Source organism: Rhinopithecus roxellana, chromosome 8, assembly GCF_007565055.1.
Source record: "Rhinopithecus roxellana isolate Shanxi Qingling chromosome 8, ASM756505v1, whole genome shotgun sequence".
In the NCBI taxonomy this organism is placed as follows: domain Eukaryota; kingdom Metazoa; phylum Chordata; class Mammalia; order Primates; family Cercopithecidae; genus Rhinopithecus; species Rhinopithecus roxellana.
In genome coordinates this window covers 103207414-103279502 of record NC_044556.1, presented here as the reverse complement: position 1 = coordinate 103279502, position 72089 = coordinate 103207414, and positions in this window count along the sequence as shown.

Sequence of the window (72089 nt, the reverse complement as noted above, 5' to 3'; positions counted from 1 at the left end):
ATATAACAGCATATCCAAGAACTGTGGGATGGTATCAAAAGAGGTAATATACATGTAAATGAATACTAGAACAAGAAACATAAATGAATAAAGCAGAAAAAGCATCTGAAGTAACAATGGCAGGGAACTTTCTAAAAATCATTTCAGTCACAAAACCACAGATTAGAGAATGTCAGAAAACATCAATAAAAAAAAAGACCAAAAAGATACACCAAATTATATCATATTTAAACTTCAGTCAAAGAAAGAAAAAGACAAAATCTTGAAGGAAGCCAGTGGGGTGGGAAGAACGCCTTAACTACAAAGAAACAAAGAAAGGAGTGACAGCAGGCTTCTCTTTGGAAACAATGCAAGCCAGAAGACAATGAAACAATGCCTTTAAACGATAGAAAAAAATTTTATAAAGAAAACTGTTAACCTAAAATTCCATACCAGCAAATATATCTTTGCAAATGAAGGCGAAATAATGACATTGTAAACATACAATATATAAACTAAATCACCACCAGAAGGCCCAAGTTGTAAGAACTATTGAAAGGAGTCCATCAGGCAGAAATAAAATGACACTAGTTAAAAATATCTATGCAAATAAACGAAGAGGACTGGAAGTGATCTACATTTGGAGAAAATTATTTGTTTGCATTATTTTCAGTGGTTATACCATGTCTATAAATTCTACGAAGCAAATTATGAGTACTTGCCATATGAGTTATCTCATTTTCAATTATTAAATTACAGACGGAGGGCAATTTAAAAAATTACATCTATGAATATTTATTTATTTATACCTTACCTTAAAAACTTGCTGGAATAAGGCAGCTTCTCTACTTGTTTACTTGAGTTAAACACATGAAAATCATTTTTCCCCCAGCATTTAATTTGCCAAACTATGTTAGAAGTCCTATGAATGTTGCTAAGAGTGAAGGAATCAACTTGCTTCATATTATAAAAATGAAGACACGTTTCTCTAAAACAAAACCAGAAAAGTAAGAAGTAAACTATAAAAGTAAATTATTTTAAATATTTAGATAAATTCCTATATCATATAATCCACTTATTTAGAGTGTAAAATTCAATGTTTTCCAGTATATTTCATGGAATGAATATTTTCCGTATATACTTCACAGTCATGCATCACTTAACAACAGAGACATGATGTTCTGTGAAATGCATCATTAGGCAATTTCTTTATTATATGAATATCATAGAATATACTTACACAAACTAAGGTGGTATAGCCTACTACAAACCTAAGCCACATAGTATAGCCTACTGCTCACAGGTTACAAACCCATACAGCATGTTACTATACTAAACACTGTAGGCAAAAGTAAGACAGTGGTAAATACTTGTGTACCTAAACATAGAAAGGTACAGTACAAGTACAATATTATAACCTTATGAGACTGCCATAATATATGACGTCTGTCACTGACTAAACATTATGTCATGCATAATGTTTACTGTGTAGCCGTCACCACAGTAACTTTAGGACATTTTCATCACTTCACAAAAAAACCCCATATATTTTAGTTATCATCCCCTACTCTTTATGCCTCCAGATTTAAGTAACCACTCATATATTTTCTGTCTCTGTAGATTAACTAAACTTAGACATTTCATATAAATATAATATTACAGGTTTTTTTTCTTGAGGAGCTTCTTTATTTAGTGTGATGTTTTCAAAGTTTATCATGTTGTGGCATGTGTAAGTATTTCTTGGTGTACATTTGAGTTGCTTCTGCATCTTGGAAATTATAAGTATTTTGCAAAAACATTTATTTACAAAGATTTTGTGTGTAGACAACATACGTGCTATGGTTTGTACGTGTCTCCCAAAGTTCATGTGTTTTGTAAATTTGATCCCCAATGCAACAGTATTGAGAACTGTTTTTTTGAGATGGAGTCTCGCTTTCGTCGCCCAGGCTGGAGTGCAGAGGTGCGACCTCAGCTCACTGAAACCTCCAACTCCCAGGTTCAAGTGGTTCCCCTGCCTCAGCCTCCTAAGTAGCTGAGATTACAAGCACCTGCCTCCATGCCCAGCTAATTTTTGTACTTTTACTAGAGATGGGGTTTCACCATGTTGGCCAGGCTGGAGAAGTGAGAATTTTAAGAGGTGATTAGAACATGAGAACTCTTACCTAATGAATGGATTAATGTCATTTTTCGCAGAAGTGGGTTTGTTGTCAGATGAGTGAGTTTCCTGTAAAAGCATATTTGGCCCCCTCTTGGTTGTTCTCACACTTCTTGCCCTTCCACCTGCCATGGAATGACACAGGAAAAAGGCCTTCACCAGATGCTAGCCCCATAACCTTGGATTTCCAGCCTCCAGAACCAGATACAAAGTATCTTTTTTTTTAATTACCTAGTTTGTGATAATTTGTTACAGCAGCATAAAACAGACTAAGACAATAGATGTTAATTGCTCTTGGGTATATACCTGGGAATAGGATGGATAGGACATATGTTAACTTTGTTTTTAATCATTTGAGGGACTGACAGGCTGTTTTCCAAAAGGGATGAACTATTTCACATTCCCACCAGTAGTATATAAGAATTTCAATTTATCAATATCCTCACCAACACTTATTCATTATGTGACTTTTTAACTATAGCCAAGCTAGTGGGCATAATGTGATACCTTGTGGTTTTGATTTATAGCTACCAGATAACTAATGATATTGAGAATTTTTTCATATGCTTACGGGCCATTTCTAGATTCTTATAGAAATGAAAACTTAGATAATTTTTCCATTTTTAAATTGGGCTTTATGTTTATTATAGAGTTGTAAGAGCTCTTTACATATTCTGGATGGATGATTTGCAAATATTTACTCCCAAACTCTAGGTTATCCTTTCACTTTCTTGATAGTGTTCTTTGAAACACAAAATTTAAAAAAAATATGAATTCTAATTTATCTACTTTTTCTTTTGCTGCTTGTCTTCTTGGTGCCATAGCAAAGAATCAAGTGCCAAATCCAAAGTCATGCCTATTTACCTCTACGTTTCTTCTAGGAGTTTTATAGTTTTAGTTCTTACATTTAGGTCTTTGATCTATTTTGAATTAAAATTATTGTATATGGCATGAGATAAAGATCCACTTTCATTCTATTGCATTAGAATATAGACAAGAACATGTCATCTGTGAATAAAGGTGGTTCTACCTCATTTTCAATCCGGATGATTTTTCCTTCTCTTCCTTATCTAATTTCCTTTACTAGGAGCTTCCATATAATTTTGAATAGAAATGGTAAAAGTGAATATCCTTGTCTTGTTCTTAACTTTAGGGAATTGCCTTCATAATTAAATATGATGTTAGCTATGTTTTTTGTAGATGTTTTTCAATCAAGTTGAGGTTATTCCCTTATATTCCCAGTTTTCTGAGTATTTTTATATTGAAGTGGTGTTGGATTCTGTCAGATGCCTTTTCTGCATCTATTGAGATGATCATGTGTTTTCTGTGTTTTATTCCCTTGATATAATGTGTTCTATTAGTTATTTTTAGATATTACACCAATTTTGCACTCCTGGGAGAAATTCCAGTTGGCCATGATGTGTAATTCTTTTGTATTTAGCTTGGCTCAATTTGCTTATTGTTTTGAGGAGTTTTGAACCCGTGGGCATACTACATATGCGTTTGCAGTTTTCATATCTTGTGATGTCTTTTTTGGGCTGTAGAGTCAGGATAATATTAGTCTCATAAAATGACTTTGAAAGTGATTCTCTTCTATTCTTTGAGAAAGATTTTGAAGAATTTATATCAATTTTTGGAAGAATTTTGTGCTAGCAGCTTTTCTTTTCTTTGGAGTAATTTGAATGTTATCTCATTGCCTTCTGGCCTCTGTTTCTTCTAAGAAGTCAGTTGTTGATATTATTGGGATTTCTTAGCAAGTGATAAACTGTTTCGTCTTGCTGCTTTCAAGTTTCTCCTTGTCTTTGGGTATCAGCATTTTTATTATAATATTTCTGTTTGTGAATATCTTTGTGTCTATCTTACATAGAATGTACTGAGTTTCTGAGAAGTGTAGGTAATCTTTTTTTAGGAAATCTCAGTCATTATTATTTCAAATATTTTCTGCTGTGCTTTTATCTCTATCATCTTATTCTGGTACTACAGTGACAGGTATGCTGGTGTGCCTAGTGACATCTCATATGTCACTGATCCCTTGCTAATTTTTCTTCATTCCTTTTTCTCACTTTTTTTTGGATTGCATAATCTCTGTCAATATATCTACAAATTCACTAATTCTTTCTTCTTTCATTTTACATCTACTTTTCAATCCCTCTAATGGGTCTTGAATTTAATTGTTATATTTTTCTGCCCCAGAATTTTCATTTGGGTCTTTTTCATACTTTCTGTGTCTTTACTGCTGTTCTCTGTTTGATGTGACATTGTCATCATACTTTTCTTTACCTCTTTAGCCAAACATTGCTTTCATTTTTTGAACACATGACTATTTTGAAGGCTTTGATTTTTTAAACCATCTGATTGCTCTCATAAGCAATTTCTGTTCTAACGATTCTTTTCTGATTTTTTTCAGTTTCACTTTTTTTTTTTTTTTGCAAAAACTGTACATTTTAGATTATATATTTGTTATGGTTTGGCTGTGTCCCCACCCAAATCTCACCTTGAATTGTAATAATCCTCATGTGTCAAGGACAGAGCTGGGTAGAGATAATTGAGTCATGGGATCAGTTTCCTCCATACTGTTCTCTTGGTAGTGAATAAGTCTCATGAGATCTAATGGTTTTATAAATGTGAGCTCCCCTGCACACTCTTTTTTTTTTTTTTTTTTTTTTTTGTTGTTGTTGTTGTTGAGATGGAGTCTCGCTCTGTCGCCCAGGCTGGAGTGCAGTGGCCGGATCTCAGCTCACTGCAAGCTCCGCCTCCCGGGTTCACGCCATTCTCCTGCCTCAGCCTCCCGAGTAGCTGGGACTACAGGCTCCCGCCACCTCGCCCGGCTGGTTTTTTGTATTTTTAGTAGAGACAGTGTTTCACCGTGTTAGCCAGGATGGTCTCGATCTCCTGACCTCGTGATCCGCCCGTCTCGGCCTCCCAAAGTGCTGGGATTACAGGCTTGAGCCACCGTGCCTGGCACCCTGCACACTCTTTTGCCTACCGCCATGTAAGTAGTTACTTTGCTCCTCATTTGCCTTCTGCCATGATTGTGAGGCCTCCCCAGCCATGTGGAACCATGAGTCAAAGAAAACTCTTCTTTACAAATTACCCAGTCTTGGGTATGTCTTTATTAGCAGCATACAGACTAATACAATATTGTAGCCCCTGTGGACACTACCCCCCACCTCCAGGATTTGTTATAGATATTTATTGCTTTGTTTACTATATTATTACTGTATTATTTTGTTTTGCTTACTATATTATTACTGTTTTGTTTACTATATTATTGTATTTTAACTCATTCCATTTTCTATCATGTTAAGCATCTAGTATTGCTGCTGAGGTGGCACAGCCTTGGTTATGTCTACAGTGACCATGGAATGACAGTGACCATGGATGAGTGACAGCGACCCTAGAATCAAGTTTAGCATGATTCTCTATTTCTCTAAACACAGCTAACTTGGAAGTTCCACTAATTAATTGCTGTTTTTTCTACAGTTATCAACAATGTCCTGAGGCATACATTACCCAAAAGACAAAAACTGTCAATTTTATGCTCCTTAAGAGTAATAGTTCCTGAGGTTTCTGTTTGAGATTTGTTCTGGCCTCGGTCAGCCTTTCCTCTGCTGTCTTTTTCTCAGCAAACTAAGCCTCTAGTTTAGCCTACTTTTACAATGACTCTGCCAATCTTCTCCCCGTTGTCTTTCACTATAGCCACCATTATTTTTGAGAGGAGTTTAGGCTTGAACTTCCCCACACTCTGTTGCAAATAAAGTGAATATTTAGAAAATGGTTAGGCACTATCTATTTTATGACCTAATTTGGCCCCAAGTATTATCTCTGAGCAGAGGCTCAGTTCTGGAGCTGGAGTTGGGGCAATGGTGCACTTCTAACTAAATGACATCACTTCTTTAGGAGCAAAGTGTTAAATAGAGGGAGTGCAGTACGTGTCATGTTTCCTATGCTTCCTTCTCCTGACATAGAGCCAGTGTCTCATAAGCAGAAGGAAGGGCAGTTGGGGCTCCAGGGTTTTTAGCAGCACCATGCCCAAGGTATAGTCTCTGTCCCACAGGTGGGGGGTGGGTGAAAAAAGAGAGCCCCCACCAGTCAACTGCACGCACCTGGAACTTAACCTCAGGAACAAGTACCTGGGGCAGGATGAGAAATGCTGACATTCTTCATAGCCCAGAAAGGCAGTCCTCCATCTGGGTACCGGCAAGAGAGATAGCCCTGTGTTCCTGGCTGTTGAAATCTGAAGTGAGATTTCCATCATGCTGCGCTGGGAAAAGGAAGAGATGGAACCGATCTGGATTCAATTACCACAAACTCCTGCTGTTCCTGTTGAATGTTAGTTGGTCTTCTTGAGTAAATGATTCTTCATTTGCTACATATTCCTGGGACCATTTCCAGAGACTGTTAATGTTTGTTTTTTGATAATTTTCTCTAGTACCACTGAAGAATGAATCCATAGAACTCCTTATGGTGTCAAGCTGAAGTCTAATAGTGCAAAGGAACTCTTAATAGCATCCAGTGTCCAATTCAAATGAAAATAATATAGAAAATACAAACTCAAATGGTTGAGTTTTGATCAGATTTGAGGAATTATAACATTAAATTAACTATAAAGAAGGAAAAATTAAGAACCAAAATGGATACTTTTGTATATTAATAATTTTTCTATTTGAAATTCATTCTTTAATCTAGTACCTTCCTTTAAAGGCAGCAAAGAAGTAGATAATGAGTAAAAATGGCCTGTAATCCACTATAATAGATTTCACAAAATCCATGCGCTTACTTATAATCAAGTTCTTCAAGTCTTCATTGAGATCAATTTATTTCAAATTTATACATAACTCTATCTTAGTTATCTGGTTTTAAAAAGCTGATTAAAGCAGATTAAAAGCAACAATTATGAAGTGGAATAAGTCTTACTGCTGCAAAATTTTAAAGCACAGGAAAATAGATCCGTTAGTAGAGGGAAAAAGAGTCTGCTTAATACAATAATTTCTTATTAATAATTTGTTATTGTTATTGTTTGCCATTATTTAATAACCACAATTGCTTTTGCACCAGCCTAATAATAATGATTGTCTTGATATAAAAGTGATCAAAAATGTAATTCATGTATTTCTTTAGAAGACAATTTTATATATATATACATGATATACTTTTTAGAGACTGCAAAATCAACTAAAAAATTCTGATGCTTTGTAGGGGTTACATTTCAGCTCTGCAGAAAATTGGAATATCTAGATCAACATATTCCTCAAATATTCCAGTAAGCCAGAACTTAATAAATTATTTTTGCATTTTTACTGCCCACCTAGTAGTTCTAAAATGGATATATTGGGAAATAGATTGAAGCCACATATACAGTTCTGGAAATTCTGTTTGTGTGTCTCATTTAGAACAATTAAATAGAATGGAATATTTAGCAGTTTCCTGAAACAAAATAATTACTACAAAACATATGGAAATTATTTAAGTCCCTTTCTCTTTCAAAAAACTATATTCATTAACAGAGTTGTGAACTATGGCAACATGGATATATGAAACTGAAATACACTTAAAGTGTATGGTGATCACATATTCAATATTCAATTCAGCATTTAGGCACACTCTTAGAGGATGTCCAAGTATGCCAAGCCCTCGACTAGTACCACAAAGTCCATGCAGGTTACTGATAGAGCGTCCTCTCTGTGTCTATGTACTTTTATTGTAGACATAGTCATAGGGAGCGAGGCAATATTGTTTCTCAGTGTGCAATAGATTAGGAAACAAATCGGAAGGCCCTTTCTGGAAGCATGTGCATAGGCAGCAGTGTCAAGTGACAGGTGGTGTAAGGGAAGATGGAGAAATTAATATGAATGGGCATAATTCAAAAAGCATAGAAATTTTGGACCATGTGGGAAACAACCATGTAAGATTACATATGCCATAGCCCCTGAGGAGAAGCTTCCATTTTATTGCACTATTATAAAAACGAATGTTCTTCTTAATGACCAAGAAAAGTTGAATTACATTCAGTATTCTCTAGGAAGAATGAGAAAAAACACATGTTAGGGTGTTTTTTTTTTGTTGTTGTTCTGTCAGATAAGTTAAAATAAATGGAATCATCAAATACATTTGCCAAAGTTACCTGAAAAATACACATATATAAATTAATTGCCCATGAATGATATCAAGTAAATTGTTTCCACATTTTGGGTGTCACTTTCATATCTTCTTTTCCAAATCTATTTCAGCTTCATTTTTAATTACAAGTATTAATTCCATGGATGTGTTCTCAAAAAACAGAAGTGGAAGAGTAAATCAATCTTTTTGTTTTACTAAAAGCATTGTTAAATAAGTGGTCCTTTTTCAAATATAAACTTTGCTTACGTAATGTGACTGACAATACAGAGAAGCCCAAGATTTGAAAAATGCTGCTCATAACACATATTCAATTGACACATAACTTGCAACCAGATTTTTAATATCTCACTCTTAGTTATTGGTTTGTATATTTATTATAATCTGACAATGAATTTTCTTACTGGTCTATAAATAATGGTATATCATTTAATCTATGCAACCTTAGATTTTGTAAAATATGCCTTAGATAATCATGAGTTATCACCACAGAATGAAGGAAAATCTCTAGCATGAAAGAGAAAGTCCAGAAAAACAAAGAGGAGAAAGAACTAATAGAAGATAGAAATTATATGTGACACAGAAAAAAACTACAAAACTGAGAGTTAAGAGAAAATGTTGCATCAATGTGAGAAGAAATAGAAAGGAAAGGCAATAAAAAATATCTGACGCATGCATACTGTATTCTAAAGTTTAGTGATAAGTTTGAAAGTGTGAGTAAAAAGTAACTTGCACAAGGTGGGGCACATGTTCTCAAGACCTCTTAGGACTGTGCCCTGGGCCACGGTTACTCATATTGGCTCAGAATAAACCTCTGAAAATATTTTACAGAGTTTAGCCTTTTTTATCAACATTAATTGGCACCCAGCTTGGGGCCTCAAAGAAGACTCAGGATCCCCCAAAGTTCTAATAATGACTAGTTTTCTCTAATATCTCAGTATTCATAAGTAATCTAGGTAAGGTATTTTAAAAAATAAATTATGTAAATATAATGGGATAAATGTTTATAAGTGAACTTTTCATGTAATTTTAAATCTTATTTATTTTTAAATTAAATAACATGTTCATTACATGTCTTGATCATTTTTAATTTAAAAATATATTATGGAAAACATTTTTCTAAAAATTTATAAAGTGATTCTCATCTATAAATTACTGATGTGACAGACAACTCAAGAGTTCCTCCTACCTAGGTTTTTCCATAAATTTGAGGTTGTCATTGATAAACTGAGTTCTTTCACCACTTTATATTGGTCTCAAAGTAAGAACATTCCATTGAAAAAAAGCAAACAGGTATTATTCACTGGCAAGAAATGGAGAAGGAAAGGCTGTCACTCTAAATGTCTCCTATCCCTGAACAACAGAAAAGATAGGGTTTTTAGGGCCTGGGCACAGGGCAGGAAAGTGATGCTGTTAGCATGTGCAGAGTGGGATTCCAGCCACTCAGACTCAATTCATAAATATACAACTTCAAAGAACCAAGTCCAAAAAATGGCAGAGATTTTCCTTTAAGAGAGGATATTTTAACATTATAATATGTTAATGACTGAAGGTAACCAGGTGTTTTCTGTTCCACTTTCTGCCGGTTTGCAGAGTCTTATCTCCCTCTGGTATCCGGTGAGGGGTCAAGAAACTCTGGCACCAGCCTGGGTAGCCTGGCTCTTGTAAGCAGCTGTGCTTATAAATACAGAGACTAAAGGAAAACAGTAAGAAAGGAAACTTTCCCATTTATTTTATCAGGGCTGCCCTGGTTACAAGGTTACTAAGAATAAAAATTCTAGTTAATATATAATTCCATATATGAAGTGTGCTGGAGTAATATGTGTTATGATGAAAAAATAAAAAATAATAAAGACTTAAAAAGGTGTTCTGATTAAAAGGAAAATAATTTTCATCTATTTCAAAGGTTATTTAAAGATGTTTTATAAAACATGGTAAAAAGAAACCAGTAAACAAGAGAGAGATGTGAAGAAAGTTACAGATATGAAGAGATATTTTTAGTAAGAAAGGTTAAAAGGACAATACTTTTGTATGAGAAAGAATCTTGTGTGATACATTTTTGCCCTAAAAAAAAAAAGAGATGGGTTATTTAAGAAAGAGAAATTTAAGAAAAACCAGAAAGTGCAAGTGTGCTGTAAATGGTCTGTGTAAGTTGGAATAAAGTTTATAGAGAATTTATGAAGGAAATTTTGTATGTGATTCCACTGGCTCTAATTAAAAGAAATTATTTATAACAGCCTTCTAGAGATAGAACTTTGATATTAAAATACAGTAATGCAAAACTAGTTAGAACAACAAGGTTTTCTTAAAAGATTGATTTGCAGTTAATGAAATTGTGTTTTTAATTTTCAGTTCTATAATCTGCTTCTGTTTTGAAAATTTTCAGATTGATATCTGATATGGTTTGGCTGTGTCCCCACCCAAATCTTATCTTGAATTGTACTCCTATAATTCCCATGTGTTGTGGGAGGGACTCGGTGGGAGATAATTGAATCATAGGAGCAGTTTCCCGCATACTGTTCTCATGGTAGTGAATAAGTCGCATGAGATCTGATTGTTTTATAAGGGGTTTCCCTTTTGCTTGCTTCTCGATCTCTTTTTGCCTGCCGCCATGTAAGAGACATGCCTTTCACCTTCCACCATGATTGTGAGCTCCCCCAAAGCCCCAAGGAGTTGTGGATCCATTAATCCTTTTTTTCTTTATAAATTACCCAGTCTCGGCCAGGCACAGTGGCTCATGCCTGTAATCCCAGCACTTTGGGAGGCCGAGGTGGGTGGATCACTAGGTCAGGAGATCGAGACCATCCTGGCAAACATAGTGAAACCCCGTCTGTACTAAAAATACAAAAAAATTAGCCGGGCATGGTGGCGGGCGCCTGTAGCCCCAGCTACTTGGGAGGCTGAGGCAGGAGAATGGCGTAAACCCGGGGGACTGAGCCTGCAGTGAGCGGACATCACACCACTGCACTCCAGCCTGGACGACAAAGCAAGACTCTGTCTCAAATTAAATAAATAAATAAATAAATAATAACGCAGTCTCTGGTATATCTGTATCAGCAGTGTGAAAATGGACTAATACAATATCTCAGAAGTTTAAGTTCTCCTGTGCCCTTCTGTTTTCAGCTTTTTCTCCCTTTGAGGAGGCTTGGGATAGTAACTCTGTCCTTCAACTTTTGTTGGCTCCTGTAACTTTTTCCAATTCTAAATCTGTTCTTATAGCCTATTACTGAAATGTTTCATCTTGAAGGTTTTCCTCCAATATAACTTACTTCTGTACTTGTGGATTTTGTTAATATGTTTAGGCGTCAGGGGCCTTCTGAGGGTTTCCTGAAAAATCAACTCACAAAAGACAGATTGGTTGAAGAGAAGGCATGCAGATTTGTTTGGTGTGTATACTTGAGAGTGTTCAAAATAAAGAAGCAAGATACAGCGGAAATTGCTTGTTTTAATACTCAGGTTCAACAAAGTATACACACGCATGTTAAAAAAAATTATTTAACAAAAGAGTTTTGATATGGTTTGGATGCTTGTCTCTTCCAAAGCTCATGCTGAAATGTGATTCCTTATGTCAGAGGTGGATCCTGGTAGAAGGTAATTGGATCATGGGAGTGGACCCCTTGTGAATGGTTTCGCCCCACCCCCTTGGTGATAAGTAATTTCTTGCTCAGTTAGTTCACATGAGATCTGGTTGCTTAAAAGTGCATGGCACCTTCCCCCTTGCTCTCTTGTTCCTACTCTCACCCTGTATTATGCCTACTCCTGCTTTGCTTTCCACCGTGATTGCAAGCTTCCTGAGGCATTGCCAGAAGTCAAGCGGATGTTGGTGCCACGCTTGTACAACCTGCAAAACCATGAGCCAATTACACATCTTTTCATTACAGATGACCCAGCCTTCAGGGATATCTTTATTGTCACACAAAAATGGCCTAGTGCAGAAAATTTAATGCTAGCAGATTGTGTGAGGAGATCCAGAAAGGTCCATCTATCTAGATCCTTCTTAACCTCCTGAGCATGCATTTCCTTCCTTCTAGGCATGGGGCTTTTATAACCTACAATCCAGTGAGGAAGGTCAGATCATTTCTTTATGACAAATTCGTACACAGACTGGTGGAGGAAACATTAGTGTAATAATTTTAGGCTTTATGGCTGGCTTTGAGGAAAGGAATTCTGGTTTCTGGGACCTGCGTTGGGGAAGGGAAATTCGAGTTTCTGTGGCTAGCCTTGAGGGAAAATGAGACTGAGAGACAGGAGGACAGGAGAAGGCCAAATAAAAACTTTTATTTCTGAGGCTGCTTCTGAGGCTTTTATTTTGGGGTATTGTTTTCTGAGCCCCAACATATGTCTAATGTGTTCAATATAACCAGTCAACTTCTCATAATGTTGCCAAGAGACACATATTCCCCTGCTCAAGGCCACTAAAATGTGACACTCATTCATGACTCTGGACACATCATTTCTGTGTCTGATTAATTCAGGTTCTTTTTTCATTAGGTTTGAATTCCAGATAATTCAAATGGGCTTCCCATAAGACAAGCAATCGCACTATAGAAGGCTTGATAACTAGCCCAAGAAACAAAGATTCAAAGATTTTAAGATAATTCCTGTGCTGTTTGTATAAGGTTTTTATTTATTTATTTATTTATTTTTTTACTTAGGAAATTTAAATGTTAAGAACCTTAAGGTTTTTACATCAATGTAACTTTGTATATTGATTTTTTTTTTTTTTTTGAGACAGTCTCATTATTGCCCAGGCTAGAGTGCAGTTGCACAATCTTAGCTCACTGCAACCTCCACCTCCTGGGTTCAAGTGATTCTTCTGCCTCAGCTAGCTAGGATTACCATGTCTGGTTAATTTTTGTATTTTTGGTAGAGATGGAGTTTCACCATGTTGGCCAAACTGGTCTCGAACTCCTGACCTCAGGTGATCCGCCCCCTTCAGCCTCCCAAAGTGCTGGGATTACAGGTGTGAGCCACCATGCCCAACCTGTATATTGCTTTTGAAGTCTTTTGATAATCACTCTGGTTAAATGAATAAATGTTCTTTTGTAATGACCTGTAATTCTGTTTTAATCAAATATTTTCAGCCTTTTAACATTCTTTTGACAAACATCCTCAAAGTCAAACACTAAATTAAATTTGACTTAGACTTACTGCTGGGGGCTTATCAAAACTATAAAAATTAATTACAGTAAGGTTATAGAATCTTTTTACAGCTTTCAATTAAGTCATAAACTCCAGTATTACCACTTCCAGTCAGTTGACTGGACATTAGTTAAGAGACTCCCTCCAGCCCCATTAAAAAGAGTTTTTAATCAAATATTGTTAACTAACCCTTGTGCTATTAAGTTGCAGGGCTTTGACTTCTGGATACCCCTATCTCATCTCAAAAGGAGCATCAGCTCCTACAGAATCTCAAACATTAATGCTGGGATCTGGCACCAAACTCAAGTTAACCAAAACCTCATCTTCAGATCTAGGACAAGAAGACAATTTTAAAAAGTGCTTTCTCATGACACTAGACCAGGCCTGTATACAAAGGCATAAATACTTATATAACAATCTGGCTTCTATCTAAATTAATTTGTTCTGTGTCTTAATACTGAATAACTTAAATGTTTAGCTACTTGTGAGTTTCCTTTTCCTGTCATTGTCAGCTACACAAGGCTTATGTCTTTTTATTGAAAACATTGCCAATTCTTTATGCTTTGTTTTCCAGAGTAAATATATATATATGTATATGTGTATATGTATTTATATACTTAAATATATATGTGTGTGTATGTGTGTATATGTATATATATTTGTTTCTTGTTTGAGCTACTTGTAGCTTACAAGATTAGGTAAATCAACAAAGATTACTTCTCCCCACTACCTGATAGCTCCCAAATTTAAAGACTATTCAGAATGCCACTAGATTTTATCTGTTTTTGTTGCTAATGCCTTAATGCTAAAGCTATGTAAGTAGCTTCCCGCTAGTCTCAGGGACTATCCCAGAAGAGGTGGCCATGTGAGATTGTAAGGGCCGATTTCTAGCGATAGAATTAGTTCATACTCTTCAAATCAAGGACAGGCAAGCACATGCTTCAACAACTTGAAAATGAGGGACTTTGCCTCCTGGGCCATTTTCATTCATCTCAGCTGTAAAAAATTTCCTGCTTCCCATGAGAGTTAAAATAAAATTACCAAGAGGATATCAAGGTATCTGCTGACAAAGCTTCCTGGGTAGAGTGCTCCCAGTTATGAGATTTATATATAGATATAGATATGAATACATTTATTTATAAACCACCTTAAGACAAATTTCTAAGAAGACTGCACAAAACCATTGTGGCACAACAATATCCTCTAAATTCCTTAGCATAAGTGATTTTAACAAATTGATTATATTATTCCTTAGTGTAAGTGATTTTAACAAATTGATTATATTTTGTATAGCTAATTGCTATAGGTCTGTAATTAAAACCAAGACTATGGCAGCTCAACACATAAAATGTATGGACAAGTCAATTTTGTAGTCTTGTTTTTTGGCTTTTGGTTTTTGTCTCTTATATTACTTAAAAGATTTCAATGTTAATGAAGGTCTGCTCACCTCCATTCCCATCTGGCCTAAAACATTGGTTATAAGTCGTTTGGATTTGAGTCTCTTGGCCATAGGGGTCCCCTTGAGGAACAGGAAGGACATGGGGCAGGTAGCCATAGTCACACCACTCCAGCAACGATACGGAACAAAATAAAAGTTGGGCCATTAGTGTTGCCTCTGGCAAATACTGGTCAGAAAGCTTGGCTACTAAAAATAAAAAAATTAGCGGGGCGTGGTGGTGGGTGCCTGTAATCCCAGCTACTTGGGAGACTGAGACAGGAAAATCGTTTGAACCCAGGAGGCGGAGGTTGCAGTGAGCTGAGAGAGCGCCACTGCATTCCATCCTGGACAGCAAAGTGAGACTGTCTCAAACAAACAAACAAACAAATAAGAGTCACAGAGCTGGTCTTTGAGTGAAGCCAATCTAATCCTTAAGGAAGTGACTCTATGACTCCAACATCTTCCTGTCTTAAACATGTCACAGTGAAAAATTTAATTGTTAAGGATTATATTTATATAATACATAATTTTGAAAACTTTTTAATGAGGTATAGGATGTATTTTAAACATCCTATGATTGTTGGATAAAGGCAACATAAGTGAAACAGTAGATGGCTCTTAGGGAATGTTATTCAAATCGTCAAGCCAATATTGTCAACATGAGAGTGTTTAATGAAAACAAGGAAAAGCGAAATACAGAGGGAACAATTTTTGTCAAGAGGAAAGAATGTAATTTTGTAATGTTCTAAGATATTCATCAAACAGATTTCATGTTTGCTTTTCATTTCTCAATAGTATGCTAATTTAAGATGATTAGGGCTATGTAAAATACATTATTTAAATAATTGAATTTTGTGGAAAGTTTTTAATCTATTTCTACAACAGTCTAGATTTTGAATTATCACAGTGAAACATGGTTTCTGGGACTATAAAATTTCAGTAAGGTGTTTCATTGTGTTGTCAGGTGTGAAGCAGCAAAAAATCATATTTTTAAGAATACTTCCTTAGGAGTACGTTTTTCTTGTTGTTTACCTGAGTGAAAAATTACCTAACATGAATTATCTTTTCTTTCTTCTAATGTAGAAGAGAAATGAAGTAAATAGGGTATTTAGTAGCAGTCATTAAAAACTAGAGCCATCTAAAATATAAAATTTAGCATTTTAAAAGGAATAAGTGACTTCTGAATGATTTTACACTCATTTTATTATCAAGTATATTTTCAGGAAGAAGTTTTTTTGCTGTTTGATTTTAAGAAATAATGTCTCCTCAATATTAGCTTCTTCAATAATGTTAAATTATTCAATCTCTTCTTTGATTATAGATTGGGAATATGAGCAAATCAATTTTAACCAAGAAATCTGCACAAACTCAGAGCTTAAGTTTTGGAAGCTCTTTGTTACATTGAAGTCACTGAATTAATCAGTGCCATCAATAATCACTTGTTGTCATATTGCAAGCACAGTATTAGACTCTATGGATGTTGAACAAGACTCACTTCCTAATTCGTAGTTCAATGGCAAAAGGATTAAAAAATAATTCATAATAACAATACAACTATAACTGGCTAGCAAAGGAAACCAATTGGGTTACATTGAAAAGAAATGGCCTTTGTAGGAAGAACGTTGCGAAGCATAGAGACCAGGAGGAAGGCCTGAGGACTTCAGCTTGTAAAATCCAAAGGACCAAGGGATGGTAAGTTCTAGTGATGGGTAGTCACACCCTGCTGCTGGCATCGAGTACTCGACAATTGTTTCTTCAGTACTGAATACTCAGTGGGTATTCCCACCTTCTCATTCTCTGTACTTAACCATAAAACATATTAACTGTTCTTCCACAGCCTACTTTTTGTATTTAATATATCTTGGAGCTTCTTCCCTCTTGGTTTCTTCATTCTTTTTAATAATTCCATATACCATTATGAATTAGTATAATTTATTTTCTTTAATTGAAATTAATATAATTTAAAGAAAATCAATAATATACTGATGCATATTTAATTTTTTCCCTCAATTTTTTGCCATCAGAAATAATTTTTTGCAATGAATATGTAAAGATCATCTTGAAATTGTGTCTATTAATACAGTTGTCAGATACATTCCTACACATTGAATTTCTGGGTTGAGAAATATAAAATTTGTTATTTTGAAAAATACTGAGAAAATTTCCTCCTTTGAGGTTGAAATTTTATTCACATTAGCTGTTTATAAAAGAGCTCAATTTACTAGTCTCTCCAAAAAGAAAGTAACATTGAACTCTTAAGTTTTTGCCCATCTAATACACTTGCTTATTTTTTCTTGTGACTTTTCTTTTACATTTGCTTATTGAATTTTGCCTAGTTGAAATGCAGCTTTTTACATTTCTGTTGTTACTGTTTATTAATGCAGTCAAAGGTGTTAATCATTTTCTTTTTTTTTTTTTTTTTTTTCCTGAGACAAAGTCTCACTCTGTCACCCAGGCTGGAGTGCAGTGGCACAATCTCGGTTCACTGCAACCTCTGCCTCCCGAGTTCAAGCAAATCTCCTGCCTCAGCCTCCCGAGTAGCTGGGACTACAGGAGTGCGCCACCATGCCCGGCTAATTTTTGTATTTTTTTTTAGTAGAGTCAGGGTTTCACCATGTTGACCAGGCTGGTCTCGAACTCCTGACCTCTTGATCCACCCGCCCACGCCTCCCAAAGTGCTGGGATTACAGGCATGAGCTACTGCGCCTGGCATCATTTTCTTATTGTTTCTGGGTTATGAGTTATTCTTAGAAAGGCTTTCCCCACCACACAATTATCTTCCAGAGCTTTCAAAATGTTGTTTTTCACATTTAAATTTTGGAAGCAAATTTGGAAATAATTGTGATGTAAAGTGTGTGATGGAGTTCCAAATCTGGGTTTTCCACATGGATATCCTATTATTCACTTACTGAATGATCTACATAATTTGCTCACTGTTTGGGTATAACTCTTATCCTATACTAAATTACCATACACGTCTATTTCCAAATTTTAAAATTATCTTGTACTGGTCTGTTTGCTTATTTTTCTGAAAAATGAATTTCTACCCACCAGGTTGACTTACTTCTTAGTACACACAGAAAGTCCTCAAGGCAAATTGTTACACTGAATTTAGTTTTAACTGTTGAATAATAACTGGTACTCTGAAAGTATAAGTCTTGTGAGAAAGCTACATGCAGTGGAGGTTTTTTTTTTACCCCCTAATCTGTGCATTACCAGCCATTCTAAAATTTTTAAAATTATCACACAGTGTATCTTTTTAAGGTTACAGTGTTGACAGCTCCTATTCAAATGCAAATGTTGAACTGTTTAAAAATTTTTTAAACAAAATACGATGTAGCAAGAAGTAAACCCTTAGACAAAGCTGTCAAAATCCAGGTAGATTATATTCAAGGACCGAGAGAATCATCAGGAAAAGTCTCCCGTTATAAGAGATTATGCCTTTCTGTTCCTTATCTATTTACTTTCAAGAAACCATAGTAGATTAATCTCATGGCAACCTGCCAAGAACTGTGTCAGGAGCACAGTAGAAGTTCAATATATATTTTTAAAAATAAGAAATATTGTATTCAGCCCAGGGATTTGTGTCTACTGCTACCTGGGAGAGTTCGGGAATTGCTAGACTTGTACCTTCCCTTTATCATTCTTACATGTTACATAGGCAACCTGAACTCCAATTCAAAAACTCAAAGCACATTCTCTAGAGCAGGTGCACAAACAGAAGATATATTTGATGGCAAACCACAAGCTTTTTGATCGCAGCTGTGACAGTGACTTTTAAATGAGATGTGTCTCAACCCCAACAAATCTGAAAGACAAAGCTTCCTGTTCCGTATGTCAAAGTTCATCTGTTCATTGTTCATTTGTTATGACATGAACAGTATCCAAATCCTTAAAGAAACAGCAGTGGGGCTTCCTTAGTTAAAACAGATTTTTTTTTTCTCCTTTTCTCGCTGCCACTAATTATATTTTACTATAGCTTCTGCATGCTTTTATTGAGGTATTATTTATATACAATAAAACAGAGTCACGTCTTGTTTTAGAATTAACTTTATTAATGCATAATGACATAAAATAAAAATTTAAGAGTACATTTTAATACGTTTTGACAAACATATACACTAATAATAGCCCCCCTTTGCCACATACATACTCAAAATCAAGATAGAGAATATTTCCAACATTCCCCTAAATACCTTCTGGCTTTTTTGACTCCTTTGAAGTTGATTATGTCAAGCCCCTCCAGGTCTCTGACCTCAGGCAACCACTTAATCTGCTTTTTGCCAGTGTAGATGAGCTTTGCATATTAATGGGATCATAGAGCATGTATTCTTCTGTCTTGCTTCTTTCCTTCAGCAAAACGTTTTTGAGATTCATCCATGTGACTCCTTATCAAGTCACAAATCTTTTGCAAGGTGCCTGGTTATATCTCTTGCCCCTCTAAATGGAGTTTCTGCTATATGAAGGGGTAGACACTGTATATTCTGAATTCCAGTCCTTTGTCAGATGTACATATTGAAATATTTTCCCCTTTCTGTAGCATGCCTTTTTACATTTTGCTTTTGAAAAAGTTGTTATTATTGATAAAATGTAATTTATTATTTCTCTTCCTTTTAGTGTCCAACTAAGATGTCTCTGCCCATCTCAAATTTTTAAAAATCTGCTCTATTTCCATCTAATTGCTTTATTGATATATATTTTAGGTTTAGTTTTAAGATCTACTTTTAGTTTAGCTTTTTTTTTTTTTTTTTTTTTTTTTGGTATGATATGAAGAAAAAATAGTACTTCACTTGCTTCCTCCCAAATGATACCCAGTTGTTCTGGCACCATTTGTTGGGAAAGCTTTTCTTTCTCCATTGAGTTAGTCTGACACCTTTGTTAAAAATCAATCCTCCATGTATGTCTGGTTCACGTTTTAGATTTATTCTCATCCATTGATCTCAGAAACCTAGCTACCTTTATTACTGTAGTCTGTTAAATTCTGATATAAGGTAGTATAAGGCTAATGTTTCTAAACTTGTTCTACTGTTGCAAAATTGTTTTGGGCTATTTTATGTCCTTTATGTTCCTACATATTATTTAAGGCCAATTTATCATGCAAAAAAATACTCCTGGGATTTTGATTGGAATTGCATCGAATCTATACATAAATATAGGGACAAATGATATCCTAACATTTTCCATACTAGAAGCATGGTATATATCTCTATTTATTTAGGTCATCTTTAATTTCTCTTAGCAACAATTTATTGTCTTTATTGTGCTGATTTTGTATATGTTTCGTTAAATAATCCCTCAGTATTTCATGTTTTTGATGATGTCAGAAAAGGTGAAAAGAAAACCTACGGTTATTAGCAACTATTCCTTAATAGCTATGAACAGAATAATTATGGTTTATGTGAATTTACTTGCATTATCTTGGCATTAATGAGTTGAATCTGATTTTTACACTATCACAAGCTTAAAACATCTTACTAAAAATTAAGAGGGATAGTGTATTCCAAATATTACTTTTTAGTAGAATATTCTGTTCTGAACGTACCTCTAGTTTTGTAGGGCATGCATGCATGCAGACGCACATTTTTTAAGTCATATTAAGGTACCATAAGTAGAAAGAAGTATCAGACTTACACTCCAAAAATTCTGAAAATGTACTATTCTTCTGCAAAGAAATATACTTCAAGTGTCACCCAAAGAGGAGCACAGTGTCCAGAAAAGCAAGGAAAGAAGACATTGCAGTATTATTCACAATAGTAAAGATACAAATCAACCTAAGTTTCCATGGATGGATAAATGTGATCTATATACACAATGGAATACTATTCTACCTTAAAAAAGAAGAAAATCTTGTCAGTTGTGATGACATGGATGAACCTGGAGAACATTATGCTATGTCAGATAAGCCAGACACAGAAAGACAAGGACTGCATGATCTTACTTATGCATGGAATGTACAATAGTCAAACTCATAGCAATAGAGAGTAGAACAGTGGTTGCCGGGATGTGGGAAGTGGGAGAAATAGGGGAGATTTTGATCAAACTTTGAGTCATAAGATCAACAAGTTCTGAGAATCTAATGTACAGCGTGGGAGGTGATGGATGTGTTAACAAATTTGATTGTGATAATAACCACACAGTGTGTATGTATACCAAATCATCATTTTGTACACCTTAAATGTATACAATCTTTATTTGTCAGTTAATTATTTTTCTTTTTCTTTTTTTTTATAAAAGAAGAGTGTTATTCAACACAACTTCCTTGATAAAAGCCTGGAATGATAGTTCCAATATATTCCGAACTATCACATGCTCAGTTTTTTTTTTTCCTGTACTGAATGACTATAGTAATGGCTAAGCTGTATGCTTAATAAGAGGCAGAAAGATTGAAAATTTAATGGTTTAAAAACTTGAATCCAGGGCTTCAACATTTGGTGAAAATTGAGCGGGAATGTTAATATTTTAATTCACGATGATTAAGCAAATAAAATATAACAATAAAATTTGTAAGGATTTATAAGAAATTCAAATCATTAATGGGCTGGTAGGGATAATTCAAAGAACTTGTGGTGATTCTTGAGGAGAATATTGATCTTAAAAAAACATTGGCATCTACAATGTGTTTGTCACAAATTCCATGACATAACTGACAGACTATTTGGGGGCATTGTGTTATCTCTAATTATTTTAATTAAGGAGTAATTTATAAAATATTTGTAACTTCAGAAGTGATGCATATGATCATAGATATTTATAGTTGAGGTTTAAAATCCCTCTTAGCATCTGAAATAGCAATTACAAATATTCTGAAATTGAGAAACAGTAAAGTGTAATAGAAATGTTTATACTAATGAAAAGTTATACTTCCAATTAACTGTGCAGCAATTTGAACACTAATGGTTAAATATTATTTGCTCTTGTGGAGTGAGAGGGTTGAAGGAGAGGGTCACAGAACGTAATAATAAAATTACCACTTATTTTATAGCTTATATAACAGTGAATTCTGCCACATAAAAAGTGGAATGTCAATGTTACCGTACTTCCCTCCAAGAAAATGATATAAAAAAATGTGTCATCATCCACAAATGTAGATGAGCTGGACAAGAGTTAGCAGAGAAGTTCTTTATCGTTTCCATGCAGAGTCAGCCTGTTTCATTATTGACTGCCAAAAAATTGATGTCCTGGTTGAAGAGGCTGACCAAGTACTTTATGTCTCCTAGATCACTTTAAAAAGGAGGGGCTGTGGGGAGAATAGGAGGAGGCGAAGGCCATTAGTTGTTGGCAAAAAGCAGAGTATATAGCAGCAAGCTAAGTGGAGTGGTTGTAAGATAACTATTAGAAGCTTACAGTTTATCAGGAGGTTAATTGGAGAAAAGAGAAAATAAATCACTAGCGTAGAAGAGAGGACTAGAGAAGGACATTTATAAAGTAAGCAAAGTGCAAATAAAGTGCAGAACAGGAGAGAGAGGGAAAGTGTCATCCTACTTTCCTGGAGATGGAGAATTGTGAATTAAGAAACACCCACCAAAACTGATGAAATCAACATTTTTGAATATAAACACGTATGGTTTGTTCAAATACCTAACATAAAGAGCATCAGACAGAAACTCCACTGAAGTAATTCTGAGTGTTTGAAAGGTCTACAGCTTTGATGAAATGAAAATTTTGAGATGGGGATTTTTAAATATTAATCTATCATTGCTTTAAAACCTTCTCACATGCAGTAATGTGAATCATCATTAATATTAGTCAACATTTGCCTATTCACAGATCCCTATCATGGCTTTCATTAAACGAACATTGCAGATAAATCAGTGACATTTTCCTTCCAAGGCCTAGTTGGATATTGTAAGTAAATGACCTGAAAGTCACCTTAACTTTGGGTAATGCTCAGATCAAGCCAATATCTAACATACAAGAATGCAGTTTCATTCATTAAAGAAATAACCATAAACTCAAATATCAAAAAAATCACCACCCTTCCTTAGGGTTTAGAATGAAGCCTTTTTCTCTACTTCCTTTTTAGTCAGAGAGAAAAATATCTTTTTATTTTTTACTTCTCTTAAAAACTATTTTTAAGTGATCTTCAGCACTTATGTAAACAATCTCAATACCCCCTCAAAAGTTAATTTCTTGGAACCTTCTGGGGGTCTGTTAAAATTAAGTGCATAGTTGTATTATAGCACTAAACTTAAAATTATTTCTTAGAAAGTCGAATGTGATAACTGACAACTTTAATTTTATTGATTACTACATCCCCCAGAGGAAAAATCAAATACATTATTTCTGATGTTTGTTTTAGAAATTTTCACAGAAGATACACAGAAATTTGAAATAGTAATACAATTTAGGGGAAAAAAATGAAGTAAGGAAGAAAAGATAAAGAGAAACAGAGAGATTGAGAGAGAGTGAGGTAGAGAGAGAAAGGCTAAAGAAAGACTGAAAGAAAGAAAAAAGAAAGTGAGAAAAAGGGAAAGAAAAAGAAGAAAGAAAAGAAAGAGAAAGAAGAGAAAAGAAAGAAAGAAAAAAAGAAAAAGAAAGAAAGAAAAGAAAGAAGAAAGAAAGAAAGAAGAAAGAAAGAAAGAGAAAAGAGAAAAGAAGAAAGAAAAAAAGAAAAAAAAAAGAAAAGAAGGAAAGAAAAGAAAAGAAAAGACCTAAAAGAAAGAAAGAAAGAAAGGAAGCCTGCCGCCCCCCTCTCTCTCCGTTCTTCCTTTCTCCTTCCTTCTTTCTTTTCCGTCGCCCCCCTCCGTCCTCCCGCCCCCCTGCTCCCCCCTCCCCCCCTCAGAAAAGAGAAGAAGAAGAAAGCCCCGCCATAGAGAAGAGAAGAAAAGAAAGGAAGGAAGGAAAAGAAAGAAAGAGGAAAAAAGAAAGAGACAAACTGGGCAATATAGCATGGAAAAGTGGCAAAGACAATGGGCAAATCTTGGGTATGCCAGTTAGTGTTTTTATGACTCTGGGAAACTCTTTGCTTCAGTTTCCCCTTGTGTAAATGAAGATATGTTCATATGTAATTTATGGTGTGACAGTTTTATAAGATAATGAATGTCAAGTGCATAGAATAATAACATCTGCGTATGCGGGTGCACACAGACACATGCGGGCACACACACATATTTTCTGCTACTATTGGCTAAAGACTGACAAGGGCTGATGATTAAATTATATTTACAAATAACAAAACTAACTAGAATTATTTTCAGTTTAGAGATTCACAATAGATAACAAAACTTAACATTTTTTCCTAATTTATGAAGACAACCTTGGATATAGGTCTATGAGAATGTAAAAACTGTCTCCAATAATCCTGACGTAGGAATAGTATTGCCTGGTAGGGTCTCCCATAATGACATACATGTTCTATAATCTCTACTGTCCAGTTTGGTGGCTACTAGCTTCATGTAACTCTTGAGTCCTTGAAATGTGGCTAGTACAACTAAGAAACTCAGTTTTTAACTTTAATTAATTTAAATTTAAAGAAAAATAAAGAGAAAGAGAAGAAAAAGAAAGAAAAATAGAAAGAGAAAGAGAAAGAAAGAAAGAAGAAAGAAAGAAAGAAAGAAAAAAGAAAGAAAGAAGAGAAAGAAAGAAAGGAAAGAGAAAGGAAAGAAGAAAGAGAAGAAAGAAAGAAGAAAGAAAGAAGAGAGAAAGAAAGAAAGAGAAGAATAGAAAGAAAGAAAGAAAGAAAGAAAGAAGAGAAAGAAAAAGAAAGAAAGAAAGAAAGAAAGAAAGAAAGAAAGAAAGAAAGAAAGAAGAAAGAAGAAAGAAAGAAAGAAAGAAAGAAAGAGAAAGAGAGAGAGAGAAGGCTCATGTGTCTAGTAGCTAAAATATTGAACATCACGTGTGTGGATTACAATGGAGACTTGGCAATATGTTTTTAAATTGTTCTTTTTTTGACAGGTTATAAAAAGATCGCACATGTCACATAATATAGAAAGATGTTGCACATGTTATAAAAAGATTGTCAGTCACATGGTATAGAAACAATAATAAGAGAATAATGACTATAATTTCAAAATGTATAAGAAATACCCACTCAAAACCTTAGTAGATTTTCTTTAAGATTTTAATGTGTATGTATAAACATTCTATATACTTTTACATTTTGAATACTTGGTATTATAATGTACACACAACAGAAAAATCAGGGAATTTGGAAAAATGTGGACTTAGCCCGTTCAATATATTTTGTGATTACTGAGTCTCTCTACAAATGGAGACAAATTAATTTTGCATTTCAAGAAAAGATATAACCAACATCAAACTCAAATTGAGAGAGATTACACAAAATGACTAATGAATACTCCTCAAAATTGTCAAGATCATGAAAGACAAGAAAATTTGGGGGAGCTGCCACAGATTGAAGCAATGTGGAATGCTGAATTGGGTTCTAGAACAGAAAAAGAGAAACAATATAGTAGGAGAAAAAAATGGTGAAATCTGAATAAGATCTTGGTATGGTGTGAATATCTGTGTTCCCTCCAAATTCATATATTAAACTCTTAACTCCCAAGGTGATGGTATTAGGAAGTAGGCTTTGGGAAGTGAATAGGTCATGAGGGCACAGCCCTCATAAATGAGGTTTCTCACCCCTTCCACCATGTGAGGATGCAGCAAAAAGATGGTCATCTATGAACCAGAAAGGGGATCCTGACCAGATATTGAATCTGTCAGCACTTTGGTCTTGTATTTCTCAGCCTCCAGGACACACAGTTCTGCAGTAAGGTGCTGCCAGATCTCAGCAATACAATTCTGTTGTTTATAAGACACCCAGTATTTTGTTACAGCAGCCAGAATAGTCTGGGGATTAGTTCATAGTATGGTAGATGGTCATTGCTTTAAGTTTATGCAAATTGTCACTACTGTCACGAGATAGTAGTGAAGTAAACAATGGGACTTTTAGTTGTTATTGTTAAACTTAGCCAACAATTAAGATCATGAAGTCTCTAGAGCACCATGCTAAATGATTTTTATTTTATCTTTAAGGTTTTGGGGGTGCAATATGGATTTTAAGCAGTGTCATCATAATTAGACTTTGAAAACAATCATTCTACTGAAATATGGAGAAAAATTAGTAAACTTATATGATTTATCCAGGAAGACCAAAAACGAGCTTTGGTAGGAAATTGTAAAAATATTTGTGAATGCTAGTCTACTCCTATTACAGTGACAGTAATGTTTGGGGAGATGAAGTTCCAGAGAGTCAAGGGGAAATAATTGGCATGCCTTATAAACCACCTAGATTTTAGGAATAAGAGTAGGTAATTGGTAGAATAAGGAAAAACAAGGCTTCTGACACAAATGGGCAATGGGAATTACCTTCAAATAAATAAAGGAGTTAAGTTGATGAGATAAAGGATCTATCGAGAATGTTGTGACTATAAACCAAAACAACATAAACAACAAAAAATATGTCTAGTAGTCAGTTAATTACAACGGATTACGTATCAAGGATAAAGTTATGTATGGACACATGATTTAGAAGCTGTTAATAAATAGATTCTAGTTGAAAAATTTTGTTAATAGAAAGGATACACCACAAGAAGAGGTAAGAAGAGTGTTGAATAGCAATCACAGGATAGATTGAAGAAGCATCAAAGATGACATTAATGATGTCAAATGCTGATGATCAGGCAAGACATTGACTCCATGACCTTCTCGCTAGCAGATGTGGCCAAATGACAAGGATCCACACAATGTCATGAGGGAAAGGGCAAATGGGAGATGATAAAATCAGAATGGCAACTGTAATTGACTCTTCTGAGAAGAGGCCAAGTCTGTTTCTACAGTTGAATACAATGGCTGACCTAGATTATTTTCAAACACTCTCAGTGACTCTAAAATCTCATAAAAGTGATTTTGGTGGAGCCATTGCATTGTTCCCCTATAAGATATATATGTAGACTGAGTGATCAGAATACTTAAATGGTATGATCTTATAAGAACCATGTCCTTTTCTAATTCTCTAATCGATATACACATTAATACTGTTACCCACCATGAGCAGGGAGGTTATTAGCATGCCATTGTTATATGATTTGTCTTGGTGTTGGACAAGAATAAAAATTTCAACAGTTCCCTTTTTCTCTACCCAAGTAATAATAACACTTCTTAGCTCTTTTCTATTTATTTCTACATTAAAATGTTATAAATAAAATGCAGTCTAAGTTCTCGTTCCCATGGTGTATATACTTTACTTTCAATTATATTTAAAATAAACTATTAGAGATTATATTAAGTACCTTCAATTTTTGCTAAAAGTGTTATTATAAAATGGTGTGAAATGTGCAAATCACATTGCACAAAAGGTTTCTCTGGCCCATTTAAAAATTATTTCTTGTATGTCCCTTGACATGTCAATGAATAATGAACATGAAGGAACAAGAGGTGTCTACTTGTGTCAATGAGAAGGAATTGCTAGCTTCCTGAAAGTGGTTCAACCTTTCCTTATGTTGATATCAATATACAGATTTCTTTTTTTTTTTCTCCACCATTCCTCTTCTCTCTCTATTTTCCTCTTCCTACTCCATCACACACACACATACATGGGCAAAGACAGACATTTTGATTAACTAATTTATTATAGCCAGATTGGACACCATGTGTATCCATATCATTTTAAAAAATTTCTTGAGAAACATTGAAATTTATTGGTTGTGTATATTACTAACTATGTGGTCATTTTCATTGATTATATAGAAGTTTGTTTTTAGAAAATAGATTATCTTAAGCATTTTAAAAAACATGTCCTATTCTTGGGCTATCTTTAATAATCCACTCTTTGAAAACATAGACTTTTATTAGGCTGTCCCCTTACTTGAAACAAGTTTTTTGTTCTTTACATTTCCTCAAAACATTTTCTACAGACAGATTTACACATGTTAAAGTAATAGTGATGATGATGATGATGATGATGAAAACTTATCTTTGCATTTTACCATGAGAAAAAAATATCTCTCAGAGATGTTCAAATATATACAGGCTATTGAAAAAGAATGTCATTTTAAATTTATTTTAGACACACTTTTGAATTTAAAAGCTAGTTAATAAATCTTTATTGCTAATCTTTTACATGGAAGAAACAAAGGTGATATTTATGTCAATATTGGTGCTGCTAGACCAGGGGATGAAGATTGAGAACCACTGCTTTATATATATTTCTTTTCTTTCCTTTTCTTTTCTTTCTTTTTCTTTTTTTTAGATGGAGTCGTGCTCTGTCACCCAGGCTGGGATGCAGTGGTGCAATCTCAACTCACTGCAACCTCTGCCTCCCAAGTTCAAGCAACTCTCTGCCTCAGCCTCCCAAGTAGCTGGGATCACAGCCAGCAAGCCTGGCTAATTTTTTTTTTTTTTTTTTTTTTTTTTTTTTTTTTTTGCATTTTTAGTAGAGACGGGGTTTCACCAAGTTGGCCAGGCTGGACTTGAACTCCTGACCTCGTGATCCACCTGCCTCGGCCTCACAAAGTGCTAGGATTACAGGCGTGAGCCACCGCCTCTGTATATTTATATACAAAGGCTTCTCATTGGCCACTTGTACCACCAGTATCACCTGTCTTCCTTCACCCACCTGTCAGTTCTTTATTCATGATCCCTCCTGAGTGAGTGTGATTTCTCTCTCATATACCCCAACAGGACATTCTACTTTTATAACCTTAGCATTTATATTGCACATTTAGATTATGAATTCCACGGGGCAGAAATCTGTGCTGGCCATCACTAACTGCTGAGCCTAATGCCTGGTACTTAGTATTGAGATTAGCACATATTTATTGAATGATTATTTTGAAAATTCAAATTTACTCTTAGTGAATAGCTATATTTTAAAATGCTATTGTATGTTCCTTATAATTTATGTTAGGTCCTGGATTTTAGAGATCATTTTCAAATGTTATTGCTGGCCTAATACATTGAGCAAGTATGAATTTCAGCCTGGATTTTAATGTATATACTACTTTCTTTTGAATTCCTAGTGCTATTTTTATTTTATTCCTTATTACACATACCATAAATAAAAATTATTAGGAAGTATTTCAATATGTATTTAGAAGACATTGCATTTATTTTGGATCTGTATGCTATTGAATCAACCTTTTCAAATGGCTGATTTGAGAACTGCAATTGTGTATTAGAGTAGTTTTTATTCAGGTGTTTTAGAATGATGTCCCAAAAAGATACTTGTATTCTAGAAAATGTATCTAAAACAATGAAAAATTCTTAGAAATAAATAAAAATATTCTTAAAGAAATAAAATGTGTCACAATATCATATTGAGTTGAAACTATGTGCCATTCTGGAAAAGCCATATTTGTTTCTAAACAATAAATCTGATAATATTAAAAGTACTTCACTATACTGAACTTAGCTGAGGGGAAATTTGAGTTTGAAGGAAAAAGGTCTGGCCAGATCTTACTCAGCTTAGAAATTTCGCAAATGAGAATAAAGACAAAGGAGATTAAATCATTTACTCCAAACCACAACACTATTTACTTAATGGCACAGCTGGGAAAAGAGGGCCACTTTCTTTAATTCAGAATTACAGCTAGTTTTTAATTAAAATGCATCTCGCTTTCATTACTATGCTTCCAAATTATAATTCTACTGGTGATCTAATAGTTTATCTTCCCTAAATAAATATATTTAGCTTAATCGGAATATTTACAGGTGAAATACGATGAAGATACACTCATTAGTTAGATAGTTAAATGTGAATTGTGCCTGATAAGCAAGAAAGGTAAATTTGTAAGGAGACCAATTAGGCTACATTTACATTACTGTAAATAATGCATGCGGTAGATGCTAAATCTAGAGTACATGACATTGTACTCTACCTTGTGCTGTACTATACAACTCTATCCATTGAGTAGATGATCCATAAAACGTATTTATATGCACCCAATATTTCAGAGTCTAAGTTTAATTTTTCCTTTCTATAAAATGGGGGCATTGGACTCTGCCTTTTAAGATTTCATCTGATTTTTTAAAAACTTATTCATAGTCACATCTGATTTTAAAGAATATCTGATGCTGTGGCAAAGCAGAGAATGTTAAATGCTAAATGATAGTATCATATATTGGTGCAGCAGAATTTCAGAAGACCTGATTACTTTCAGCCCTTGCCTCCTTGTCATTGATCTCTGCTTGTAGGTCAATTCTTCACACACTCAGAGTTACAACCCCTAATAAAATAACAAGATGACACAATGCAAAAACCTCAACCAACTTTCTAAAAAATACACAAGAACATCAAACAGGAAAGAAATAAGCAACATTTACATTGAAAGCTAAAAAAGAAATAAAACTGCATAGCATAGAAATTTGGGTAAGCGCTAGTAGATAGAGAAACATGAAATTTTAATAATAAAAGTTCTCCGAAGATAGTAAGATGGTGAGAGATTTAAGTCTAGGCCTGAGGCTTACAATCGACAACCCATGCAAACAAAAGAGAATCAGTGGAAACAATGGAAAGGTACTAAGCTGTGAAAGAACTTGACATTCTAAACTGAAAGAATATATGAATCAAAGAGACGAGAGGCAAAAGGTGATACTAGAAATGTAAGTAGGATATTTGAAGGACTTTGTTGATCATACTGTTTTATGCTGGGTACAATGAGAAACACTGAAGAGTTTTATCAAAGAGTAACATCTTAAATAAAGTACCGTAAATGCTGAAGTAATTGTGGAACATTTAGAAAGTTGTTACAGTAGTCTATGAAGGAAATGATGACTAGGTAATGGTTGCCACAAATAGAAAGAAATGCACAGACTATAGATATTCTTTTGAGATAAAGCAGAACTTGGATGTGTGTGTGAGAAAAGTGATATAATGCCCCCGGTTTCGGCTTTCTTCAGTGTTGTAGTGGTTTCCTATTCTGAAAAGAGGAAAACAAGAGAACATACTTTGGAGAAAAGTTGTCAGTTATATTTTGGGTACTTTATGTTAGATGACTCATTGTAGATATCAAATATGCTGTTGATTGTGTGAAACTAGAATTCAGAAAGGAAGTTTAGACTGAAGACATAAGCTTCGAATGTAAGTTTATGGATAGACTTTAAAACAAGAGAAACCAATATAATTTTGTAGAGAAAAAATGTAATTCATATGCTTATGGATTAGTGAAATTGTGCCTATAAAGACTTGGTAACGAAGTTTGAAAATTCTGTTGATATAATGATATATGAAAATAAAAGAATACAGACTTGTATATGAAGTATTCAAGTATGTATGGATAGAAAGAAAAAGTCTGAAAGTAAATATATAAGAATTTCAGTAGTTTTCTGTACCTTTTGGAACTTTGGAAAAGGTTTTGTGGTCTTCTTTCTATTTTTAAAATCTTATGTCAAGTGTTCCTTTAAAACAATGGAATGTATTTTTTAATTACTAGATTTTTGGTTAAATGTTGTATATAAATCAGCCATATTCATTGCCTCTGTCTCTAATATACCAATAAAATAGCCATAAAGAGTAAAAGAAGGAATAAAACCACGTGAGTAAATAGCATATTTATCAGGATCAGATAAGAGATTTAAAATTAATTATTAAAAAAAACGAAAAAAGTACTGTTAAATAATTGAGCCTACAATGTAAACACCTACCACAAATAAACATAAATTTATAATAAAAATATGTAACAATGAGCCTTATTAACCTAATATAATACTATATTATTATAATTAACATTATAATTTTTTAGATGTAACTAAATACTAAGAGTTTTATTTTATTTTTGTGTGTGTTTATGTTGCCCTTTTGAATTTTCTAAATAAATAGAAATCACAAATATATGCTTTTAATTTGGAAGCTTCTTTTGTTGTGTTTTATTTTTGTTTTAAACCTCAAGTGTATTGGTCAAATTGGTTTACTTCTTTTTTTAATTTTTTTTATTATACTAGGGTACCTGTGCACAGCATGCAGGTTTGTTACATAGGTATACATGTGCCATGTTGGTTTGCTGCACCCATCAACTCATTAGGTGTTTTTCCTAACGCTATCCCTCTCCCAACCCCACAGCCCCCAACAGGCCCTGGTGTGTGATGTTCCCCTTCCTGTGTGCATGTGTTCTCGTTGTTCAACTCCCATTTATGAGTGAGAACATACAATGTTTGGTTTTCCGTCCTTGTGATATTTTGCTGAGAATGATGGTTTCCAGCTTCATCCATGTCCCTGCCAAGTACATTAACTCATCCTTTTTTATGGCTGCATAGCATTCCATAGTGTATATGTGCCACATTTTCTTTATCCAGTCTATTATTGATGGACATTTGGGTTAGTTCTAAGTATTTGCTATTGTGAATAGTGCTGCAATAAACATACGTGTGCATGTGTCTTTGTAGCAGCATGATTTATAATCCTTTGGGTATATACCCAGTAATGGATTGCTGGGTCAAATGATATTTCTAGTTCCAGATCCTTGAAGAATCACCACACTGTCTTCCACAATGGTTGAACTAATTTACACTCCCACCAACAGTGTAAAAGCATTCCCATTTCTCCACCTCCTCTCCAGCATCTGTTGTTTCCTAATTTTTTAATGATCACCATTCTAACTGGCATGAAATGGTATCTCACTGTGGTTTTGGTTTACATTTCTCTGATGACCAGTGATGATGAGAATTTTTTTTTATGCAGTCTGTTGGCTGCATAAATGTCTTCTTTTGATAAGTGTCTGTGCATATCTTTTGCCCACTTTTTGATGGGGTTTTTTTTTTTTTTTTTCCTCGTAAATTTGTTTAAGTTCCTTGTAGATTTTGGATATTAGCCCTTTGTCAGATGGATAGATTGCCAAAATTTTCGCCCATTCTGTAGGTTGCCTGTTCACTCTGATGATAGTTTCTTTTGCTGTGCAGAAGTTCTTTGGTTTAAACAGATCCCATTTGCCTATTTTGGCTTTTGTTGCCATTGCTTTTGGTGTTTTAGACATGAAGTCTTTGCCCATACTTATGTCCTGAACGGTGTTGCCTAGGTTTTCTTCTAGGGTTTTTATGGTTTTAGGTCTTACATTTAAGTCTTTTATCCATCTTGAGTTAACTTTTGTATAAGGTGTAAAGGAGGGATCCAGTTTCAGCTTTCTGCATGTAGCTACCCAGTTTTCCCAACACCATTTATTAAATAGGGAATCCTATCCCCATTGCTTTATTTTGTCAGGTTTGTCAAAGATCAGATGGTTGTAGATGTGTGGTGTTATTTCTGAGGCCCTTTTCTGTTCCATGTATTCCATTGGTCAATATATCTGTTTTGGTACCAGTACCATGCTGTTTGATTACTGAAGCCTTGTAGTATAGTTTGAAATCAGGTAGTGTGATGCCTCCAGCTTTGTTATTTTTGCTTAGGATTGTCTTAGATATGTGGGCTCTTTTTGGGTTCCATATAAAACATAATGTAGTTTTTTCCAATTCTGTGAAAAAAGTCAGTGAAAGCTTGATGGAGATAGCATTGAATCTATAAATCACCTTGAGCAGTATGGCCATTTTGATGATATTGATTCTTCCTATCTATGAGCATGGAATGTTCTTCCATTTGTTTATGTCCTCTTTTATTTCACTGAACAATGGTTTGTAGTTCTCTTGAAGAGGTCCTTCACATCCCTTGTAAGTTGGATTCCTAGGTGTTTTATTCTCTTTGTAGTAATTGTGAATGGAAGTTCATTCATGATTTGGCTCTCTATTTGTCTGTTCTTGGTGTATAGGAATGCTTGTGATTTCTGCACATTGATTTCGTATCCTGAGATTTTGCGGAAGTTGCTTATCAGCTGAAGGAGATTTTGGGCCAAGACGGTGGGGTTTTCAAAATATACAATCATGTCATCTGCAAACAGAGACAATTTGACTTCCTCTTTTCCTAATTGAATACCCTTGATTTCTTTCTCTTGCCTGATTGCCCTGGCCAGAACTTCCAACAGTATGTTGAATAGGAGTGGTGAGAGAGAGCATCCTTGTCTTGTGCCAGTTTTCAAAGGGAATGTTTCCAGCTTTTGTCCATTCAGTATCATATTGGATGTGGGTTTGTCATAAATAGCTCTTATTATTTTGAGATACGTTCCGTCGATACCTAGTTTATTGAGAGTTTTTAGCATGAAAGGCCGTTGAATTTTGTCAAAGGCCTTTTCTGCATCTATTCAGATAATCATGTGGCTTTTGTTGTTGGTTCTGTTTATATGATGGATTACATTTATTGACTTGCATATGTTGAACCAGCCTTGCGTCCCAGGGATGAAGCTGACTTCATCGTGGTGGATAAACTTTTTGATGTGCTGATGGATTCGGTTTGCCAGTATTTTATTGAAGATTTTTTCATCAATGTTCATTGGGGATATTGGACTAAAATTCACTTTTTTGTTGTGTCTCTGCCAGGCTTTGGTGTCAGGATGATGCTGGCCTCATAAAATGAGATAGGGAGGATTCCTTCTTTTTCTATTGATTGGAATAGTTTCAGAAGGAATGGTACCAGCTCCTCTTTGTATCTCTGATAGCATTCAGCTATGAATCCATCTGGTCCTGGACTTTTTTTAGTTTTAGGCTATTAATTATTGCCTCAATTTCAGAACCTCTTATTGGTCTATTGAGAGGTTCAACTTCTTCCTGGTTGAATCTTGGGAGTGTGTTTGTGTCCAGGAATTTATCCATTCCTTCTAGATTTTCTAGTTTATTTGCATAGAGGTGTTTATAGTATTCTCTGATGGTAGTTTGTATTTCTGTGGGATTAGTGGTAATATCCCCTTTATCATTTTTAATTGCATCTATTTGATTCTTCTCTCTTTTCTTCCTTATTAATCTTGCCAGTGGTCTATCTATTTTGTTGATCTTTAAAAAAAAAACCACAGCTCCTGGATTCATTGATTTTTTGAAGGGATTTTTGTGTCTCCGTCTCCTTCAGTTGTGCTCTGATCTTAGTTATTTATTTTCTTCTGTTAGCTTTTGAATTTGTATGCTCTTACTTCTCTAGTTCTTCAATAATTGTGATGTCAGGGTGTTGATTTTACATTTTTCCTGCTTTCTCTTGTGGGCATTTAGTGCTATAAATTTCCCTCTACACACCACTTTAAATGTGTCCCAGAGATTCTGGTACGTTGTGTCTTTGTTCTTATTGCTTTCAAAGAACATCTTTATTTCTGCCTTCATTTTGTTATTTACCCAGTAGTCATTCAGGAGCAGGTTGTTCAGTTTCCATGTAGCTGTGCGGTTTTGATTTAATTTCTTAATCGTGAGATCTAATTTGATTGCACTGTTGTCTGACAGACAATTTGTTATGATTTCCATTATTTTGCATTTGCTGAGGATTGTTTTACTTCAATTATGTGGTCAATTTTATAATAAGTGCGATGTGGTGCTGAGAAGAATGTATATTCTGTTGATATGTGGTGGAGAGTTCTGTAGATGTCTATTAGATCCGCTTAGTCCAGAGCTGAGTTCGAGTCCTGGATATCATTGTTAAGTTTCTCTCTCGTTTATCTGTCTCATATTGACAGTGGGGAGTTAAAGTCTCCCATTGTTATTGTGTGGGGGTCTAAGTCTCTTTGTAGGTCTCTAAGAACTTGCTTTGTGAATCTGGGTGCTTCTGTATTGGATGCATATATATTTAGGATAGTTAGCTCTTCTTGTTGAGTTGATTCCTTTACCATTATGTAATAGTCTTCTTTGTCTCTTTTGGTCTTTGTTGGTTTAAAGTCTGTTTTATCAGAGACCAGGATTGCTAACCCTGCTTTTTTTTTGTTTGTTTTCCATTTGCTTGGTAGATCTTCCTCCATCCCTTTATTTTGAGTCTATGTGTGTCTTTGCACGTGAGATGGGTCTCCTGAATATAGCACACCAATGGGTGTTGACTTTTTATCCAATTTGCCACTCTGTGTCTTTTAACTGGGCATCTAGTCCATTTACATTTAAGGTTAATATTGTTATGTGTGAATTTGAGCCTGTCGTTATGATGCTAGCTGGATATTTTTGGAATTTTCAGCCTCCCAGCTCTGGTTTCTCCTCATCTTTGTGGTTTTATCTACCTTCGGTTTTTGATGTTGTTGACCTATGGATGGGGTTTTGGTGTGGATGTCCTTTTTGCTGATGTTGATGCTATTCCTTTCTGTTAGTCAGTTTTCATTCTAACAGACAGGCTCCTCAGCTGCAGGTCTGTTGGAGTTTGCTGGAGGTCCACTCCAGACCCTGTTTGCCTAGGTATTGCCAGTGGAGGCTGCAGAACAGCAAATATTGCTGCCTGATCCTTCCTCTGGAAGTTTCATCCCAGAGGAGCATCCACTTGTATGAGGTGTCTGTCTGCCCCTACTGGGAAGTGTCTCCCAGTCAGGCTACACGGGGGTCAGGGACACACTTGAGGAGGCAGTCTGTCAATTATCAGAGCTCAAATGCCATGCTAGGAGAACCACTGCTTTCTTCAGAGCTGTCAGATAGGGACGTTTTAGTCTGCAGGAGCTGTCAGATAGGGACGTTTTAGTCTGCAGAAGCTGTCTGCTGCCTTTTGTTCAGAGTTGCCCTGCTTCCAGAGGTGGAATCTAGAGAGGCAGTAGGCCTTGCTGAGCTGGCATGGGCTCTGCCCAGTTTGAGCTTCCCTGTCGCTTTGTTTACACTGTGAGCATAGAACCACCTACTCAAACCTCAGCAATGCAGACGCCCTTACCCCCACCAAGCTCCAGCATCCCAGGTCAATCTCAGACTGATGTGCTAGCAGACAGCAAGGCTCCGTGGGCATGGGACCCACCAAGTCAGGCACAGGAGGGAATCTCCTAGTCTGTCGGTTGCGAAGACCATGGGAAAAGTGCAGTATTTAGGCAGGAGTGTACCATTCCTCCAGGTACACTCACTCATGGCTTCCCTTGGTTAGGAAGCGGAAATATCATGACCCCTTGTGCTTCCTGAGTCAGGCGATGCCCTGCCCTGCTTTGGCTCACCCTCCGTGGGCTTCACCCACTGAGATAAACCAGGTGGCTCAGTTGGAAATGCAGAAATCACCCGTGTTCTGCATCAATCTCGCTGGGAGCTGTAGACCAGAGCTGTTCGTATTTGGCCATCTTGAAAGCGATTGTAATTAACATAATTTTTAATCTAATGATCTACCTAAGGGTTGCTTCAGTAGTCAAGCCTCGTAAAATGATTTTTCTTCCCTATCAAGAAGAAAATTGAATGACATCATTTATGTATAAACTATTACACTGACCTTTGGTTAAATTTTTGTTTTTTTAGCTTTTATCTTATCTGTTAAGTTATTGTTACAATCCTCCTTGTGCAAAGCCTAGAATTAACCAAGGTAACACCAAATAATTATAATTTTGGGTGTAGAGATAATAATTTTGTTTTTGCCTGAAAAGATACACTATTAACAGAAATAAATCTTTTTCAAACTGCTCAAAGAGTAACTTCAGAAATGTTAAAATAGTAATTTCAAGAAAATTTCAAGGTTTGGTATTCTGTATCATCTCTGTGTTATTTTTTATGTAACCAGTTTATTAAATGGGTTGGACTCAGTGAAGGTAAAAATGCCTTAATTTTTCTCTAGCTGCTGACATCTGACATGATTTCTTACGTCTTCCCAGTCTGGATGAAATCTCAACACATGTCTGTTATTTCCAGAAGACCAAAAAAAAAAATAAATAAATAAAGGAGTCAAGGCAGGAAAGAAAAAATTGTTTGCTTGTTTGTTTGCTGATTGAAGTATTTAACTGTCTTGCTGTCTTAGATCTTTCTTGGTTGACCATAGGTGCTCAAGATGTAGTTATCATCCCAGTGAACCTCTTACTTGTGTTCCTTGGAGGCCCCTTGGGAGACTGACACTGTGATGGTTAATATTGAGTGTCAACTTGATTGGATTGGAGGATGCAAAGTATTGCTCCTGGGTGTGTGTCTGCGAGGGTGTTCCAAAGGGGATTAACATTTGAGTCAGTGGGTAGACAGGGAGAGGTAGACCAACCCTCAATGTGGTGGGCATCATCTAATCAGCTGCCAGCACAGCTCGGATAAAAGCAGGTAGTGGAACAAGGAAGGACTAGACTGACTAAGTCTTCCAGTCTCCATCTTTCTCCTATGCTGGACGCTTCTTGTCCTCAAACATCAGACTCCAAGTTCTTCAGTTTTTGGACTTCGACTTACACCAGTGGTTTGCCCAGGGTTCTCTGGCCTTTGGCCACAGATTAAAGGCTGTGCTATTGACCTCCCATTTCTGATGTTTGAGACTCAGACTGAATTCCTTGCTCCTCTGCTTGTAGACAGCAGAGGACTGTCTGCAGTGGGACTTGTGGGACTTATGGGACTTCACCTTGTGATCGTGTGAGTCAATGCTCCTTAAAAAACTCCCTTTCATATATACATCTGTCCCATTAGCCCTGTCCCTCTAGAGAACTCTGACTAATACACATTTTGGTAACCCGCACTACTAATAAAGACATACCCGAGACTGGGTAATTTATAAAGAGAAGAGATTTAATGGACTCACAGTTCCACATGGTTGGGGAAGCCTCACAATCATGGCAGAAGATGAAGGAAGAGCAAAGTGATGTCTTACATGGAAGCAGACAAGAGAGTGTGTGCAGGGGAACTGCCCTTTATAAAACCATCTGATCTTGTAAGACTTATTCACTATTGCAAGAACAGCACAGGAAAAACCTGCCCACCAGGTCTCCCCCATGAAACCTGGGGATTATTACAATTCAAGTTGAGATTTGGGTGGAGACACAGAGCCAAACCATATCAAACACTATGAAGTTCTACATCATAGACAATGTATTTTCTGGGTCATGTCTTGCTCCTACTTTAGCTTTATTTCTGGAAATAACATCCATAACCTCTAACAGTTGGGATCTTTGATCTTGGCATTATGTGTACTTGAGAAATACCTTCAGGATGGTTCAGCTAAGTCATCATCTAAGACATCCATGTCCCAGTTGATTTACATATCTTTGTTTGTTTGTTTTTTGAGATGGTGTCTCGCTGTCTTGCCAGGCTGGAGTGCAGTGGCATGATCTCGGCTCACTGCAACCTCTGCCTCCTGGGTTCAAGTGATTGTCCTGCCTCAGCCTCCCAAGTAGATGGGACTACAGGTACATACCACCATACCTGGCTAATTTTTGTATTTTTAGTAGAGGCGGGGTTTCACCATGTTGGTCAGGCTGGTCTCCAACTCCTGACCTTAAGTGATCCGCCAACTCAACCTCCCAAAGTGCTGGGATTACAGGCCTGAGCCACCACACCCAGCTTGATTTACACATCTTTGAATGCCATTTGGTGGAAATCCACAATGCTTCCCTGCTTCCCTCCTTATTCACCCCGCCATAAGGTGCTGCTCCAGGTCTTCTCATATGTTCATAATTCTTAAGGCACAGAAGCAGATTCAACTCTCTGTTTTTATAGGTCCTCACGCTCAAATAGATATTTGACCTTCTACAATAGCTCTCTAACAACATTTCGTTTCTTCTGGTGCCGCTGGGATATGCCTGAGTTTCTAAAACTCAGTCTGCTCTTTTTAAAATTATCCCAATCTCTACAAAGGATCCTTGTGGAGCCCTCTGTACTTTGCATATCCATAACACTACATGAAGCTTGATATTTTACGAGATAAGTCATCCACATTCATCAACTTCAAGATTAACTTTGCTACTCTTAATAACTTGTTCTTAGGTTGAATATTATGCAAAACGTCTCAAGTGTCATTGTAAAACACTCCTGAGATGATTATTACAATTACATTTAATTAATACGTTATGAAGAAAATTGGCATAAGACATTAAACCACTTTATTTATGAACACGATTTAACTCCACACTTAAGATTCTCATTTGCTTATTTCAGGAGAAGTTTACAGCTCTCACTGTGAGGTTCTTACACATTTTATTATTTTCAGTTATTATTGTAATAACATATAACCTCTATTATTTAGTTGTGGCAAAACATACATAACAGAAAATTGAGTATTTTACTCATTTTTAATGTACAGTTTAAGCATATTAAGTACATTCCCATTGCTGTGCCAACATCACCATCATCTATCTTTAGTACTTTTTCATAATCCTAAACTCTATTTTTTAAAATTGCCTAATTGATTTTTTGTTATGATAAGGATAATTATTAATTTTCTATAGTTGCCTTATATGTGGAAAACTATCAGGAGCCGAATATTTATTCTAATACTTTGTCTCTAGATTTGGAATCTAATATTTATTTTAATAGATTCATTTGGATTTATTTACATAGAAATTCATATTGTCATCAAACACTAAGCTGTTTCCTAAATATTTTCATGTAACATAATCTTTTGTACTTTACATCATTTTATTCTTTTTATTTTATTTTATTTTATTTTTTGAGACAGAGTCTCGCTGTGTAGCCCAGGCTGGAGTGCAGTGGCGCGATCTCAGCTCACTGCAAGCTCCGCCTCCCGGGTTCACGCCATTCTCCTGCCTCAGCCTCCCGAGTAGCTGGGACCACAGGTGCCCGCCACTACGCCCGGCTAAGTTTTGTATTTTCGTTGAGACAGGGTTTCGCCGTGTTAGCCAGGATGGTCTCCATCTCCTGACCTCATGATCCGCCCACCTCGACCTCCCAAAGTGCTGGGATTACAGGCTTGAGCCACTGTGCCCGGCTACATCATTTTATTCTTAACCTTGAGTATTTTCCTCACTTCTTTCTTACATTTTACTAATTACCTATTCAACTTTGTCTGATTAGCTATTTCACTCAGTGTTTTGAGCTTTTAATTTCTAGGTTTCAATTAATATAACTTCTCCTCTTCATGTGTAGCTTTAACAGTTTTAAATAATTCTTTCATCACTTTAAAATTGTTCCTCTACTTTGATTTTTCTGGGTACTAATCTTCTCATATGTCCCTTCCTCATGGTGAATTGTTTAACTTTGAATTATTGTATTCTTTGGCTGTTAGCTGAGTTTCAACTGCCTCCCCTTACTCTGTGATCATCCCATACATTATAATGTTAATTGTTCCTAGGAAGTAATTTCAAGTTTGCTCAAGTGGGTGCTCAGTGGATTTCACTAAAAATTGACTCTTTTTTCCATCATTTATATTAGTTCATTGGCCTTGAAGTACCTCAACACAGGGAATTCAACAAATTTGGCTAAAACATTTTAACCTGCTACAGGTAACGTCTTTTTTCTATCCCCTTGTAAGGGATAACTGGAAGGACAGACGAGAAAGGAATGAGGCCAATAGACCCAAGTTCAGGCAAGCTGACTTATTGTCAGTCCTGCCGGGGCTACCTCCTGACAAAAGCAGAGGAGGCAGCCCTGCGTATAGACTACAGCAGGCCTTTATAGGGCAGGGAACTGAGTCTGGGTAGGGGAGCTGAGTTGGGGGTGCAGGTGTCTTGACCGCATCCTGGAGATGTTTTTTGCCAGCTTTGTTATGTGAGGTGAACAGACATGTTAATTGCATCCTGTAACTGTCTGGACAAATAGTTACTGGAGGGATCAGTGAAGGGGTGGTTGTCTTTTGCCCTGGGGTAGCTGTATGGAGCGTACAAGAGACTGTATTGTAAGGCCTGTGGGAGGGGAAGGGAATGGTCTGGTCGGGGTGGCCCTAACATCCCTGAATTCAAGTTACAGCAAAACTTCCAATTGCATCTTGAGCTGGAGGTGGGGTTCTTTTCATCTTCTGTCCCAGAGAGAGAAACTTCCCAGGCTTCCTAAATTATGCACATATCTCCGTTCTAGATTCTGGTTTTGCTGGAGTCCAAGGAGTATATCCACATTTTCATAGGAAGATAGATGCTGAAGGAAACTAAGAGGTCAATCAAGTCTAACCATGTTGTTTTAGAGTGAATCTTCTTATTTATGCTGATTCAGCTACAGGCAAAATTGAATGCCTCTTACTCCCCTCCTTTTAAAAGTAAGAAGTGCGAAAGTAATCTGGTGAAAGCACAATAATTTAGTCTACCTCTATTCTGTTTTTATATTCGGCTTTAAAGAATACATTTTAATTATTTGTAAAAATACCTTCCTAAAACACAGAGAAATTGAGAAGGTGGATATGATAGACAGGTGAAGCGGTGATAATTTAATTACAGTCAATTATTGAGCTATTCATTATTGAAAGCAGATATAGAATTCTTTTGTGCCCTCTATGTGAGTTTTCTTAAATGAAAGATGTTCTCTAAACTGTAACTTAATTATTTTAATACACTTTAAATGAATAAATTTAAGAAATCATTTGAAAACATAGTAAGTCATTGTTAAGTCTTTCCGTGAATTTATCTATGGATTATGAATATAAATTTGGTCAAGTCATATCTATTCTCCCACTGTGCTCCAGAGAAAGAAAAACAAATGGTTCTTCACATCGGCCTGCAGACTTGCAGCAATGAAAATGCCTAAGCCAAATGGAACTCTGTGGAGAAAGGATGCTGGATGCGCCCTGCATTTTAATTCTTGGGGAAGAATTACAGTCTCAGGAATTGTAGACATGGCCGCTTACTATGATTTGAACTTTAAAGAGAATCACCTCAATTTTATTTTTCTTTTACAGCAAAGTTGTCATTTTCCAGTGGTAAAAGTAAAGTGTATATCCTCCTTTGCTTTCTGTGAGTAAAATTAAAAATATAAATAAATAAGCCCTGAAGAGTCCTTGGCAGTCAAATTTTCTCTGCTTTTGTATCTGGTGCCCCTGCACTTCCAAATCTTTTCCATGGAAAGCTATACAAAGAAAATGGAATGTTCTAGAGTCCACTGAATGTAATAGATGGAGGCGGCTGCTCATGGCCAGATGTGTGGAATCACTGCTCTGATTCCACACATGCCGGCCAGTTGCCCTGATGGCCGAAGGGAATCCGTAAATGGATACTTATAATCCATATGTCAAATGATTGAGAAACTATGCTAAACAAGATCATACCAACCACTTCACAAACAAAAAACAATACATTTAAAGACTATCCCAACATTAGCAATTCATTAAACACTGACTTAGCATGCAGCACCATACCCTGGACAGTGAGGATGACACCTCAGTGGAGGATGGGTTCAGCAGCCCAGATGCCCCTCATGACCACACACTCATTTCCCCAGTGCAGGGAACATTGACTATTGGCAGCTCTCAGATGGGTCCCTTTCCAGGGAATTGCCCACAACAGATGGAAGCTGCCTCACTCACAGCGATGCCACTTCTTCTCTAAAAGCAGCTCCAATGCAGTGTTTGTTTAACAGAGGAGGGTGGGATAAAGTGTGTGAATTTGGTTGACTCTGATGAGTCACGCTAGCTCTGGAGTTCTTTGAGGGATCAACAGAGCTCTCTGTTGTAACTGCAGCAGGGTGCAGCTTCTCCCTCTGCCCAATCCTACTTCCCTAATTCCCTTAAAGAATTTGTTCCAGAGAGGGCTCCCCAGAAGATCTTCCTCATGCAAATCGGTTTCATTGTGTGTTTCTTGGGAAGTAGACCCATGATAGGAACAAAGATAATTAAGACTTAGCATCTATCCTCAAGGATTTTAGAATGAGGATGGAATGGCATGCAAACAAGCAAATATTATCATCCTAGAGGGCACCATAGTATATGGATAAGCAGAATACATGGAAGCACCAAGGAAAGAGTGATCAGTAACACCTAAGGAAGAGGTGATAGGAAGGGGCGTCCTGAGAGACATCAGTACAGTATAACACAGCATCAGTCCCTGTGGCACTGCTCTCACTGTCCACAGTATGACATTGCGTGACAAATAAATGTTCATTGAATTAATAATGGTGAGATCGTTTTAAAATTTATCATTTTATTGTTTATTGTTTTAATCATTGTATCATTTTCAAGTAAAGGTCAACAATAAGGTAAATGTTGGTGGTGGGTTATAAATGATCAGTAAGACTTCAACAGACAGAGAGTAATAATAGGACATGCCAGGCAAAGAGAACAGCATTTTAAAAACTTCAGACATGGCCGAGTGTGATGGCTCACACCTGTAATCCCAGCACACTGGGAGGCTGAGGCAGGTGGATCATCTGAGGTCAGGAGCTTGAGACCAGCCTGGCTAACACGGCGAAAACCCATCTCTACTAAAAATACAAAAATTTAGCCAGGTGTGATGGTATGTGCGTGTAATCCCAGCTACTTGGGAAGCTGAGGCGGGAGAATCGCTTAAACCCGGGAGGCAGAGGTTGCAGTGAGCTGAGATCATGCCATTGCACTCCAGCCTGGGCAACAAGAGTGAAACTCCATCTCAAAAACAAAATGAAACAAAGCAAAACTGCAGGCAGGTATATCTTCAGAGAGGCACAAGTAGTTTAGAATGACTTCAGCAGGAAGATAAAGCTGGCATAGAAGTCAAGAGATAGATTGCAGATGTTGACCTGTGGCCTTAATTTTTAAGCCAAGAGCTGTTGCTTTCCTTCATAAAACTTTAAAAATATATTACGAATGAGTTATGGTATTAGTTTAGGTGACCTTTATGCTGAAGTAACCTGAAGTCTTCAAAATACACTGGCTTAAATTAGATTGAAATATTTCTTTCCCATTATCAGTTCTATGTCAGTGGGACAAACTGGCAGGAGGCCTTGCTTTCAGGGATATAACTTCCTTCTATCTTTTAGCTCTGCCTTCCCCTAACTGGTATGCTGGAAGCTGGGATGCTACCCTGTGAGTTAACACAGGGGAGAGTCATTGGAGAGAGAACAACGGGTTCTGTTCATGTTTTAATGTCAAGTTTGAAATGGGCAGTCACCTCCTCTCACTTTCCCTTGGCTTGTTCTCAGCCAGGTGACACATCTATTCTTAGAGGACCTGGGACCTGGATGGCTGTGAGCCGAGCTTATCTAGGTGGAAAAGCGGGAGCACCAGCAGTATCTGAAGAGGAGAAAAGGACACTGGGGAACGTTCAGCGGATGTTCTTGCATCATAACCAAGATTTCTGCCCTCTGTTATAAACCTGAGCCTGCACTTTTATATGGCAAAAATCAGCTGGTTCTGCTAGCAGTTATTAACCTCAGTGGACACAGTTCTTGGTTCAATATATACAGAGGTCAATAAAAAATTACATAAGCTAAGAAAATCTTTTATATACTTAAAAGGCAATCTATAAATCTTTTGAAAGTATCCAGTGAAAAATTTATTAATAAAATATGTTGTAGTGAAAATTGGGATGAATAAAGAAATTATCTTTGATAAAACTTTATGAATTAAAAATACTGGCATTCCAACAGGTGTTTTAAAATGTAATCATGTATTAAATAAAAACATATAAAGTAAAAAATGTCCTGAAAAGACTGTTTTTCTTGTTTGCCCCCCTTTTTTTTTCTTTACAAATGAAGCACTTCTTATGTTATTTATTTGGTTTCAAATAAATTAGGTGTTCTTAGTGGAAATAAACATTTTGGAGATGTAAGTTAAATTATGAATGTCATTGCCCTGATGTGAAAATACGGCTAAATTGTTACTGGACGTGTTGTTCAAATTTTTAAACCACCTATGTCATCTACTGTTTCAAATGTTGGCAGCATAGATAAGAAAAGTACGAATATAACACCCTTTCCACATGACATTGGAAGTAGTTTCAGGTTTGGATTGGCGTTCTCATTCACGCAACTCATGGGCCATAATCTGGCACTATGTTCACTTCAGTTTTCAGTAAAAATATAGATCAAGGATTTCGATATATCTGACAGCTTCAGGAGAACTGTCTTCATGGGGAATGCATAGAGTACATAAGAAAATTGTTCAGGCAACCTAAGTATCTGCACATTCATAAGGGATAAAGCCATGTGTGTTGATGCAGAGACCATCCTGGATGTGAATGAGAACATCCACTCATTCACCACAGGAACCAGCATCCTATAACCTCCCTCAAGCAAAACTTTCAGGTTCAGCAAGAAACAATTTAGAAAATCCACTGCACACAGAGATCTGAGAGCTGTGCCCTAGTAGTTTTTAATAGCTCATTCTCAGTCTGCCAAGACCAAATGCAATTCATCAAATATGGAACATTTTTGTATTGAACATCACTGCCTAGTGATAGAGTTGAGATGCCATATTTAACTCAAACCATTAGATTTCCAGGGAAACTGTGCTAGGAGGAGTCAGTCCCGGGTCATTTTTTTCCCATGGAAAAATCATTTAGACTTACTGTTTTGTCTTCACCCCAATCCACTTTGATGAGACTTTTGAGTTAAAAAAATACTTTGGCAGTAATATGTCTGACAGCATGACCAACATGTAGCCTTCTTGGAAATATTAAGTCATTGGTCAAAAGGTTGTAGTTGTCTAAATAATGCTCCTGTATTCATCATTGCCTGACAATACTTGTGAAAAATCATCATCACTGACTTGTTTTTATTGTGCTAGGCAGATCACCATATCACTTAGGACTAGAATGAGAGTACATATGATTCTTTCTAGTTAACAGTAAAGCCAGCCTATTCCAATCTCTGCTTAATCTCCCTCTCCTATAATTTTATTGCCAGTGTGTATGTATTTGTCTGTGTGTGTTTGCAAATTTTATGTGCCTATCAAGTGAATACAACATTTCATCAAATAAAAAGATTTAAGAGCTCTTGGTTATAGTTTAATTCTTCTCTGACTTAGAATATAACTTCCTGCAAAATAGTATCCCTACCTCGATGGGCTCTTGAGATTAATTTTAAATAGATTTGATTTTGGTTGGAGAGACAAATCTCTATATCTAAATACATAGAGAGATGATAAATGGATGGACAGATGCATAAGAAAAAATAACAACTTATATCTTTATAATAACAATTTATATCTTTATCTAAGACTTTGCTCCTGGACTACAGACTCATTTATATAACTCAGCATCTGAACTCTTGTATCTGAAAACATTTTAACAGAACGGATCCAACAGTGAACTACAGATAATTTCTTTGCACCAAACCTGCTTCATCTACATTTTTATATCATTTAATGACAACTTTATGTTACTTACTGTACAGATGAAAAACCTGGAAGTCATTTTTGACTCTTCTGTTTCTTTAAAATTCCATATCCAATCCATTAGAAAATAAGATAGTTTCATCTTCAAAATATATCTTGATTCCCAACACTTCTCAGTAGCTCACTGTTACGACCTTGATCTGAACTACCATCTTCACTCTCTTGGATGATGTCCTAACGAGTCCTCCTGCTTCCATCCTTACATCAGTGGGCAATTCTTAATATGGTAGCCAGTGTGGTCCTTTTAAAACATAAGCCAGATTATGTCACTTCTCTGATCGAAACCCTGCAATGACTACCATTTTTCTCAGAGCAAATGGTGCACATGATACAGTGACCCTCAAGACCGATGTGACCTTCTCTGCTCTTGGCAATGTTATGTCTTTTCATCATCAAGCACTGAAAGAAGTATGAATGCATCTCTGCAGATAAGGGCTATCTTAGGGATAAGGTATTACCACACCAACATATTTTGGTTATAAAGCAGCAAAACAAAAGAGAAGCACATTTATAAATAGTTCTTCTTTCTAAAGTTCTGAATATGTGTAACCCTATTGGGAGCAGTGTACATACAGCCCTAATAAAGGGTTTTTTGTTGTTGTTGTTTGTTTGTTTTTGGTTTGTTTTTGTGTTTTGAGACTGAGTTTCACTCTGTCACCAGGCTGGAGTGCAGTAGCGTGATCTCGGCTCACTGCAGCCCCCACCTCCCGAGTTCAATTGGTTCTCCTGCCTCAGCCTCCCGAGTAGCTGGGACTACAGGCGCGTCACACCATGCTCAGCTAATTTTTGCATTTTTAGTAGAAACGGGGTTTCACCATTTGGGCAAGATGGTCTCGATCTCTTGACCTCGTGATCCGCCCACCTAGGCCCCCCAAAGTGCTGGGATTATAGGCATGAACCACCACGTCCGGCCAATAAAGGGTATTCTACGTCCCATTGCACTAATCATTCATTATGATGACAGTGATGTTGACTTCAACAAACCTAATGTGCTAACAACTAGAAAAATTGGGAATTGGGGCTGATAATGAGAGAAAGATTGTACGTTAAATGAAAATCTTATTTGTTCATTTATTTATTTTGGACATTAGCCAAAAGAGAAACAAACGAGATTTCACCTCCAAAAGTCTGGGCCTTGAGTCCTTTCCTCATTTTGTTGCCTCAAAGTTGCTGAGGTAAGTGTGAGGACACTGATGGAACAGGGAAAACACGTGGAATGTCCCACTGTGTCATGGTATAGATTTAACCTATATTAACTTCAATAATTTATGGGCTGGGGAATTGGAGAAGCATTTCTGAAGTGTGTTTGCAAGCATGGCCAAACAGACACAACTCCACATTTCCGCAGTGTTCTGCTTTCTTTGTTAACGCTATCTGGTCCATACAAGCTGATGCTTTATGCTGAAATTAACGTTTCCCTTGCAGGATTGCTGGAACAATTTTATGAATAATTCTGAGATTTGACCATGAGAATAACTATTTGACTCTTTTTATCTTTTAATTTTCTGGGAGCCATTATCCAAAGAGAAGATCCACTGCTATCCTATGTGCTCCTCTGTCAAAACACACCATCTGAAGAGAGAGAATAAGGTACCCTGTGGAGTTTGCTTCTCTATGAGCCCTTTCTTAAGGCACCACCAATGAAGGAGAAGGATGCACAAGGAGCATGGCATTGGGAGAGGAGGAGAAATCAATATGATACCATTTTCCCTCCCTTGGTACCACTAACGATGGAGATTTTCTTCACCTTTCTCAGGAGCCTATAGAAAAAACAGCCTCATCCATCACTTTACTTGGCTTCTGAATCAGTCAGGTTAAGCAAAGCACTGTAAAAAGTCAACCATAAAATTCTGTGGCTTCATACAATAGAAATTGATTTCCTGTTTGCATAAAGTCCTAAGGGTTGTGAGGGACTGCAAGAGGCTCTGCTCTATACTGTTATTTGGGAACCCAGATTTATCGTATATCTTAGGGCTTAGAGTCTTCTGATGGCCGATGTATAAGGGAGGAGAGAGAGAGTAGGAATGATTGCCTGAAGGCTTTTTTAGGGAGTTGATTCCCAAGCCACATTCCACTGTTTGTCTATAACACAGTCACCACTAACTGCAAGGGAGGGTCCCAAATGTGGTGTAGCATTGTGCGCAGAAGAAAAAGAAAATGTGTTTTGGTGAATGCATAGCAATTCCTACTGCAACTTTTATAACTCCACGTTCTTAAGGTCTCTCCTTGGTTAATGGCCACTCCTTCAGAGTGTTCTTTGGTGATTGCTTCTTTCGACAACCAACTCCAAACATCGGTTGCCTAAGGGAGGTCTGGGCCCTCTGGGTTCTCTATAACTCTTAATCATAGTTTGGAAAGTCTTCTCATTCACACATTGTACCCTTTTCTTTCTTTCTTTCTTTTTTTTTTTTTTTTTTTTGGTCTCATTTTTCTTTTCTTTTCTACTTCCTTCCCTTTTCTTTCCCTTCTATTTTTTTAAATGTATTATTCTGTGTCTTACACATTAAAGCCTTGCTCAAATATTTGATAAACTTTGTTTGTCCTTGCATGCTTAAAGAAAATCACTAAGGACAGTGAATATTCTATAGGCACAGTCTTGTCAACTGGTAGACTTATCTATAAGGTACTATGTCAGAGAACGTGTGTGTATGTGTGTGTACTTGCACACACACTGTATATGTGCATGTGGTGCATGTGCCTATGGAAGGGAGGGTTTTGTGAGCTGCTGTCATTCTTGGAAAGAAATAGAGTAAGGGGGCTGGAGTAGGAGTCTCACTATCCCATACATGAATGTTTCCTAACTCCCTCTTTCCATTATGGCCTCTTTCTGCCCACTGTATCTTTAAGGGAAATCACTGTGTCCATTTTAAGATAAAATGTATTTTTTGGTTCCATGTGAATTTTAAAATAGTTTTTTCTAATTCTCTGAAGAATGTCAATGGTAGTTTGATGGAAATAGCATTGAATCTATAAATTGCTTTGAGTAATATGGCCAGTATGATTCTTCCTACCCAGGATCATGCAATGTTTTTCCATTTGTTTGTGTCCTCTCAGATTTCCTTGAGCAGTTGTTTGTAGTTCTCCACAAAGAGATCCTTCACTTCCCTTGTTATCTCTATTCCTAGGTATTTTATTCTCTTTGCAGCAACTGTGAATGGGTGTTCATTCATAATTTGCTCTCTGGTTGTCTATTGTTGGTGTATAGGAATGCTTATGATTTTTGCACATTGGTTTTATATCCTGAGACTTTGCTGAAGTTGCTTATCAGCTTAAGAAGCTTTGGGGCTGAGACGACGGAATTTTCTAGATATAAGATCAGGTCATCTGCAAACAAAGACAATTTTATTTCTTCTCTTTCTATTTGAATACACTTTATTTCTTTATCTTGCCTGATTGCCATGGTCAGAACTTCCAATACTATGTTGAATAGGAGTGGAGAGAGACGGCATACTTGCCTTGTGCCAGTTTTCAAGGGGAATGCTTCTAGCTTTTGCTCATTCCATATGATATTGGCTGTTGGTTTGTCATAAATGTCTCTTATTATTTTGAGGCATGTTTCTTCAGTACCTAGTTTATTGAGAGTTTTTAACATGAAGGGATGTTGAATTTTATTAAATGCCTTTTCTGTGTCTATTGAGATAATCATATGATTTAGCCAAGACGGTCCTAAGCTAAAAGAACAAAGCTGTAGGCATCATGCTACGGGACTTCAAACTATGCAACAAGACTACAATTACCAAAACAACATGGTACCGTTACAGAAACAGACACATAGACCAATGGAACAGAATAGACAACTCAAAAATAAGACTTCACATCTACAACCATCTGATCTTCAACAAACCTGACAAAAACAAGCAAAATGAAAAGGATTCCCTATTTAATAAACGGTGCTGGGAGAACTGACTAGCCATATGCAGAAAATTTAAACTGGACCCCTTCATTACAGCTTTTACAAAAATTAACTTAAGATGGATTAAAGACTTAAATGTAATATCCAAAAGAATACAAACCCTAGAAGAAAATCTAGGCAAGGCACACTTGGTTTCTCAAGTCACCTGCTTGGCCCTTTTCTAAGTTGTACTTTCCTTCTTTTCTTTCATTTCCTCACTATTTGAAGCTTTTTAATAAACTCTCACTCCTGCTCTGAAACCTGCATGGTCTCTCCTTCTGCATTCTGTCTATCAGTTGAATTGTTTCTTCTGAGGAAGCAAGAAAAAAAAAAAAAAAGACAAAAAATGCAAAAAAAAAAAAAAAATCTAGGCAATATGATTCAGGATATAGGCACAAAAAATGATTTCATGACAAAAACATCAAAAGCAATAGCAGCAAAAGCAAAAATTGCCAAATGTAATCTAAATAAACTAAAGAGCTTCTGCACAGCAAAGGAAACTATCATCAGAGCAAACAGACAACCTACAGAATGGGAGAAAATTTTTGCAACTTACTCATCTGCTAAAGGTCTAATATCCAGAGTCTACAAGGAACTTAAACAAACTTACAAGAGAAAAACAACCCCATTAAAAAGTGGGCAAAGGACATGAACAGATGCTTCTTAAAAAATGACATTTATGTGGCAAACAAACATATGAAAAACACTCAACATCACTGATCGTTAGAGAAATGGAAATCAAAACCACAATGAGATACCATCTCATTGTGCCAGCCATCATCATGCCAGTCAGAATGGTGATTATTAAAACCTCAACAGATGCTAGCAAGACTGCAGAGAGATAGAAACATGTTTACACTATTGGTAGGAGTGTAAATTAGTTCAACCATTGTAGAAGATATAGTGGCAATTCCTCAAAGACCTAGAACCAGGTCACTCTTAACTGGGAGCTGAACAACGAGAACACATGCATACAGAGAAGGGAACAACTCACATTGGGGCCTGTTAAGTGTCGGGGAGGGAGAGCATCAGGAAAAATAGCTAATGCATGCTGGGCTTAATACCTAGGTGATGGGCTGATAAGTGCAGCAAACCACCACTGCACACATTTACCTATGTAACCAACCTGCACATCCTGCACATGTATCCCGGAACCTAAAATAAAATTTCCAAAAAAGATAAAACGTATTTAATACAGCAGATAGTATTCTTAGACAAATACATTTGAAAAGTTAGAGAAGTAGTTCCAGGTAGAGTTTCCAGGATTTAACCCCAGTAAAACACTCTAGAATTGGCCTGTGAAAAGTCTGCCTGCCACACTGAGGAAAGTGAGGAAAGATAAAATTATCACTGAATCTGTTGGTTCCAGGAATAAACCCTATCTGCATTCCATGATTAAGAAACCAGAGTAAAAAACATTCAACCTAAAGAATGTATTGCTTTAGCAACAATTAAGAAGCCACTGTTGGCAGGGCATGGTGGCTCACACCTGTAATCCCAGAACTTTGGGAGGCAGAGACAGGCAGATCATCTAAGGTCAAGAGTTCAAGACCAGCCTGACCAACATGGTGAAACCTCATCTCTACGAAAAATACAAAATTAGCCAGGAGTGGTGGTGAATGCCTGTAATCCCAGCTACTCAGATGGCTGAGGCAGGAGAATTGCTTGAACCCAGGAGGTGGAGGTTGCAGTGAGCCGAGATTGTGCCACTGGACTCCAGCCTGGGCAACAAGAGCAAAACTCAGTCTCAAAATAAAAAAAAATTAAAAATTTTAAAAAGCCACTGTTAACTTTAGAGCCAACCACACCTGCTAGATAAACATGACAAAATTGTCCAATCTGCTCCTCGTCTCTTGCCACTGAGAAAATCAGCAAGTGGACAGGACCTCTTTAACACAGTCTCAGATAATCCCTATACCTCCTTACCTGTGGGTGCCATTAGAGATGTGAGAAGCAGTAAGCATTTGACTTTCATGTGGAAATTAAACCAAAACTCCAGCTCTTGAAGAAACACTTTCTACTTTTTTTGGCTTCTGCAGTGCAAGATGGCATGGTTCTTTATCTTTGATCTTAGAAGTTCCCTGGTTAAAGTTTCCCAGAATAGGATGGGGAAGGAGATCTGGTTCCAATTGCTATCCTGTATTTTCCCAATCTCCCCCTTTTCAGATCCCTGCCTTGCCTACACTTTTTGAGTAAATAGTTCCTCTCATATTTAAGCCCTTCCAGATTTTTTCCAAAGGAGCAAATTAAGCTTATTGGTTTGTCCTTCCAGGCACTTGCTATGCAGCTTTTCAGCCCTCTGAACTCCTCCATATGTTTTCTATCTTCCAAAAGATATTCTAAGAAATATTGACCACACTTGCACTTGTTCACTGCTGCTTTATCTTCTGAGAGCTTTGTTCTTGCAGGAATAAATGGTTTTAGTTACAGTACTCTTACTGAGTTAGACTTTAAGAGAAAACGGAGATAAATGTATCCAACAAATCAAGTTTAACCTAAATTCACTCACTCTTTTCTCTCTTCAGATTTTCTAAGGTGATCATTCCATTGCTTTACAGGTTGTAAACACCATGTGCATGACAATGACTCAGGAATTTGTATTTTCATCCTGGATTTCACTGAAGAATTCCAGATTCATATATTCCACTGCTAACTTAACATGCCTTTTTAAATCTTTAATAGACATCGTGGATATAAGGCTGCCAAAACAGAATTACTGATTATGTTTTCTCCTGTTTTTTTTTTTTTTCCATAGCATCTAAAAGACATGTAAACAGACAATTTAGAGGATTCTACATTCTAGTTTGTTGAATAAGAAGAAAAATCACTTATTATTAAATATGAAACCTTCAACCTCTCAATAGGATCAACTCTTTCTCTTTCAACTTCAGTCATTGATTTCCGTGTTTCAGGTTTCCCTATATCCACTCTTTCTACACATACACACACACACACAAACACACACATCCCCTCAACATTTTGATTTTTTGTTTTCTCTCTCAGTTTAGAAGCAATCTTCCCTATATGTAAGTCAAAGAGATAAAAATAACTAATTAGACAGCTGATCACGCATAACAACTTTTTTACAATCTTGAAGATTATTAAAGATCTTTTTGAAATTTGAAATCTGAATTTAAAACAGGTTTTGTTTTGTTTTAATATTCTGTTCAGTGTGCAAAATTATCCCCAGATATCTAGAGAGTAAATTTGTTTTATTGCTCTAATTCATCATGGTTTTCATTTATTGTGTAATGAGACTTTGGGTTGCAGGCCTCAATTAAATATTGCATACATCGTTCATGATGGAAAACCATACCATCAATAAGCAGTATTCAGATTTTTAAAATTTTATTGTAGTCAGTAAATAGACTCAAGAAATATATATTCTGGAGGTTAGGCTTACTTTATTATTAAATTACATTTAATAATATAAATATGATAAGGTGGATATTTTAAGGCACCATAACACAAAGTTGTATTTGGAAAGAATATTTTAAGTATTTATTAAAGCTAACAAGATGTTAAGCAAGTTAGGTATATATGCCTAGTTAAAATTTCTTCCTAATATTATAAAAAATTGGTAGTTCTAAAATTATCATAGGAAGAACATCAAATAAAATGAACCGTCAAACTTATTACTTTTTTAAGTTGTGTCTGAAAGTGAAGCATATCTGATTCAAATGGTGTGTGCTTAGCAGTGCCACATGCATTCTCCATAATACTCTAATTAAAATTCTGCTGAAGATACGACGGAAAAAGACAAAAATTCAAAAGTAAAGAAGGTAGACTGGCAGAACACCTACTGCTAGAATCTTGGAAGATTTGACATTAATTATAAGGCAGTATCTGGATTAAGAACAATCTTGCAAGGCTTTGGCACATAGTGTACATTAGGGCTGCTTCAAGAAGTAGTCTATCTGAAACCATGGGAGGATGTTGAGTACCACCTTCCCCATATTTCATCAGGCTTTCATACACACAGTGAGCACCAACCTGTTGCTCCTCATCTGTGGATGTCTTTTTCAGTCTAGGCAATGAGTAAACCAGCTCAAACAATAAATGTGTAGAGTCTTGAGTGAACTGATAACTCATTCTGGGTGGCAGACTCTCTTGAGAAAAGGCAGGCATGCGCCTTCAGGTTAAACTCAGATAGCAATGCATGCTGGCAGACTATAGCATTTCATTTGCTATATCCACCCAGGGGGTTGAGGGTTACATAGTGGGAAACGAGTGGAATTAAGACAATCAGAAGCTCCTTTAGAGCAAGACCTTGGTTTGTTTTCTTCACTGTTTCAACTCAGTGCCTAGAACAGTGCCTGACACACAATAGTTGCTGAATATATATACACACAGAAAATTGATTGTATATGTGGTCTTCAGCTTCATTCCATTGTAAATTTTAGACAAAATCCAAAAGATATGGTACAGACCACACAATCATTATCATCATCATTATAAGCATCATTATTTAGTACAATCATAACTAAATTTATAGAATTCTGTGCCTAGTGCTCAACACTCTGCTAAAAACTATTTTATTTTATTTTATCCGCATGACAATCCCGGGATATAGCCTATTGTATCACCCTCATTGGAAACAAACCCACTAGCCATCACTAAAGATGGCAGATCTAAAATATGGACATAGGCATGGCTCTGTGGCCCAGGCTCTTCATTGAACTGAGAAGTCGTCATGCTGTGGCAGACACTGCTAGTTGAATATTTTCCCTCCTAACTTCTATGGCAATATAACCCCAAGTTTTTCTCTCTTTTTTTGGCTTATTAATGTTTATTTATTTATTTATTTATTTATTTATTTATTTATTTATTTTTCTTTAAGTTCTGGGGTACATGTGCAGAACTTGAAGGTTTGTTACATAGGTATGCATGTGCCATGGTGGTTTACTACACCCATCAACCCGTCATCTAGGTTTTAAACCCCTCATATATTAAGTATTTGTCCTAACACTCTCCCTCCCTTTGTTCACCACCCCCTGACAGGCCCCAATGTGTGATGTTCCCCTCCCTGTGTTCATGTGTTCTCATTGTTCAACTCCCCTTATGAGTGAGAACATGAATTATTTGGTTTTCTGTTCCTGTGTTAGTTTCTGAGACTGATGGTTTCCAGCTTCATCCATGTCCCTGCAGAGGACATAAACTCATCTTTTTTTATGGTTGCATAGCATTCCATGGTGTATATGTGCCATGTTTTCTTTATCTGGTCTACCATTGATGGGCATTTGGGTTGGTTCCAAGTCTTTGCTATTGTAAAGAGCACTGCAATAAATGTACATGTGCATGTGTCTTTATAGTAGAGTGATTTGAAATTCTTCAAACCCCAAGTTTTTCTTTTGGGATATGGCTGCCAGAAATAAAGACGACATTTTACTGGTGCTGTTAAAAGCAAGGTTAGCCATATGACTCTTTCTATTTAAAGTAACACTGTGGAAGTGATACTTGCAATACTAGAAACCTTAAGGGAAGAGAATTGCAGAGAATATTCTCCTTTGCTCCTTCCTTCTTCCCAGGGGTAGCTCTGTACTTGCTGCCATAGCAGCATGCACCCCACATGATTGTGATTAAGTGTTCTCTTCTCATTATGGGAGTCTCCTAGGGGCACAGACCAAGTTGGTTTATTGTCCTTCCGCCAAAGACTATTGCTTTGGAAGTGTATGACGTAGCTTTTTTGAGGGAAAAAAAAAATGGGATGAGAAAGCCTCAGGAGCCAGTGTGAATAAGATCAGCCTTGAGGCTTAAAAACTATGTTCAGACAAAAATATTTGACTATGGTCTCTTATACAGAGAACTGAGCAAAAGCAAACAAATCAAAAGCCTTCTGAAAGACAGTAGAAGTGAGCATAAAATTAACTCTGAAAAGCCCCATCTCCCCAAATCTCCACATCAGGGATTAAGTTTCAATCTGCATTTGAAGGGTACAAACACTCAAACCACAGCACTCTTATCTTGAAATACCCTGGGAAATTTTGAAATCAGTAATTAATGACAAATATTTTTTAAATAAATGAAAAATTTAAGAAAACTAAATTGGACTTCTCTTTTTAAAATGCTATACATTAAATGATGAGAGAAACTCCTCTTGGTGGGCACATCTAAAAATGCTGGATGAAGCATAAAAATACATATTTCGGGCCGGGCGCGGTGGCTCAAGCCTGTAATCCCAGCACTTTGGGAGGCCGAGACGGGTGGATCACGAGGTCAGGAGATCGAGCCCATCCTGGCCTACACGGTAAAACCCCGTCTCTACCAAAAAATACAAAAAAACTAGCCAGGCGAGGTGGCGGCGCCTGTAGTCCCAGCTACTCGGGAGGCTGAGGCAGGAGAATGGCTTGAACCCGGGAGGCGGAGCTTGCAGTGAGCTGAGATCCAGCCACTGCACTCCAGCCCGGGCGACAGAGCGAGACTCCGTCTCAAAAAAAAAAAAAAAAAAAAACATATTTCGACATACATGTCTGCACTGATAGAAAAAAGAAAGAAAGAAAATTCTTCAGAAGTGAAAATCTTTACACCCATAGGATCAAAAAAGTCTTGGAGCTATTGCTTGCCTGTGGATTATTTGCTCATTCTTGTTGATACTGAATCTAGACATTAATGAGTAAAGAAGTAGAAGACTAGAGGTCATATGGTAGACCCATTCAGTAAAGCCGAATCAGCTGAAAGTCCACATGTTCAGTGGACTAACTACATAGCAAAAAAGAAGAGAGAGACACAGAGAGAAAGATATTATGTAAAGAGAGACAGTAGGATTTATAATCCCCTTAGGTTCTGGATGGAGAGGAGAAAATATTCATTTGAAAACTTCTAAACAAAATTCAATGCTGACTTGAATTCAGGGCAATCCATATTACCTAGGGGTCCAGAAAAACACCAAGCAAAATATGTATTTTTAAGTTATTCCTAGGTTGTATATATTTCCAGGAAATTACCAAATATCCTCTTTGGTGTAGGCATTTTGAATCTGGTCTTAAAAATTTTTCTAAACTAAATATGAAGAAGCATAAACTCACAATTGAAAATCTTAAAATTTATGGGAGAAAATGGAAAAGGAATGAGCATCAACAAAACCAACAAAATGTACAACTTCAGATATGAGAGTGAAATATAATCAATATAATAGTGACTTATTGCTAAACTATAAAAATAGAAAATCAAAATTGTGATTAAAAATTAAAATCTATCAATGTGACCAAGCATATTTGATTAAAACCAAAAATAATTTCAAGAAAATAAGATTGTAAAAATTGATTTAAAAAATCAATCAATGTTTTAATTAAGTTCCATCTATTTATCTTTGTTTTTGTTGCATTTGCTTTTGGATTCTTGGTCATGAAGTCTTTGTCTAATCCAATGTCTAGAAGAGTTTTTCTGATGTTATCTTCTAGAATTTTTTTAGTTTAAGGTCTTAGATTTAGGTTCTTGATCCATCTTGAGTTGAATTTTGTATAAGGTGAGAGATGAGGATCCAGTTTCATTCTCCTACATGTGGCTGGCCAATTCTCCCAGCACCATTTGTTGAATAGGGTGTTCCCCATAAAAACATAAAGTGTTCCCCACTTTATGTTTTTGTTTGCTTTGTCTAAGATCAATTGGCTGTATTTGGGTTTATTTCTGGATTCTCTATTCTGTTTCACTGGTCTATGTGCCAATTTTTATGCCAGTACCATGCTACTTTGGTGAATATGGCCTTATAGTATAGTTTGAAGTCAAGTAATGTGATGCCTACAGATTTATTCTTTTTACTTAGTCTTGCTTTGGCTATGTGGGCTCTTTTTTGGTTCCATATGAATTTTAGTCAGTGAAAAATGATGGTGGCATTTTTCTGGGAATTGCATTGAATTTGTGTATTACTTTTGGCAGTATAGTCATTTTCACAATATTAATTCTACCCATCCATGAGCATGGAATTTATTTCCATTTGTCTGTGATTTCTTTCAGCAGTGTTTTGTAGAATTCCTTATAGAGGTCTTTCACCTCTTTGGTTAGGTATATTCCTAGGTGTTTCTTTTTTTTGCAGCTATTGTAAAAGTGGTTGAGTTCTTTATTTCGTTCTCGGCTTGGTCACTGTTGGTGTATAGCAGAGCTACTGATTGTGTACACTACCTCCGTATCCTGAAACTTTGCTGAATTCATTTATTGATTCTAGGAGCTTTTTGGAGGATCTGCATAGCAAAAGGAACAGTCAGCAGAGTAAACAGACCACCCACAAAGTGGGAGAAAATATTCACAATATATACATCTGACAAAGGAATGATATCCAGAATCTACAATGAACTCAAACAAATTAGCAAGAAAAAAAAAAAGCAATCCTATCAAAAAGTGGGCTAAGGACACGAATAGACAATTCTCAAAAGAAGATACACAAATGGCCAGCAAACATATGAAAAAATGCTCAACGTCACTAATGAGCAGGGAAATGCAAATCAAAACCCCAGTGTGATACCACCTTACTCCTGCAAGAATGGCCAGAATCAAAAAATTAAAAAATAATAGATATTGGCATGGATGTGGTGAAAACGGAACACTTTCTACACTGCTAGTGGGAATGTAAACTAGTATGACAGCTATGGAAAACAGTGTGGAGTTTCCTTAAATAACTAAAAGTAGAACTACCATTGGATCCAGCAATCCCTCTACTGGGTAACTCCCCAGAGGAAAAGAAGTCATTATATGAAAAAGATACTTACAGTTGCATGTTTATAGCAGCACAATTCACAATTGCTAAAATATGAAACCAGTCCGCGTGCCCATCAATCAACAAGTGGATAAAGATATTGTGATACATACATATATACACACATATATCTCGTATTTATATATACACTATATATACCCTATATATAGAATAACATATATATACACACACACACATGATAGAATACTACTCAGCCATAAAAAGCAACAAATTAATGGCATTCGCAGCAACCTGGATGGAACTGCAGACTATTATTCTAAGTGAAGAAACTCAGGAATGGAAAAACCAAACATCGTATGTTCTCACTCATAAGTGGGAGCTAAGGTAAAAGGATGCAAATGCATAAGAATGATACAAAAGCCTTTGGGGACTCAGAGGAAAGGTAGGGAGGAGGGTGAGGGATAAAAGATTACAAATTGGGTTCACTACTGGTACACTACTCAGATGATGGGTGCAACACAAAATCTCACAAATTACCACTAAAGAACTTATTCATGTAACCAGATACCACCTGTGACCCAAAAACCTACAGAAATAAAAAATATTTTTTAAAAAATCAATCAATGGGTGGTATGAGAAGATGATAAGAAACATTTGTGGGGAGTATAAATTGGACATCATATCTGAAAAAAGAAAACCCAAAATGAAAGTCACAAAGACAGGAGATGGGAAGTGTGACAGAGAGGCACATGAAAATAAAGAAGTGAACAAGAAATACTTTGATATATACCAAAGAGGATAGAAATAATTGAAGAAATGCAATTTTCAAAATGTATTAATCAAATGTATGAATTAATCCTCAATATTCCAGTATCAATGAAAGATACAGGTTCTCAGTTTCAGGAAGATCAATAATTCCAAACAGTAGTAACAAGTATAAGTCTATACCCAGAAATATATGAAAGAAAATCAGAGTATAAAATAAAATCAAAGAGAGTATTTCAAAAGCACCCAAAAATCAGGGCTAGACTGCCTATGAAGGAAAGGCAATTAATGTAATAATTTTTTGCCTCCTCCTAACAATGGCAGCCAGAAGACAGTGGAGTGATATCTTTGAATTATGAGAGGAAATTGCCATCAACCTACACTCCTATGTCCAAGAATGCTATCTTTCAGAAATGAAGACTTTTCTGAGAGTTAGGTGCTAAAAGATCCTAAGGGAAATATTAAAGATTGTATTAAAAATGGAGAAATGTTATAAAAGAAGGAAAGTGTGGAATGAAGAATGGTGAGCAAATGAAATGTAACACATTGAGTAAATCTATAAAAAGTCACGTTTACAGTTTTCTCAGAAACAATTACTTAAAGTCAGTGAAGCCACATTAATGAAGCTGAAAAAAAAAGTTTAAAACTCATGTTGCAATTATGCCTTTTTCTCATGTGTAAAAGCTTTACAAAGTTTGTATAATGTATAACTTTTTTTAACTCTCTCCATACACACACACACATACAAAGGAAACAGATGAAGCAAGTATAGGAAAGAATGAGAAAGTCAAGGTACAAAAGGTAGTATCTGTGTGCTTAAGCCATTCAAAATAGAGACAAAGTAAAATACATGTTACTGTAAAGAGAAGGCAAATATTTTTTCCCTACAGATGTTTTATATAAAGTAAAATTATATGGAATAATAGCACTATGCTAAAACATTTCACAAAGAAATAACAGGTGGGATGAAAGCTAAACTAATGAGCTGGGACACAACATGTTTCCCATTTGACTTTATAATGTAACATGATTCAGATCAATAAATGCTCCTGAAAATCTGAAATATAATCAATGACGGGAAAAAACCACTCTAAACACACACCAGAAAGAGAAGATGAAAGCTAAGAATTATAGTTATCACAGAGAAGTTACAAAGAAATAGATTTTAAAAAATTTTAAATTAAAAAAAATGCAATAAACAAAATTTTTAAAAAATGTAATAAACAAAATCAAATGAACCTAACGTATCACTTGTAAGTGCTGGCTATTATAAAATCACATAATATTTTACTATTTCTGCCTTTTAATTTATTCATTCCATGATAATTTGCTAAATTAAGATGTTTTTCTAAAAACAAGCAAAATTGCTAAGAAGCACATTGAAAGTAGGAACTATAAAAACATCTATTTTTATTACAACAGATAGCACAGACACAAAAACATTATTTGTCACTACTATTAACACCTCTATGCACACAAACTAGAAAACCTAGGGAAAATGGATACATTCCTGAAAACATAAATCACGAAGAAATAAAAACCCTGAACAGATCAACAACAAGTAGCAAAACTGTATCAGTAATAAAAAAAATTTCCCCCAGCCACCACCAAAAAAAGCCCAGGGACAGCTAGATTCATAACTGGATTCAATCAGACATTCACAGAATTTGTACCAATCATGTTGGTGTTATTCTAAAAGATAGAGACAGAGGGAATCCTCCCTAAATTATTCTATGAAGCCAGTATCATCCTGATATCAAAATAAGAAAGAACATATCAAAAAAAAGTAACTAAAAACCAATATCCCTGATGAACAAATATGCAAAAACCATAAACAAAATACTAGCAAACCAAATTCAATGGCACATCAAAAAGATAATACACCATGATCAATTGGGTTTCATCCCAGGGATGCAGGGGTGGTTTAACATATGCAAGTCAATAAATGTGATACATCACGTAAACAGAATTAAAACAAAAACCATATGATCATCTCGATAGATGCAGAAAAAGCATTCAATACATTTTAGCATCCTTTATGATAAAAACTATTTAAAAAACTAGGTACAGAAGGAACTTGCCCCAAAATAATAAAACCCACATATGACAAACCCATAGCCGACATCATACTGAATGGGGGAAAAGTTCAAAGCATTCGCCTAGAGAACAGGAACAAGACAAGGATGCTCACTTTCACCACTTCTATTCAACACTTACTAGAAGTCCTAGAGAAAATGATGAAGCAAGAGAAAGAAATAAAGGGCATCCACATTGCAAAAGAGGAATTCAAACTATTGCTGTTTGCCGATGATATGATTGTCTACCCAGAAAACCTTAAAGACTCCTCCAAAAGACTTGTATATTTGATAAACAAATTCAGTAAAAGCTCGGGTTACAAAATCAATATACACAAATCCATATCACTGCTATACACCAACAATGATCAAGCTGAGAATCAAATCAAGAACTCAGTGTCTTTTATTATAGCTGCAAAAAATTGAATAAAACACCTAGAAATACACTTAACCAAGGAGGTGGAAAATCTTTACAAGGAGAACTACAAAACACTGATGAAAGGAATCATAGGTGACACAAACAAACGGAAACACATCTCTTGTTCGTGGATTGGAAGAATCAATATTGTGAAAATGACCATAGTTCCCAAAGCAATCTACAAATTCAATGCAGTTCCCATGAACATACCAGCATTATTGTTCATAGAATTAGAAAATCAATCTTAAAATTTATATAGAACTAAAAACGAGCCCAAAGAATACATGCAATCCTAAGCAACAAGAACAAATCCGGAGGCATCACATTAACCAAATTTGAATTACACTATAAGGCTACAGTTATGAAAATAACAAGGTATTTGTATGAAAGTAGGCACACAAACCAATGGAACAGAAGAGATAATCCAGAAATCAAGCCAAGTACTTAATGACCAACCGATCTTTGACAAAGCACACAAAAACATACATCGGGGAAATGACACCTTATTTAATAAACGGTGCTGGGAAAAGTGGCTAGCCACATGCAGAAGAATGAAACTGGATCCCTGTCTCTCATGTTATATAAAAATCAACTCAAGATAGATCCAAAACTTAAATATGAGACCAGAAACCATAAAAATTCTAGAAGATAATCTTGGAAAAGCTCTTCTAGAGATTGGCCTAGGAAAAGAATTCATAACCAAAACCCCAAAAGCAAATGCGACAAAAGCAAAAGTAAATAAATGGGACCTACCTAATTAAACTAAAAAGCACAGCAAAAGAAATTATCAGAGTAAAAAGACAACCCACAGAATTGGAGAAAATATTTGCAAATTATGTATTCATAAAAGGACTTGTATCCAGAATTTACAAGGAACTCAAACAAGTCTGTAAGAAAGAAAACAAATAACCCCATCAGAAAGTGGGTAAAAGACATGAGTAGACCTTTCTCAAAAGAAGATACACAAATGACCAACAAAGATGAAAAAGTACTTAACATCACTAATCATCAGGGAAATGCAAATGAAAACCACAATCATATACCATCTTACTCCAGCAAAAACGGTCATTATTAAAAAGTCGAAAAACAATAGATGTTGATGTGGATGTGGTGAAAAGGGAACACACATACATTATTGGTTGGAATGTGAATTAGGACAATCTCTATGGAAAACAGCATGGAGATTCCTTAAAGAACTAAAAGTAGGTCTACCATTTGATCCAGCGATCTCACTTTCCAGCGATCTTCCCAAAGGAAAAAATGTCGTTATATGAAAAAGACAGCTGCATGTGTATGTTTATTGCAGCACAATTTGCCATTGCAAAGATGTGAAACCAGCCTAAGTGCCCATGGACTAATGAGTGAAGAAAGAAAAGGTGGTGTAGATACACCATGGCATACTACTCAGCCATAAAAAGGAATGAAATACTACAGCAACTTGGATGGAATTAAGGCCATTATTCTAAGTGGAGTAACTCAGGAATGGAAAACTGAATACTGTGTGTTTTCACTTACAGTAGGAGTTAAGCTAGGCACATACAAAGGTATACAGAGTGATATTTTGGACTTTGGAGACTGAGTAGGGAGAGGGTGGAAGAGGAGTGTGAGATAAAATCTTACATATTGAGTACAATGTATACTACTTGGGTGAGGAGTGCACTAAAATCCCAGAATACACCACTATGTAATTCACCCATGTAACCAAACACCACTTATACCCCAAAAGCTATTGAAATAAAAAAATTAAAAATAAAAACAACAAAACATCAGTATTGTATATATTACAGAATTTGAATAGTTAATAAGATTTTGATATGTATATTTATAAAAATATATATAATTGACAAGCCTAAATATACATCTCTATTTATCTTGATGTCATTCTGTCCTACATACGCTGATATTTATTCCAAATATTAAATAATAATTTTAAAAATGATTTCAACAGAGAAATATCCAAAATTTCAGCAATAAAAATTGAACAGGTGATCAGATATTAATATATTAAATCTATCAACTAGGTAAAAAAGTGAAATGAAAAATATCCCAACAAAGGTATAAAATATATAGGAACACTAAAACAGGAATTGTTTATATTCTGTAGAGAGATAATTACAAAGTTTTGCTGAGTAATATAATTTATAAATAAAAAACTAACTCTTCTGAGATTTGATGAAATCTTGATCAAACTAGCAAGGAGTTCCTTTTCCTTATAAGATGATTCTGATATTTACCTACATAAACAAATAGGAGAATAACTAAGAAAAATTTTGAAAAAAATTATAAATGGAAAATATCTCTTCCAGGTAGTAAGTCATATCAATAAAAAGTAAAATAAATATATGTCAAATAAGCTTCAGAAAGAGAAAGTGTGAAAACAGATTTTTCAAAATGTGTAATTCTCATATATAATAAAGCAGCATTTCAAATCAATATGCTAGATTAGATTACTGCTTTAATGAAATTAGGACAGTAGACTAAATAATTTAATTGTTTGATTTCCCTTATATTATTGGTCAAATAAATACTGAATGAACCAAATATTGAAATGTAAAGAGACAAACCATAAACATACTAAAAGGAAATATAATTGAGGTGAAAAGGATTTTAAAGAATGATCTCAAAAACACAAGACATTAGAAATGTAGATTAAACGCCACCAAGCGAAAAATCAACGTGGCAGTGTTTTGATACATATAATTCAAATACATGTTCAAAATTTAAATTAAAAATTTAGGCCAGGCGGGATGGTTCACGCCTGTAATCCCAGCACGTTGGGAGGCGAGGCGGGTGGATCACGAGGTCAGGAGATCAAGACCATCCTGGCTAACACGGTGAAACCTCGTCTCTACTAACAATGCAAAAAAAAAAAAGCCGGGCGTGGTGGCGGCGCCTTTAGTCCCAGCTACTCGGAGGCTGAGGCAGGAGAATGGCGTGAACCCGTGAGGCGGAGCTTGCAGTGAGCCGAGATGGAGCCACTGCACTCCAGCCTGGTGACAGAGCGAGACTGGGTCTCAAAAAAAAAAAAAAAAGAAAAAAAAATCGAAAAGAAATTGTTATATTACTTGAACTTAAAAATATTTCCTTTATGTAAGTAATGGAGAAAACCATAAATAAAAATAAATTATTCACAATAATATGGAGACATTCCAAAAGTAATCAAAAATATAAATTAAAAATGTAAATGAACTTTTAGCAAAAATAAAAAGAATGAAGAGAAATGGCATACATATATAACTACATATATAATTACATATATAGTTACATATATAATTACATATAAATACATATACATTATACATACATTATTGAGGAAATTATAATGGTATCTATTTCTGTCATTTTGATAGTAAAAGTCAAAACACCTGGGCAACACGTGTTACATAACATTTGATTGCCACTTTCACTCCTAGTAATGACTACATGGAGAGATACCATAAAAGTTTATGAATCTCAGCTCTCTTACTTGCTAGCTAGAACCAGCCATAATTTTCTTTTTGTTGTTGTTGTTTTTGAGATGGAGTCTCGCTCTGTCACCCAGAGTGGAGTGCAGTGGCATGATCTCGGCTCCACCTCCCGGGTCCAAGCGATTCTCCTGCCTCAGCCTCCTGAGTAGCTGGGATTACAGGTGCCCGCCACCAAGACCGGCTAATTTTTGTATTTTTAGTAGCAATGGGATTTCACTATGTTGGCCAGGCTGGTCTCAAACTCCTGACCTCATGATCTGCCCACCTCGGCCTCCCCAAGTGCTGGGATTACAGGCATGAGCCATCGCACCCAGCCCACAATTTTATTTTCTATAAAATGATTTTTATCAGATTTTCTCTTTATGTATTGTATTTGTATTTGTTGGCATTGAAAGGAATTAACTTCTTATAAAATGAGAAAAAATATCAAATAAAAAAAGGAAGTGTTATAAGTAAAGACCAAGTGGAGTAGCTACAATAGCTGTTATTTATTAAATTTCTTTTAAAGAAGAAAACATAAAGTTATACAGCTATAGTGAAACTTCTAAATAGATTTCAATACTGTATAACATAGAACTAATTATGGTTTTAATTATATATATATTTGGCTTTCAACTATATAACATATTTGTCAATTGCTATCTAGTAAAACTCAGATGTTGTATTATTTCACAAAATTTTTATGAAGTTCCTTGTACTTAGCAGGTGATATGGTTCATCAAATATTTTTAGGCAGATAGTAGCCTGGTATATATTTCTACATGAATGAATGAATGAAGGTTGAAATTAGATGAAATCAGTTTTTCAAGAATTTGTGGGGTTTAAATAATAGTTGGCATTATTTTTTACAATAAGTTATAAATAACGTCTTAAATACAAAATATTGTTGCTTGAAATTTGGAATGGGCAAAATAGGATCTAGGATTTCTTTTCAAGTAGAATAGAATATAGTCAGGATATTGCAACAACAGGAATTCAATTTCTTAACTGTGTTGGGCAAATTCTTTTCAATTTCCCACTAGTAAAATAAAGGAGTTGTTGCATGAACTATCACTAGAATGCTTGCTGAGATTTTTCTTTTTTTAATGAATTCCTTTGATTTGAATTGCCTCAAAGGGTGGGGAAAAAAAGGTTGGATTAGACACCATTTCCAGATTGCTGCTTCTATTTCTTTATAGATGTTTGTTTACACGCCTGGGCCTGGGTCTCAAAGGATGAGGCCAGACTAACTTCTAAAAAGAAAATATTGCCATTAATTCCACTCTTCTGAGCAACAGTATCACAGCACATAGACTTCTGGCTGGGTTTTTTGTTTTTTTTTTTGGTTTTGTTTTGTTTTGTTTTTGTTTTTGCTTTTGTTTTCACTGCAGTCATTCAGTATACAAGGCCATGGCCTTTAAAATCCCCAAGTCTTTAATTACCTGAGTATAAACTCTAGATAGTAAACATTTCACAAGAAGCTATTACTAAATTTAAACATCTAGACCAGTTGTTCTTAAGCCTTTACATTTTGTCCAGTTAGTTTTAGATGACTCAATGGTAAAAGTATTTTTTAAAATGCAAGTAATTCTGTGAAAAAAATACATATTTTAGAATAATTTAATTTTGGAGACAAAATTTTATCTGTCAATTGAATTTCATATTGAGATTATTTAATTTAGAAACAGGTTATGAATTATTTATCTTTTAATTTGAATTTTTTTCTCTATATATTTTACTTACCTTAAACATTCTGAGTTATAAACTTGCATTTTGTCTTATTAATGGACACTTAGAATTTAATTGGTGATGAAAAGTTTGCTTTTTATCTTCAACTATAGTCTATGTAAATTAAATGAATGGTAAGAAGATCTTCAATTTGAGGCGATTGTTAGAGTATGTATTCACTCTAACAGGAATAACAATTTCTGGTTACTTATATTTAATGTCAATCAAATTTTATTTGTGCTTATTATCAGATAATAATCTACAAATGAAAAATTCTTCCTACTTTTAATATATTTGAACAATCTCTGGTTGATTTTGAAAACTAAGAAAATAGGAAAATCTGTATTTCAAACCCAGTATTGTATATTATGTTGTCATTCAGTAAGTGTGTCACTCACTTGTTTGTACCACTTACAATCTAGGAAATAAAACGTACAGAAAAGATGCCAATTTAGTTAGAAAAATTATGTAAGTTTATTATATAAGCTCACAAGAAAAATAAAGAGCATCCTTTCTTCTTATCATTATTATCTGACTATTCCATTATCAGTCTATATGTAAAATAAAATAAACATCCAGTTTTGGTTTTGCTTTTTAATTTAGCGTTTCTTTTGCTTTTTTTATATCTTTATTCCCAAGTAATTACGCCTGGTCGGCTTATTTAGACAGATTTATGTGGTTTCCATTTTTAATTTTGCTCATATTATTCATCAATCAATCTGTAGTAATGCATAAAAACACAAACTACAATCCTACTCTCTCTGAAACAAACACTCAATACATTGGAATAATAAAAGTAACAAGAACATCAGTAATGATAATGACGTCTAACATTTATTTTGAGAAATACCCCAAAGTTCCTAATTAATCATGAACTGTACCTTTTGTGGGCTTGTTATTGAAAGCTGACTATGTTCCAGAAACTATGCTAGAAACTTGAACTTCAGTAAATCCTTTAAGTCTCACAGCAATGGCATGAGAAAGACACAATTATTAACAATCCCCAATCTATTCTGCATTGCTTACTGTAATATCACTCCACTGAACAACTGTTGATAAGTTCATAAAAGACCAGCAAGTCACCAAGTACAATTAATATTCCTGTCTTTATGTAACTGGGCCAATCCATGTTGCCTTCTCCCTTTCCCTTTATCCTTTGTCCCTCTCTTGTCTTCCCTCCTCACCACTCTCTCTCTTTCTCCTTCTTTTCCCTTTCTCTTTCTCTTTCTTGCAGTAAGGTGAGTCTGAGTTACTGTGCTCTTTGATTCTCCAGTGCATATCATATCTGCTTTTCTTCTCTCCAAATCAGATTTTCTTCCCATAATTCAATGTCAGAGAATATTAAATTTTGTTTTGTGTTGTACAACAAAGACTTATCCTCATATATCTTATTTCAGCATTTTTGCCTTTTTAAAATGATGAGCAAATTTAGATTTTTAGGACAGACTGCACCATTAGCTGTGGATTATTTATGCATTTGAATATTCTTTCAACTTATAATTATGAGCTGTTAATGTTTTCTCAACACAGTGCTGGTCTCTGTTCACTGGAGATGCAGTACTGCAAAAAACAAAAACAAATCCTTCAAACATTTCCCCTACAGGGCTTATACATTTTGTTCAAATCGTTTTATGATAACTGAGATAAATTGTAAGAAATAAAGGAGAATCTTAATAAAGAAAATTAACCCGCATTAGGGGGTTCCGGGGAAAGCATCCCTAAGGAAGTTGCTATTGCACTGCGATCTGGTGCAGGGATTGAGAGGAGCTTACCAGGCTGCGGAAAGAAGACTTTACATTTTCTATGCCGACAGCCTCTCTGCTAAAGTGTATTTTATCAAATATTTCTGATCTCGCAGGTTGCAAGTTAGTTATCTAAAGCTAGCATGAAATTTCTTTAAGCATACCATCAACTTGGTTCTTACTTTCTTCTCAAGCTCCAGCTCAAAAATTCTAATCACTCAACTCTGTAGGTTAAACACACACACACAACACACACACACACACACACACATAAATAAAGATGCTTCTAAGAAAGAAAAGTTTAATAAAATCATCAGGTAACGATCCAAAACAAATTGCTGTTTCCTGTGTTCTGAATTTCATTGTTTTAAAATAAGAGGGGTAATGATTTAAGGGAAGGATATGGAGTTATTTTATTGAGAATATAAATTCCCCACTCACAGAGATATAGATATGACAAGTTTTAAAATAACTAATAACTATCCATTGTTAAAACGCAAGATACATTTATCACTTATCATTCATGGATGATCTTTGTGCCTTAGCTGATTTAATTAATTATGGGTTTTAGCTTTTTCTCCTACACGTTCTCCCTCTAGTATTCTGTAGTTTAAGTCTAAAACCTCAAAATTATCATCAATTTTGTAAGGACATCCTTCTGGGGAACTACATTCAGAAACATATTATTACTGTGAGGTTATTTTCCAGTCCTTAATCTATATTTCTTTCTTTGGGAATGCAAAAGGATGCATTTTTTTTCCCTCCAAATACACCCATCACAACCTCTCAGTAAAACAAAGCCTTGTTAATGTGGAAGATGAGTGGATGAACAGAGTGCATTTATAAGAGTGCTTCTAATATTGAGTGAGCAAAACAGTTTTAAACTAGGACTGGAGCCAGCACACACACACACACACACACACACACACACACACACACATATATATATTTCTCTTTAAAGGTTTGAAAAGCCAAGTACCATAATGTCATGAGAGATATGGTTCTTGTCACCTTTCCAAATGGGTTGAGATGAGGAAGATTTGATGGAAGTTTTTGTTCTATCAAGCTTCCCACTATAAATTCAAGACAGAATATTCTACTGGTCTCTCTGTGCTTTTATATTTTGTTGCCATTGGTTTTTATTTTTAAGATGGCCAAAACATTCCTGTCAGATTTGATTGTTTTGGAAGAAAATATTTTTAAGGTAGCTATACAAAGCAGTTTGTATATTATTGATACACAGGAGGCAGAGAGATTCTAGGCAGAAAAGGGTGGGTTCCCAGTGAAAACCCCACCCTCAAGCCCAAAAGCCTGAAGCTGTGACCCAAAGTGAGAATTTCCATACCTGTTTTCCCTCTCAAATGTTGCCTTTTCCTAAACTATCCATGGCCTGTCCCTCCCCATCCTGTGCCTATAAAGACTCCAGACTCAGCCAGCAGAGAGGAAAAGCAGCTGGATTCAGGACTATGGCTGGACGTTGGAGAGAAGCAGCTTGACTTTAGAGGGACAGCTTGAGGGTGTAACTCCAGAGAAGAATCCTGCCAGAGATGGCCAGACTTCAGAGGAAGATTACCTCCCTCCTCCTCGTCCCCTTTTCAGCTCCCCTTCCTACTGAGAGCCACTTTGATCAGCAGTAAAATCCCTCACATTTACCATCCTTCAATTCATTCATGCGTCCTCATTTTTCCTGGATGCCAGATAAGAGCTTGGCAAGCACAAGTGTGGACACAAAAGGCTGTCACAATGGCCCTTTGCCTTCGCTGGTGGAGGGTGGCCACCTCACCCAATGAGGCAAAGGGCCCACTGAACTGTTTACACTTAAGCCATCTGCAGACAGTTGAGGTAAAAGAGCACTGTAACATGCCCTCTGGGGCTTCAAGGGTCACAGGCACTGCCCCCCGCAGCAACCTGGATGCTGCTGTGGGGTCCACACAGAGTCTGCTTTTGGCAGCACTGAAGTGGCTGGCCAGTTCCAGCACTCAGGCACTCCAGTTTCTGCCTCATTCAGCCACACGCTCCCTCCCTTCCATGAAGAGTTGAGGGCAACGGGCTGAATAAACGAGGCACCCCTGTTGTGAGTCCCTCGTAGGGTTCAGGGAAATATCCTGCTTCACTACCCTTAGCATCAATAACAACAACAACAAAATGTCATCTTAAAACCTTGTGTGTCCTTTAATAGGATTTATAAGAGTTAAAGTAAATGAGCTATATACAGGGACGGGATTTTTTTTAATGCTATATTTCTTTAAAATGAAAGAGTTGAATTTTGAAAGAAATTTTAGAAAATAGGAATGTTGTAAAGAAAAGCAGAGAAATTTAATGTAAAGAATATCATTTTGGAGAATAACAGATTTGAATCCAAATATTTTTGTCACTTGTGGAGCTAAAACACTTAAAAGCAATTTTAAAAAATGAGGCCTCAGCTCCATATATTTAAAACGAGAATGATATCAACTTCTAAGTGTCCCATGGTAGTGAAGATTAAATGAGTTTACTCATAAAAATTACATGAGACCACATCTTGCATTTGTTGTTAAATTGTATAGTTTCTGCTGCTGTTTTGTTGCTGTTGTTATTCCATTATCTTCATTAAGTCATCCCTATGTGAGGTATAGGTGTTACCTCAGTTTCTAAACAGTTTCTAGCCTGTGATCTCCAAACTCTTCTGTCAA